The sequence below is a fragment of the Cupressus sempervirens genome, chromosome 10, assembly GCF_028749045.1.
Source record: "Cupressus sempervirens isolate cs-2001-9-10 chromosome 10, ASM2874904v1, whole genome shotgun sequence".
In the NCBI taxonomy this organism is placed as follows: Eukaryota; Viridiplantae; Streptophyta; class Pinopsida; order Cupressales; family Cupressaceae; genus Cupressus; species Cupressus sempervirens.
In genome coordinates this window covers 9,688,682-9,760,770 of record NC_143127.1, presented here as the reverse complement: position 1 = coordinate 9,760,770, position 72,089 = coordinate 9,688,682, and the positions used below count along the sequence as shown (strand labels likewise).

General features: G+C 36.8%; 1 protein-coding gene across 1 annotated transcript; it reads right to left on the bottom strand.

Moving 5' to 3' along the window:
- Nucleotides 1-63,635: 63,635 nt before the first annotated feature.
- PRK (phosphoribulokinase) lies at nt 63,636-66,517 on the bottom strand. The gene is made up of 4 exons (XM_089805359.1): nt 65,788-66,517; nt 65,071-65,155; nt 64,736-64,980; nt 63,636-64,041 (listed from the first exon to the last, which is right to left on the bottom strand). Exons 1-4 carry the CDS (start codon nt 66,394-66,396, stop codon nt 63,793-63,795), a joined length of 1,188 nt encoding a protein of 395 aa, XP_089661485.1. The 5' UTR covers nt 66,397-66,517; the 3' UTR covers nt 63,636-63,792.
- Nucleotides 66,518-72,089: the final 5,572 nt, after the last annotated feature.

Sequence of the window (72,089 nt, the reverse complement as noted above, 5' to 3'; positions counted from 1 at the left end):
CAAATTAAAAATAAATTATATGGTTAGATAGCGAATACAAAGACCTATAATGCTATGTAACCTGATCTTATTGATACCCAACCACGAGAAATCTTGAAGGGGAGCACAAAAGAAAAAAAAATCATTTTTTGTATGTTTGCTAGAAAACACGTCTCAGGCCTGTTCATCAAATCCAAACCTTTGGGTTGGATCTCCAAGGCAAAACCAAGCCTTAGGCTTGGGTTTGATTAAGGTTTAAATAGCACGTGTGCCCTATAGCGCGCATGCACTCTAGCGTGCACGCGCTATTTAAACCTCAGTTCTAAATAGCAAGTGCGCGCTATAGGGCGCAAGCACTATAGTGCACACGCACTATTAAGATGTAAGTTGCAAAAGAGAACTAGGTGGGGGGGGGGGATAGGGGAATGGCTATGTGTGTGCATGAAAGAGATAGAGAGAAAGTAGGGGATAGGAGAGGGGAGAGAGTACAAGATGGGAGAGAGAAAGTGAGAAAGAGTAGGGGTGGCAAAGAGAGTATAGGATGAGAGAGAGAGAGAGTAGGGGTGGGAAAGAGAGGAAGTGTGTGAGAGAGTACGGGTGGAAAAGAGAGAGTGCGGGATGGGGGAAAGAGATTTAAAGTAGGGGATGGGAGAGAGAGGAAGTGTGAGAGAGTACAGGTTGGGAGAGAGAGATTAAGAGTAGGGGATGGAGGAGAGAGAGTAGGTGATGGGAGACAGAGTGGGAGAGGAAGAACTTGAGAGAGAGGAGGATGGGAGTGCATGTGTGTGAAAGAGAGAGAGTATGGAATGGGAGAGGGGGAAGACAAAGTAGCTCAAGAGAGAGTAGGGGATGGAAGAGAGAGTAGGTGATGGGAGAGGGAGTGGGAGAGGGGGAGACAGGGGGGAATAGAAATGTGTGTGTGTGTGTGTGTGTGTGTGAGAGAGAGAGAGAGAGAGAGAGAGAGAGAGAGAGAGAGAGAGAGTAGGGGATAGGCGAGAGTGTGAAAATTTAAGAGAGACTAGAGGGTAGCAAAGAGAGAGAGTGGAGAGGGAGAGAGTAAGAGTGAGAGTGAGAGAGAGAGTAGGCAGTGGGAGAGGGAGAGCAAGTGAGAGAAAAAGTAGGGGATGGAAGAGGAGAGAGGGGGGATGGGTGTGTGTGTGTCAAAGAGAGAGAGTCAAGAATGAGAGAGGGGAGAGAGAGATAGAGAGAGTAGGCAATGGTAGAGGGATGGGAGAGAGAGGGAGAGAGTGAGAGAGAGAGAGAGATAGTAGGCGGTGGGAGAGGTAGTGGGAGGGAGAGAGAGGTGGAATGGAAGTATTTAAGAGAGATAGAGTAGGGGATGGGAGAGAGTAGGCAGTGGGACAAGGACTGCGAGAGAGAGAGAGAGAGGGGGGGGGGAATGAGAATGTGTATTTATTTATAAGAGAGATAGAGTAAAGGATGGGAGAGAGTGTGAGAGTTTGAGAGGAAGTAGTAGGGGATGGGAGAGAGATTGAGAGTAAGGGATGGGAGGGAGAGAGAGAGAGAGAGAGAGAGAGAGAGAGAGAGAGAGAGAGAGAGAGAGAGAGAGAGAGAGAGAGAGAGAGAGAGAGAGAACTTGAGAGAGATAGACAGTAGGCAACAGGAGAGGGAGTGGGAGAGGGAGAGGGAGAGGAGGAGAAATAGGGGGGATGGGAGTGTGTGTGACCGATGTAGAGAGTAGGGGATGGGAAAGAAGAAGAAGAGTGGGGGGATAAGAGTGTGTGTATCTATGAAAGTGAGAGAGTAGGGGATGGGAGAGAGTGTGAAAGTGTGAAAGTAGGGGGTGGCAGAGAGAGAGTACGGCGATGGGGGAGAGAAAGTAGGCGATGGGAGAGGAAAAGAGAGAGGGGGGATGGGAGTGTGTGTGTGTAAAAGAGATAGAGCAGGGGATGGGAGAGAGTGTGAGAGTGTGAGAGTAGGGGGTGGATGGGAGAGAAAGTAGGCGGTGGGAGAGGGAAAGAGAGAGGGGGGATGGGGGTGTATGTGTAAGAGAGATAGAGTAGGGGATGGGAGAGAGTGAGAGTGTGAGAGAGTAGGGGATGGGAGAGGAGAGAGAGAGTAGGGGATGGGAGATGAGAGAGACAACAAGGGATGGGGGAGAGAAAGAAGGCGTTGGGAGAGAGAGTGGGAGAGGCAGAGAGAGCTTGTACAAGATGGGAGAGAGAGAGAGAGTAGAGAGGGAGAGAGAGAACTTGAGAGAGAGATAGTAGGTAGTAGTAGTGTGAGTGTGAGAGAGAGTAGGGGGTGGTAGAGAGAGTACGACGATGGGGGAGAGAAAGTAGGCAGTGGGAGAGGGAGAGAGAGGGGAATGGGAATGTGTGTAAGAGTGAAAAATTAGGGGATGGAAGAGAAGAGAGAGAGTAGGGGATGGGGGAGAGAAATTAGGTGGTAGGAGAGGGGAGAGATAGGGGTGATAAGAGTGTGTGTGAGAGATCTAAAGAGCCGGGGATGGGAGATGAGAGGGGGTGAAAGAGGTAGAGAGAGTAGGTGGTGGGAGAGGGAGAGTGAGGGAGAGTAAAGGATGGGAGAGAGTAGGAAGAGAGAGAGGGAGGGGATGGGAGAGAGAGTAGGGAGGATAGAGAGTAGGGAGGATGGGGAGTGATGTGTTTTGAGAAAGTAGGGGGTGGCAGAGAGAGTACGATGATAGGGGAGAGAAAGTAGGCAGTGGGAGAGGAAAAGAGAGAGGGGGGATGGGAGTGTGTGTGTAAGAGAGACAGAGCAGGGGATGGGACAGAGTGTGAGAGTGTGAGAGTAGGGGGTGGCAGAGAGAGAGTACGACGATGGGGGAGAGAAAGTAGGCTGTGGGAGAGGGAAAGAGAGAGGGGGGATGGGGGTGTATGTGTAAGAGATATAGAATAGGGGATGGGGGAGAGTGAGAGTGTGAGAGAGTAGGGGATGGGAGAGAAGAGAGAGAGTAGGGGATGGGGGAGAGTGTGAGAGTGTGAGAGAGTAGGGGATGGGAGACGAGAGAGAGAGAGCAGGGGATGGGGGAGAGAAAGTAGGCAATGGGAGAGAGAGTGGGAGAGGCAGAGAGAGCTTGTACAAGATGGGGGAGAGAGAGTAGAGAGGGAGAGAGGGAACTTGAGAGAGAGAGATAGTAGGTAGTAGTAGTGTGAGGGTGAGAGAGAGTAGGGGGTGGTAGAGAGAGTATGACGATGGAGGAGAGAAAGTAGGCGGCAGGAGAGGGAGAGAGAGGGGGAATGGGAATGTGTGTAAGAGAGACAAAGTAGGGGATGGGAGAGAAGAGAGAGAGTAGGGGATGGGGGAGAGAAATTAGGTGGTAGGAGAGGGAGAGGGAGAGAGATAGGGGGGATAAGAGTGTGTGTGAGAGATCTAAAGAGTCAGGGATGGGAGAGGAGAGGGGGTGAGAGAGGTAGAGAGAGTAGGTGGTGGGAGAGGGAGGGTGAGAGAGAGTAAAGGATGGGAGAGAGTAGGAAGAGAGAGAGGGAGGGGATGGGAGAGAGAGTAGGGAGGATGGGGAGTGATGTGTTTTGAGATAGTGCGTACGCACTATCTCAAATCACCAAAAAATGGTCAAAAACCAACCTTGGGGCCCATTTCATCCATTTTTAACTTTTGGTCTGTTATGCTCTCTGTTATTCCGACAGAAAACACGGGTTTCAACATCTAGAAAACACTATTTCAACACTTTTGGAAGCTAGCAAACACCAAATTCAATCATTGGATACGTGATTTGAAGAATTTTTGAATATTCTTTTAATAGAAAAGGTTAGTGCAATCCATTTTAAATATTGTTTGTCGATATATAGATACAAATTTGATTATAATTTGATATGTTATGTAATATATAGTGAATTCATTATAAATTGTATGTTTGAATGAAGTGTTATTTCGAAATGGTTAGAAATTTGACAAGTCTTTTGATATATATTGTGTATTCATTCAAATAATTATAATTTTTATATGTAATTGAATAATTTTTAATTTACACATTTTAAGTAATTTGAATGTTTGAATAATTTGACATGTAGAAATCATCATCATGCCAAAGAAGAAACCAAAGATTCAAACAAATGCAGATAGGGAGAGAGATTTGACAATTAAAAGAGATAAAATGAAATTACTATGTGAACAAATAAAATTGCAAAGCAATGATGAAGAATTAACTTTCGAAGAGGATCAAGAACCACCAGTACAAAGAAACAAGGAGGAAGAATTAGAAAGACAAGGAGAACGAATGAGATTGTTACGCTCAATAAGACAATTGAATTGTGAAGCTACACCATCCTCCAATGTTGGAGTCATATCGTCTGCTACACCATCTTCAAATGTTGGATTCATATCATCCACTACACCATCTTCCAATGTTGAAGTCATATCATCCTCTCATGTTGAAGAGACACTGATTTATAGATTCGACGATATACACACTCCATCATGTCATGTTGAAAGCACAACATCAACACATCAAGTAGGTGATATTCCATCTTTTACATCTTATTACCAAGGCACATCATCTTCAGTTCAAGGTATGCAATACAGTCAACCTTATATCGATGTTCAAAATGTTGAGAGAATTGAAGAGATTAGAACACCTTCTACAATTCGTTTTAGAAAACCAAAATATTTGATTGATATTGATACTAACATTTTGAAATCAATGCCTGACAAGATTAGCAAGTGTACTTGTCAAAGAAAAGTTAATCATATGTGGAGATTATTTTTTGAAGAATTAAATATTACAGGTCAATGCAAATTATTTGTTGAAATGATGAAGAATTTGAAATTAAGGCCTATCATGAAGATTCTTGGGCTAAGAACGATGGATGATTCAAATGAAAGAAATATTGTAAAGAATCTAATGAGTGCTTATGACAAAGTGGGTTCTAAATCACACACCAAAGATAGTAATATCACAAGATGAGTACTCACATCGACAATAGTAAGTAGCCAAATGAAGAAAGCTCGACTCATGAGAAAGACAAGCAAAACATTAAAAATTGGTAGAGGTACCTTAAGGAGAGCCATGCTAAGGCGTGAGAGATTAGAAGATCCAACAAAAAATGAGTTACGAACATTTAGCGGTAGACTACCACGAAAGGATAAAGAAATTAGTGAAGCCTTGAAATCATTGATTGAAGATTTTTGGAAAAATAACACACATGTTTCTCCTAATCAAAGAGATGTTGTAAGAAGGAGGATTGGTAGCCGAAATCGCGAGCCACATGCGAAACATTTTTTGGACTCAACTCAGACACAATTTTTTGCAAAATTTATTGGTATGTATCCTCAAATTCGAATAAGTCAAATATTTTTTGAGATGGGTAAACCTTTTTATGCGAAAATAAATCACACACGCACAACTTGTTGTTGTAGGATACATATTGAATTTTCTAACCATTTTGATGTTTTTAGGCACATATGCGTAGTTTTGCATTCTCAGTTTGTTTTGCAGGATTGTGACATAAAAGAGCCACCAAGATCTTCAAGGGAATTCATATCCAACATTTTATGTGAAATAGGGGATGGCCAACAATTTTACAAGACATCATGCTTGGATGGTACGTGCTTATTTTGTGGTTCTTTGCAACTTTTATCAACTTGTCAACATATGGATAGTACACATGCAATTGGAAATGAAATAGTAGATTACGGAAAATTCAAGACAGTGACATATGCTCTAAAAGATGGGAAACATGGTAAAAGATGTGATCTAGTTATTGAAAAGATTTTAGTGTATGAGTTCATGAAGATTTTTCGTGAAAAGATTATGTACGAGTATGCAAGGCATACCCATAGAGCTCGATGGTTGGATTTGCAATTCAAGTTGTGCAAGGATACATTTCCATTGGATAACATTGTTTCGGTTGTAGATTTTGCAGAGAACTACACACTACAACCACAAAATGAGGTGCAAGCAAAGTATTATACATCTCAATAGGTTTCTATATTTGTTCACATAACATTCATGCATTCATCTACAAGTACAAAGGATGACAGGAAGATTTTGAGGGAGTACCATTTTTACATCAGCGATGATCGATCACATTCTACGGAGTTTGTACATGGTTATTTTCAACTATTTTATGGAGATTTGGCTAACAGGGGCATATCATATCGTCAACACATTATTTGGTTAGACAATTGTGCATCTCAATTCAAGAATGTAAGGATGTTCTATTGGTTGAGCAGGATGCACAGGTTGTGTAGAATTCAATATATGTGGAATTTCACAGAGGTTAGTCATGGTAAGGGAGAGCACGATGGTGTAGGCGCATGCATTAAAAGAGCCTTGGCTCGTGAAGAACTAAATAACAAAGATGGAGCAATATTGATAGATGCAAAATCCATCGTCCAATGGTGTAACGCTACAATGGGTCCAGGTAAGGAAGGCGAGTCTACAATTCGAAGATTTTTTTGGTTGATAGATAATACGAACATTGCACCATATCAAGATTGTTGCACACTAACAGGATCTAGTGAGTTACACTCTTTTAGAAGCTCTGATGCAGGTTCATGGAGTATCCACACACGAAAAATGGCATGATCTTGTCCATCATGTGCAGAGGAAAATTGGGATGACTATGATTCAACTGAATGGGTGGACGAATGGGATATATGGGTTTTGGACCCAATTGACACCTATCGTCCCCCACAAGCACTGGAAATGGTAGAGATGGATTCATCTATTGACTTTGACCGCTTGTCAGATTTAGTGCAACCTGGTAATATATATATATATATATATATATATATATATATATATATATATATATATATATATATATATATATCTATATATATATATATATATATATATATATATATATATATATATATATCTATATATATATATCTTTGTAATTTCAATATGTAACTTTATAAGTTTTACCCAAGTATTTTTTGAATTAATGATCGCATTTTGTACATTTGTCACTGCAGGCCATGTTTTTGCTGTTATTGCACTTGAAGACAATGAAGAAGGGACAGATTATTATTTGTGTCATTTTGTTGAAGCCAAACAAAAATTGGATCACTCGGTTATAGATGGTGAAGGTTTAGATTACCATGTTGGCACAGTGGTTGTAACAGGCACATGGCTTAGACGATATCCTATGAAAAATCCTAACTTGTGGTTATTTGAGGATTGGCAAACAGAGAGGAAGATTCTTCATTATTCAAACCTTGTTGTCGCATCAAATGTCCACTTGATAAAATATGGTGGAAAACCACATAATAAGATTCTTTGGAAAGTTCGCAAGTCAGACCATGAGGCAATACTTGAGACATTAAAATGTTGAGCAGATCTAGTTGGCTCATTAGATTGAATTGGGAGAGAGAGAAAAAGTGATCAATTGGATCCAAATACAATGTTACAACCTCTTCCCCAAGACTATCACATGACTAAGGTGGACCGTATTGTTATGATGTGTAAGTGATGAGATTTAGTTTTGATTTGTTTAGAATATAGATACATTATTTGAATTTATATTAGATTCTTTAATAGGACCCATTTTTTTAATCTTATCTTAGATTTGTTACTGTGCTAATTCTTCATTTGTAGGTCACCAAAGAAGAGGGCTAATAAAGTTGACGCACAAGTGATAAAGGGTGAGATGTCAAAATCATCTGCAAAATGGTATTATCAATTCACATCCTAAATATTTATTAGTATTCTTTGTTCAAGTACCATTGTATGCTAATCATCTTATGCCTGGAATTGCAAAGGTTAAATGATGTCAATACTAAGGTTTTTAGCATCAATTGGTCACGCTAAGTATAGTAGTTGTATCATGAATCCTTCTGAACCAATATGACTAACATTCTCAGAAGAAGACTAAACCATATCATCTGTCTACTCTTTATATAAGAGTTTGTCAAACAATGAGAATGAAACATTGATTATTACTCCCCCCTCAATGTAAAATTCTCATTGATTGCATTTTGTAAAGTTTTAAGTCACTATCAACCTGATGGGGACACAACCCAAGAACAGAATGGACACAACAGAAAAGGGAAATTGTATTAACTGAAAAATAAGCTAGTACATTCAGTACAGAGAAAATAAACTTCAAAACATGCCCTAAGGGCTTACACTAGCATAAATCTGGAGATAATTTCTCCTTTCAGTACCTCCTCTCAAACTCCACTTCGAATTGCCTTTTACAATGCCAAAAATCTCCTTAAATAGACCCCAAAGGGTTAAGGACTAGGAGTACATTCTAGAAAGTGCTAGTAGGAATCCACCGACCAAATAGAAGGTTCCAGAAGCTGCGTTAGAAGTTGGCGCAAATCTAGAAGAATCCAAAAATGGTAATCGAACTTCCAAGAGGCATAACTTTTGAACCGTAGCTTCGATTGACGAACCGTTTACATTTTCGGAAAGCTCTTGAAGCGTTCTATAGCCCTATGGACAAGCTTTGCTTGTCCCCCATTTTTTGGCCCTTTTCAAGGTCATTTAATGCCCCTAACCTGACTTTGAAGCATTCTTAGGAGGGCTCCACAACTCAAAAAATTGTAATAACTTTCAAACCATGGGGCCTTTTGACTTGATTCTTTTTTTGGAATGCTCTAAATTACAATTACATTCATCTAGCCAATTCACATCTTCTAGTTTACCAAAATGATGGCCCAATTACATGCTCCTATTTTTTCGATATTTTCTAGCTCACTGATAGTGGAACTGTGAGAGTTGGAACCTTTATTTGACCCAAATGGGTGTCCAAAAATGCAAACACATGAAACAGAAACTAAGTCTAAGTACATTTTTTTGGGTGAGACAGGATTGCCCTTATACCTTTGGATGCTCTTGCATCAGACACCCAGGGTAGATTGAAAAGTGACCCTGTCACTTTATGAATGGTAGAGGAAATCCCAAATGGGAAACCTCAGCTGCTGAAATCCAAGTTGAGTCCTAGATCAGTCGTCCTTTCCATTTGACCAAATACTCTTCATATTGCTCTTTTCTGGTACTCCTACCCACACAATGATCTAGAATGTCTTCTATCTCCTCCCTCTTAGAAGCAGGAATTGGACATGGCTCTAACACCAACTCCTCATCTGCACCATCATCATGATACTCTGTTAAATCTGCAATGTTGAAAATGGGAGAAATGTGAATACCATCTGGCAGCTCCACCTCATATGCATTTCCTAAGTCATGTTTCTTCAAAATTTTGCAGGGGCCAAATTTCTTCATTTTCAGCTTGTTGTAAGTATCGGCTGGAAATCTTTCTTTTCATAAGTGCACTATGACTAGATCCCCTACTTGGAATTCCTTATGTCTTCTCCTTTGATCAGCCCTAGCTTTATACTCTTGATTCATCTTGGTAATGTGTGCCTGAACCTCCTCATGTAGATGCTTGATATGTTTAGCAAATTCTTTCACTTCAGCACTTGTCCTCTCCCCTTGCTCTATCTTCCTCAATTCTGGTGTAGTCCTTGGGCTATTCCCATATACAATTTGGAATGGTGATTTTCCAGTACTCCTATTTATAGAGTTATTGTAAGAAAACTCTGCCTGTGGTAGAATCAAATCCCATCCCTTGGGCTTATCCCCAACTAAACATCTCAGCAAATTGCCCAGACTTCTGTTTACCACTTCTGTTTGGCCATCAGTTTGTGGGTGATGCGTGGAACTGAATTTCAAGTCGGTTCTTAACTTTTTCCACAATATCCTCTAGAAATACCCCACAAATTTAGTATCTCTGTCAGAAACTATGCTCCTTGGAAGACCATGTAGTCTTACCATCTCTTTGAAAAACAAGTCTGCAATATGGATAGAATCATGAGTTTTGTGGCATGGAATGAAATGTGCCATTTTGGAGAACCTATCAACCACCACAAATACTGAGTCATTACCCCTTTGTGTCCTTGGCAATCCAAGAACAAAATCCATACTTATGTCCTCCCATGGCCTTGATGGAACAAGCAATGGCTGATATAGGCCAGTATTGTGACTAAACCCCTTGGCAACTTGACAAACCTACCAACTCTATACAAACTTCTTCACATCCTATGAAATTTGAGGCCAAAAATAATGTTCTCTAAGAATGGCAATGGTCTTATCTCGACTAAAATGTCCTGCCATCCCTCCACTGTGTTTCTCCTCAATCAGATTTTCTCTCATGGAACTCCTTGGAATGCACAATTGACTACCCTTGAACAACATGCCATCCTGAATCAAATAGTCTAACCACTTGGTTCTATCTACAACAATAGGCTCTTTACAAGCTTTCCATGCTTCAGCAAAATCAAGATCCTCGGGGTACAAATTCTTGAGTTCATCAAACCCAACTACTTCAACCTGCATTACTGTAAGCAACAACTGCCTCCTACTTAGTGCATCTGCAACCCTATTAGATTTGCCACTTCTATGCTTCAACACAAATGTATAACTCTGCAAGAACTCTACCCACTTCATATGCCTCTGATTCAATTTACCTTGGCTATTTAGGTACTGTAATGCCTGATGATCAGTATACAAAACAAATTCCTTTGGCAATAAATAATGCCTCCATTTCTTTAAGGCTTGAACTATTGCATAGAACTCTTGATCATAAACAAAATACTTCTTCTTTGCATCATTCAATTTTTCACTAAAATATGCAATAGGCTTACCTTCTTGGCTTAATATAGCCCCAATAGCGCTACCACTAGCATCACAATCCACCTGGAAAACCTTTCTAAAATCTGGAAGTGCCAACAAAGGTTGTTCTGTTACCTTCTTCTTCAACAATTCAAAACTTCTCGCAGCTGCTGCAATCCATTTGAACTCTTTTCTATCCCCTCTTATTGTATCAGTTAGGGGTGCACATATGCCACTGAAATTCTTAATAAACTTCCTATAAAAACTAACCAGACCATGAAATGATCTTACCTCAGTAGCAGACCTTGGAGTAGGCCATTCCAAGATGGCTTTTACTTTCTTTAGATCCATTTTGAGACCTTCAGCTGATTTAACAAACCCCAAATAGACTAAATCCCTTTTTGCAAAGATACAATTCTTCAGATTAATTAACAGTTTCTCTTCCCTTAGCCTTTCAAGGACACTACGGATATGCAATAAATGTTCTTCCAAAGTCTTGCTGAAAATTAAAATATCATCCAAATAAACAATAACAAATTTTTCCAAGAACTTCTTAAGTACCTCATTCATGAGCCGCAGGAAGGTGCTTGGGGCGTTCATCAATCCAAAGGGCATGACTAACCACTCATAAAGACCCTCCTTGGTCTTGAAGGCTGTTTTCCACTCATCTCCTTCTCGAATCCGTATCTGATGATAGCCACTCTTGAGATCTATCTTTGTGAAGTACTGAGCTCCACTCAAGCAGTCCATAAGATCATCCATCCTTGGAAAAGGAAATCGGTACTTGATGGTTATCCTATTTATAGCTCGTGAATCTGTACACATCCTCCACTCTCCATCCTTCTTTGGTGCGAGTACTGTAGGTAATGCACATGGACTTAGGCTCTCTCGAATCAAGCCCTTCCTCAACAGCTCCTGAACCTATCTATTTAGCTCCTCTGTTTCAGTAGGAGTCATCCTGTGAGCAGCCTTGTTAGGCAAACTAGCTCCTGGAATCAGATCTATCTGATGACTAATTTGCCTTACTGGCGGCAATCCATCTAGAACATTATCAAAGATAATATCTCCAAACTCCTCTAGTAAATCTAAAACTTCAAGTGGTATTTCACTACTACCTTCTTTATCTTTCTTAGGAATCAAAGCATGACACATATGCTGATGTTTCATGCCATCTAAAAACTTCCTTTCATCAACAAGAAAAATCCTAGCACTGATACATATCTTTTCACCTTCCTTTTTCATGGGCTTCAATTTGTGGCGAACTCCATCCTTTGTCAGAGAGTATGTGTTTGCATGTCCATCATTTACTGCATGTCTATCAAACTGCCATGGTCTACCCAACAATAGATGGAAAACATCCATCGAAATAACATCACAGAGAACTTCATCATGGTAACTCCCAATTTTAAATTTCACTAAACATTGTTCACTTACTAGGACCTTATGATCATCTTTTACCCAAGCAATTCGATAGGGTTGGGGATGTTTCTCCCTCTTGAGCTTCAACTTAGAGACCATCTCTTTTGATACCAAGTTATCAGTGCTACCACCATCAATGATCACGTCACAAAATTTATCCTCACACTTGCATTTGGTACGGAACAAACTCCTTCGTTGTCCTAGTTCAATCTCACCACTTAGTAGGACTCTTTCATTTACCAAGGTCTCTCCTCTTTCTGCATCCTCTGAATGTGATGATTGTGCATCCTCATCCACATGAGCAACCCTAGCTTGGCCCTCAGCTCTCCTATCTGTCCTTCCTTGTCGTTGAGGACATTCAAAGGCATGATGACCTTCTTCATTGCAATGGAAAAAGGTACCAAAGAAGCCTCCTCTTCCTTTTCCACATCCTCTACCTCTTCCTCTCTAATTTCCAAAGTCTTGATCATGGGAGCGGTTGAAACCCTCATTCCTCTGGTTCCTGCTAGTACCCACATCTTCATTTTTCTTTTGGGTTTCATTGCGACCTCCAGATGATCTATCGCTTCTCCTTCCTCCTTGACCGTGCCCTCTTTTTCTTCCTTCAAACCTTTTATTCATCTTCTCTTCAACTCATAGGGAAAACTAGTATGCCTCTTCAACGCTGGTCATTCTTACCAGACTTAATTCCTCCTGGATGCTAGGTCGCAACCCATTGATATAACGAGAAACCTTCTCCTTATTTTCTTCTGCATGCCCTGCTCTAATCAAGAGTCGGTAAAACTCCTCTATATATTCTTGGACTGATCTTCCTACTTGCTTTAACCCATGCATCTTCTTAAACAAATCAAGCTCATAGTCCATAAGATTGAACTGCTTCTTCAATTTGTCCACCATGCGATCCCACCTTGTGATCTTCTCCTTTCCTCTTCTGTTTCTTTCCAATTGGACCTCTTGCCACCAGATTTTGGCATGGCCTTTCATTTTGGCCTTTGCAAACTTAACCCTATCTAGGTTCCTAATATCCTCATACTCAAAGTATTCTTCCAGTTCATTGATCCAATTGATCAACTCATTTGGTTTCAGATTTCCTGAAAATACACCCACTTCAATTGTAGGTCTTTTCCCAAACTTAGTAATGGCCCTAAAAAGCCTTTCCTCTGCATGATTTAGAACTTCCTTGTCAAATTCCCCTTTTGGTCCAATTTCGTCTTCTTCATTGTCATCTTCACTTTCATCACCTGCGGCCACAATTGTTCCTCTACTAAGCTCCTCCTACAATGCTTGTAGCTGCCTTTGGAGGGCTCTAACCTCCTCAGGATTAATAGCTCTGGCCCTTCCACCATGCTCTCTTCGTGGAGGCATCTTCTTAACTCAAACCCACAACCACACAGTCCTGGTGCAAACTGCCTCACAGTCGGCACTCTGTCTACACACTCAGGAAAACCATCTCTGATACCACTTGATGGGGACACAACCCAAGAACATAATGGACACAACAAAAAAGGGAAATTGTATTAACTAAAAAATAAGCTAGTACATTCAGTACAGAGAAAATAAACTTCAAAACATGCCCTAAGGGCTTACAATAACATAAATCTGGAGATAATTTCTCCTTTCAGTACCTCCTCTCAAACTCCACTTCGAACTGCCTTTTACAATGCCAGCAATATCCTTAAATAGACCCCAGAGGGTTAAGGACTAGGAGTACATTCTAGAAAGTGCTAGTAGGCATCCACCGACCAAATAGAAGGTTCCAGAAGCTGCGTTAGAAGTTGGCACAAATCTAGATTTACATACATGTGTAATAAATAATAAGTGTTGTAGCTTTGGGATCAACACTATAAAATGAAGGATGTAATACTACATTCACAGAGGTACCAAAATATTTTATTTGATATGGAGACAAAAGAAAATGTGTATTCTTCATAACTGCATTTGAGTCTCATGTATTATCATTTTCAGCTATTGACATCAGAGATACCTTTACATCTTCATCATTGTATTGATCAACGAGTCCTTATTGCAATCACTAGTTCTAAGCCAATGACTAAGGTATGAAAGAGTTTACATTAAAATTTCATTAGTACTAAAATTCAATATAAAATTCATAGGCACAATCGAGTGGTAACTTTGATGGTTTTTGTAGGGTCTTATTATTCCTGACCATCAGTGTATCCCTGAGGTGTATATACAGAGGAATTATCAGCTAGTTGTAAGAAAATATTAAGCTTTATGTGTAAATATATTTTATTTTTTTATATAAAATAGTTATTTATTCATATATAATTTTGATTGTAACATGTCGAGTTACAAAAGATTCTAGACTAATGGACTAATGAGCATGTTAGGAAGACCTCGTTATATACACTGGTCATCTCCCACTTGTTGGCAATTAAAGACAATTAGGGATTTATTTTGTTCCCCTAGTTGGAAAGAGTATATATCTAATGATGTACATTTTACACCTATATGGCATTATTGGGCATATGTTTAGTATAATTTTTTCTATGTATGCCATTTTTTACATATATTTCATGTATGACATTATTAGACATATGCTTATGATGTTTCAAATTATTGATAAATGAATTATATGATATTGTTAGACCTTATGGAATCAACTTTGATTTTTTGTTATCACATTGGTTTGATGCTTGTATTCAATCAATCAACATATTTTTCTTTTAATTCTTCCACATTTGGCATATCCATCTAACAATGAACTTATGATACTACCATCAAGAAGTGCATGATTGCATGGTTTTATGGTGGATGTCCCTCTCTTTTTTAAATTCCAATTTTATTCATCTACATGAGTAAGGGAGATCAATTCCATTTCTTTCAATTGTATTTAAAGGTCATTAAAGTTTTTTCAAACAATGTGATTAAATAAATATTATCCAGCATTTACCTCTATCATCAAGGTTGATTCATTCCTCCTCTTATTTTACCAAATAATTTGGATGAATCACCCATGGCTCCTTACATTTCTTGAAGAAAATTTTCAAAGACTTTGCAAAATTTCTTCTCTTCTTCCATATAGTTCATGTTCATTGAAGACATTTGGTCAAACAATATATATGCTTTGTATATTCTCACAACACCAATAGTCATGGTATAATGCTTACAAGATCCATAGTTGAAGAGAAGCTATGTGAAGCTTCTAGAACCATGGACCTATAATTAATTTAGTATTATTGCATCCATGTTACTTATGAAAGTGGAACTTTCACATAGATAAGTAGGGAAACCAAAATTGAAATCCAAACTTAACATAGAAAAGTAAAGCAAGCCTCAACTATATTATCATTAAACACTGTGAATTCAAATATCTTTGACGGGGCATATCTCGGAGCTCGTGCAAGATATGGATGAGGTTCTAGTTCCTATAGGACCGTGTTGCAGAGACCTACAATAACCTCTCTCACTTTTTGGAGATCGCATTCCATTTTCATTCTACAATGCCATCTTGGGTGATGTTGAAACTTGCAGTGTTGGCCAGTACAAAGTTGCCAACTGCCAAATCTCTCTCATCTTTTGTCGTGGGATCAAACTGTCTGCTTCATTAGCTCCAGGTGGCCGAGTAAACACTATCCCCAACCTCGTCTTGTCCCCTTCAGTGCTTGAACGTTCTTAGGCACGCTGAACTGGATGTCCCTAAGGGTCACTAAATGCCACAGGGCTGCAATCTTTGACAGGGCATATCTCAGAGCTCGTGTGAGATATGGATGAGATTCCAGTTCCTACAATAACCTCTCTCACTCTTTGGAGATCACATTCCATTTTCATTCTACAACGCTATCTTGGGTGATGCTGAAACTTGCAGTGTTGGCCAGTACAAAGTTGCCAACTACCAAATCTCTCTCATCTTTCGTCGTGGGATCAAATTGTCTGCTCAAATTGTTGGAAAGCATATCTAGCATGTCATTTTTGGAAAGACAAATCATGGAACTTGGTAAATGTTTCATAAGTTAATGAAATGTGTTACTACCGGATTATGTAAACTTAGGATTATATGATCTCCAAGAGTTTGGTTATGTTCTTTAGCGCACCTTGGACGTAAGGTAGTGTGTAGCTTCTACTCCCTCTTTGTGAGTAATGTTAGTCACTTTGTATATGTAAATTGGTTTTCAATTGGGTATGTTATTTTCAACCTTAATGGTGATGAAGGATTAGCTTGAATCAGCTTGTAACTATCTAGCCACCAGATTTTCTGTGATTCCATCAAATGTGGGTTTTGTTCCTATTTATTTTAAAAAATTTTTTTGTTGTTCTCTTGACCTTTGAGGCTTTGAATTTAAACTTGTGCACTTTGGTTTTTGAAATTTTATGTTCTTGAGGTGGGTAGGAGGTATGTTCTATGTTGCTAGTTATGTGTTGTGATGTTCTCTATCAGGTTCAATGAGAAACATTGATAGAATGTATAAGGGAGTACATTGCGAAGACCATACCATTCTCCTTTTTGTAATACACTATTTATTATGTTTTAATTAAACTCACTTCTAAATCCTATCTTCCACTTGGACCCATTCCCCTTTTGGCAATCCCTGAGATTGCCAATTCTTATTAATTCGAGTAGAGACAAGATGAACCAGATTAATACAGTGACCTATAGATCGAAGGAGGATGGTTAAGAAATGGTCTACCAAAGATCAGCCAAGGATAAGGATAGCATAGTAAGAAAATGATTATTTATCTGGTGGATATAAGTATTTTATATAACAAACCATTTATATGCATAGTAAAAGAACTGAATATAGATTTGAGACATATTGATCACCTGCAGTCTGATCATCTTCACAAGTATGCAACTTTTTTTTCACTATTTCATGCGAGTTTATTGAACTTTCTTTATGAGGTCATTTATAGATGGGATGTTCAAAGGTTGAGTTCCTATGGGCTGTCAATACTTTGACTATACTTTAAGTCAATGATTATCAATATGGGAAAAAATGGAACTCGTTGTATTTTGAAGTACTGAGAAGATGGCCTTGCCCTTCCCCAGGAGTTTCAAAAATGGGAGACATTAGGTAAGAGAGTGAAAATGTTACTATCGCTTCAACGCACATGACACAATTGCAAATGCAAATTTTGATGGTAATCATTTTGTGATAAGGGAGAGACTAGGGATGATCATTGTTACTATCTCTTTAGTAGTGGATTTTTGTTTTCTCTTGAATTTGGTGGTGGGGGATCAGTGGTAATTCTCCTTGGATATTCCTTCTTATGATGTTAGTGACAAGTGTTTCTCTTTGAAAACACTTGTACAATCTTTTTAAATTATTAGATAAAAACAAAGAATTGTAAGTATTAAACATGATTAGCCTTTAGTTCCTAGAAGATCTTTATTTCCCCATCAATGCATTTAGAAAGTTAAGTTTTAAGAAGATCATAAATAGAAAAAATTAGAGAAATGATTTAAACATTTATATTGATTGGAAACATGTGAGTCTTGAGTTTCCTCTGCCTTTTAAAGAACATTCCTTAGCTAGCATACCTAATTCCACATTCCATAAGAGTGTCATTGTGCTAAAGATTTAGGAAACCAGCTGCTCTAAGATAAAGCTTCCTGGTCAATAATAATCTAGCCTATTGAGGTACATAATACTTCTCAATTAAACTTGTGTTAATTCAGTATTAATTTTGTAATTAACTACAATTTCAGTATCTGTGTACAGGGGGTGACTGAGAAAACTATTTGAGGTCCAATTTGAAAATATATTTGTAAGGATCTCGACCAAGGTTCACAACTTCGATGATTAATACATTCATTCAGGCTAGAACCTCACTACAAAAAAATAATATATAAAAAAGGTAGTGAATAATGTCATGTCTAGACCCAAATCAACCAATGAAAGTCAAATCAGCATAATGTGGAACAACAATATATGCATTGAGTGGGTTGTCATAGAAAAGCTTCAGAATAAAATTCATGTCTAGAATTAAAAGACTTTAAAGAAAATTTATGCTTGTAACACAAATGGCCATTCAAAATTGAATATGATTACAATATGTGAAATAGCATTACGAGAACTTGTAATTCTCTTGTGAACATCGTGTTAATTCTTGTAAGAATCCCTAAGATGCTTGTTATACTAAAAATTTTGTTGAAATTGAATTAATTTTTATCCTATCGGTTAATTGGCTTAGGGTGATATATGCTTCTTGGATGGAATAATGAGTTCGTGATTAACTCTGTATTAAGATTCATAGCATCTTCTAGTTATTTGCAAATGAAATTTATAAATTAAGCTAATGTCATATGGCTTGCTTGAGAAAGATGTCCGTGTTCTTATTGATGGGTACTCATGACTGTCCACATTTAGTTCTTCAATATCCTATTTCAAAAGCTTTCCATATAAATTTCTTTGCCATACTAAGTATTTTTGAAAACATATTTGAGTAGAAGCACTATAGTAGATACTACATGATGTTTTAACAAATAAAGTAATGGGTTAAAGACTATTATTTCCAAGGTATTATGTCATAGTATTTTAATTGTAATGATCTTAGACTAATGATATTCTTGAAGGTAACTTTGACATGCAACAAGAAAGACAACCTACATCCAAGGCTATATTATGCCTACAACCAAAGCCATAAACGCTCACAGCCAAAGCCACTAGTGCACATAGCCAAAGCCATGGATGCTTATAGCCAAATTTACGAGTGTTCGCAACCAAAGCCATGAGTACATGAAGTCGATGATCACAATTGTTTACAACAATTCACCAGAAACAACTTCTTTGCAGTTTTTGAGAAATACTAATAAAGCAAAAAATAACATGTACTAGTTGGTAGACATAATGACAACTCTCTAGAAATTGAATTTAATTTCATACATGCACATATCTAATTTAATGTCATACACGAACATATCTAATTTAACGTCATACATGAACAAACATATAATATTAAATGATAACCAGTAATGTCATATACATTAACAAACACATAATATATTATGATAACCAATAATATCGTATATGAACAAACATATCATATATTAACCAATAATGTCATACATCAAATATATAATGTCATATGTACATCAAATGTATGTCGAACATGTCTCTCTGATGCCTATATATATACATGGGGAAGGAAACAAGTCTCTATATATATATGTATCGAATATCTCAACTACATCTTTTCCTTCCCACGAGGGGAAGGAAACAAGTCTCTCGATGTCCTCTGTCGTCGTGTGGAGGGAGACCGTGGAGATGACGGGACCCTCCTAACACACTCACTTGACCTCTTGTTGAGGCTCTTCTCTAGGTCCAACTGATACAAAGAAAGTAGATATGAATCAATATTTATTATACGTTGAAATCAAATATATGTACACACAAAATTAATTATTTTCTTACCACCAAAAAATAGTCACTCTGTAAGTCCACCTCAAATGGTCGTGGACGATCAGGCATGACAAGACCCTACAACAATTCAATAAATATAATCACTTATAAATAACATTATAAATTTTGAGATTAACTATTATAAACAACAACTAAAATGAAGAAAATTCTTTCATACCTCCGTCAGTGGCTGTGAGCTAGCCACAGCTGCGGCCACTCCACTATCAACAGACTGTCATAGATGAGGAGGTGTGTCTGACATCATGAGCTGCATGTCATACAATACATGTTATATCTAGCATGAAACATGGAATAAATATAATCAAATGAATTAAATTAACATGAAACAACTATACCTGTGGGAAGCTCGTATGATGTCTCTGCTCTGTGTCTGTGGTAAAGGTTGAGGGTCCTGTGGAGAACTGATGCACATGCATAATTTTTTTTGTCAATCCTTAATATGATTACGTAATAAATATATGTATTAATTAAAATGATTAAATTGATACATACCTCATGACTCGTCAAAGGGACAAAAAATGGGCCTAGAGGATCGCTCCTAGGCCCAACAACACTTTGACCCTAAATTTTGAACAATGTCAATAAATGCTAATTAATTAATCATTCACTGTACATATGAAATGTGATCAAATTAGTAATTTACCTGTGTGTCAATGCCAAATGTCTCGTTCAGGAACTCATCAGTGACAAGCCCATCATCCGCACCATCTCCGACATGAGTGCCAAATGTGCATAGGGATCCGCATGAAGTGCACATGTGACCACGGTGCATAGAAGGCTCCCCCTCAACTAATGGGCTTGTGGAATGGATGAGGGTCTGCATCAAACATTAATGGTCCCTAGAGTGCTGGCCTCTACATGTTCCTTCACAACTGAAGGAATAATCACATGCTCGTGCTGTGGATGGACCATAGGTGCCCTAACTACATTAGGGTCACGACGTGCTCCTGGCCTCTCAAATGATGACCCCCCACCTCTACCCTGGGAGTCTAACATATCAAAATAATTGGGGATCTCCCCAAGGAAAAAATCACAATATAATTTCTTCAAAAAATACATGGGGACCTCGTGATTGTTGCAAGGAGGGGCATCAAAAACCATCCACCATCTATCCCAAAAATTATTTCTAATAGCATCGTGTATGAACCAATGGATGGAGAATCGTTTAGTACCCTCTCTAACAGTATTTGGCTCACCGAGTTTTCTAAATAATGCACATATACTACCTTTTGATATTTCTTTTTTTTTAACATCTTCATATGACAATTTATTTGCATAAAATCTTTTTTGTTCATCCCTCTTAGCCCGCCAAATATCTAACTGACCACTAACTGAGGCTATCTGAGTGTTAATGGATTTGAGGGATGATGCCAATTGAGCCCTCATTGGATTGGTTTGTCTGAATTCTTTCAACCGAGCAATGAGTCTTTCTAATTCAGTTTTGCCTCTCTGTATTTCATTTCTTATATTTTCTTGTGTGCTTGGCGGAGGTCTTGCAATTGGTTCGGGTTGTGGAATTTGTTGTTCTTCTTGAGGAGGGTTTTGATTTTGAGGTTCTTGATGGTTTTGTGGATTTTTCGGTTGATTATGGACATTTCCTGATAAAAAATCAATTGAAATCCAACTAAATAAACAAATCTAAATGAAATTTGTAAAAACTCTACAAAAGAATATCAAAAACCAATAAAACAATATGGAAAACATATTAAACAATGCAAAGTTAAGTTTATATCACTTACCTCGTCGTCGTGGGTGTGCTCGTTGTCTTGGATTTCATCGATGAGGAGGCATTTTAGCAAATGGTGGTGAATTTTTGCTGTCAAACCCGTGTATGCACTGTTCGAGAGCCAAAAAATAAAATGAAAATGATGGGCCGTGGGTCTACAGCGCATCATATAAATTTTTGGACATCAGTATAGCGCGTACGCGCTATAGTGCGTACGCACTATTAAAAATTAGAAAAAAAAAAAAAACTTGTCATCTTTTTGGCACCACAACTCGATGCATATGCCCAAGTCTTTCTTGGATGTAACTACTAGTCCCTAGGAAATCAAATCAAATTTATCTAGTGATAAGCATTCAACTTCAATAGATAACAGATAAATTGTTTTATTTTTTCTCAAAATTTTTCCCTTTCACTAATTCTTATCTTGTTTTCTACTACCTACCAAAATTAAATATTTGATGTTTGACATTAACTCTTAACTACTTTTTTATTTTTTTAAAAATAGAGTGCCTTTAAATTTAAAGATGCGTGGTATTTAAAATGTTATATCATAAATTTAATTTAATTTAATTGTTCCATTTTTGTAATCTATTCAAAATCTATCCCTTTTTAATCATATTATCTCTAGTTTAAAAATTATTTTATAACAAAACCTTCTAAAGACAACCGTCAAATTAGGAATTTGAATGAAATTTCTTTCCTTATAAACCAATATACCTTTTTATGGTGTATCAAATCTCCTAGCGCCCCCCACCCCCCCCTTGCAAAAAAAAAAATTCACTTACCTTAATTCTAATTATATTTTAGAATATAGAATATTTTTGAAAAAAAGAAGGAAGAAGAGGGTGGTGACCCGTGATACAAAGCACATACAAATACAAGGCCGAAAATACAATCATCTAATTATTAATTTTCCACATAGTATCTAATTTTTTTTCCCATTCTCCCCCCCGACTATCTACACTTGATTCTCTATTTGAAAAACACCCAATTTCAATAATAAATGAGAAAATCCATCCAACTGAAAGTACAAGACAAATACCAAGGAAAATTTTCCTAAAAAATTAATTTAGAAATTCTAATACATCAAAATTCTTCCAATTGCCTTCGTTATAGTTGTCAAGAGATGGAGTGGTGATGTTGCAAGCTCCAGAAAGCCTTAAAGCCTTGGTCATATTGATCAGAAAACAATTATTCCCAGTTAGAACTAGACATAGACAAGTGGTATTGGTGCTCACAACCTTGCCATAAAAAAGCAAGGGAAAGGAAAATATAGAAAAAATAAAAGGGAATGGAAAGTTCTGGAGAGAATGGAAGTAGAATGTTTGAGAGATTTAAATTTTGTTACTTTTTAAACTTAGAAAACAATTAAATCTCTTGGAAAATTAGTTTTAACCAATAAGAAAAGAGTAATTAATACATAGAAATAATTTTTAAAAATGGCCCATTCATGGGCTTCTAAGAGTTGATTCTTTTCCCCCTACCCTTGTAATATGGGTCCTCCTAACCCTAGATGGACCAAAATCAATTTCGATGGGGCATCCAAAGGTAATTAAGGGTAGTTGAGGGTGGACATAGTATAAAGATATGAAGATGGTAGTATCTTGGCTCTCTATGCAAGAAAGGTAATTGAACAAAACCAATAACCAACTAGAATACCTCGCCACAATTAATGCAGTCATTTTAGGAATCAAGCTTGACATCAAAAGAATCCATTTGGAGGGAGACTATTAGAATAAATTAAATAGAAAAATTAAGCTTGAATGCCTAGTACCTTGATAAGTATATCAGGAAAATCAGAGACTTACTAAATGAGATTTATGAAGTTAAGCTATCACATGTGCCTAGGAAAGCAAATGACTTAGCTGAAAAGATTTCAATTATTGGAGTGAAATGTCAAGCGAATGATAATTTGGTGATCATTGAGTTTTTTAACGACATCCTAATAGATACTCTCCAAGGTGTGATTGCACAATTGCTAACTAGGCTATTCTAGACCTAGTCCCCTCTAGACCCTAAGCTCACTTCTAGTGCCTCACAAGTCTTGAAAAACTTGTCCTAAGACTTCCCTAACTCAACTCTATGAGTGAGTTCCTTTGTGCTTCACCTTGAGGGATAACTATCAATAGGATGTTTCAAGTCTTCACTCTTCTTTGGTTGATTCCAAAGTCAATTTGATTAAATGAGCTTCACTAGTGTTGTAGGGGGTGTATCCATCATTAACCCACTTTCATGACTCCCAAAAAACTCCATTTGAACATGGCATCTAGGTTTTTCCTATCAAGTTTAGGATTTCCCTTGGTTTTGGCCTATTAGGCCTAATTGGTCCATTAGCCCTAGTTAGTGGGTTTTTTCCCAATTCTTTCTCAAAACCTCAAAATTACCCTAGAAAAAAACTAGATATTTGGATACCCTTTTTAGAGACCTTAAGGATTTTGGTGGTCTTAAGTCCCTAAGTCATCCGTATAGTGGGTTCCTAAAATATAGGGCTAATAGGGCTAACATTGTGTTGATTTTTGATTTCTACTTAGAAATCAAACTAAGTGGATTGGACAAGTCCCAATCTCACTCCTAGGTCTTATTAGGACCTATAGGCTTCCAAAACCACACTTGGTTCAATGCCCTCACTCCTTCCCCTGCACAAACACTCTAATTTTTCATTGTCATGCACCTAGCGGGGCTTACTGATCTCGCTTAGGGCATGAGGTTAAAAATAGCTAAACTTTGTTTGAGAGCTCCTCCTTTCACACACATAACCTCTAATGGCTTCTATAATATATCCCTCTGATCCGTAATGATTTGTATTATAGAGAACTATGAGGGAGCCATAAAACTAAAAACTGCCAACCATTGCCCCAACAAACTGTCTATTTACAAATCAATTTCTAAACCTACTCTAATGAACTCAAATCAACTTGACTATTGAAAAAAAAATGCTTGAATCTACCCAATCTATACAAATCCAACACTAACTCAGATAAAACAATCCATAAGAACACTTTTTCTCTCAATGCAAGAAGTCTGTCACACCAAAAATTGAGTTTTTTAGTTCTATTCACAACACAACTTCCACTACTCCACACTCTACCTTAGGAAATGGGATCCTAGAATATTAAATATTCCCTATCCTTCATTTTATTCCATTATGGAAACTACCCATAATGATGCCTCGAAGAGAATCCAATCTTGTTGTTTGTTGTCTTGCAATTTTCAAAAATTGCAAAATGTTGTCAATCAACATTGGGACAACTTTTACATCTTTTTGCTATAATCATTCTAAGGATTTGAAATTAACCTAGAATAATGTAAAAAAATCATAGGACCTATTTTAGGCATATTTCTACCCTTTCCCAAGCCTCAAAAGCTTTTAGACCTTCATTTCCCAATTTAGGCCTAATCTAATATTAACAACATTTAAAACAACAATCGACTAGGTTAGATTGATTCTAGTCTAATCCACCTAAGAACATATGAACAAGACCTTCTTGGATCAAAACAACACCACTGACTTGGCTAAGGTCAGTACAAGCCAAAATTTGAACACATTTAAGGAAGAAGCCTAGGTACTCCTGCACCATCCTCCCCAAATGACAAATTTTTAGTCCATCCTTGGATTGAGTAAGTTGGCATCTACTCTCAACTTCTTGAATTCAGTCTCCTGATCTAAGTGGCCTCTGTGTCTTCCTATCCATGCCATTTTACTAGATGCTCATAGTAAGTTCTTTTCCAAGTCTTCTTATAGGCCCTGGAGACAAATACATTTTTTGCCTTGCTAGGTGGTGTAGGGTTCAGATTTAGGTCTACCACCTCCTTTCTGACTTCTATAAGACTTTGATCTAGATCTGGCGTTGGACCTTTATAAAGGATCATATCTGCAACATTGAAGATTGGAAACTAACCCATATCTTTAGGGAGCTCAACCTTATATGCATTGTTACCATATTTGGCCAGAATAATACATGGCCCTAATCTTCTCATCTGCAACTTGTGTGGCACTCCTTTCTGTAGCCTAGCCTTGTTCAAATGAACCATTACCAAATCTCTTACTTGGAACTATACATCTTTCTTTCTTTCATCCACCTCTTGTTTGATCTTTGTTGTATTGTCTTGTAGAGTTCTTCTCATTGTTTCATGCACTTATTTCATGGAATGTGCAAAATCCTCAACACAAAACTACCCTTAGCTCCATCCTTTAGTTCTCTGAGCTCAAATATGCCTCTAGGGTGTAGATCACAAACTATTTCAAAGGGACTCTTGCAAGGAGTCTTGTTCATAGTATCATTGTAGGTATATTCTGTCTGTCCTAGGAGTTGGTCCCAGGTTTGTCCATACTCCTTTGTTAGACATCTCAACAAGTTTCCAAGGCTTCTATTGACCATCTTTGTTTGGCAACCTGTCTGTGGGTGATATGCATACCAAAAAGATAGATTAGTTCCTAACTTGTGCCATAATGTCTTCCAAAAATGACTTATGAATTTAGTGTCTCTATCTGAGACTATACTGAAGGGTAGCCTATGTATCCTCACCACTTCCTTGAAGAATAAATGTGCTATATGGAAAGCATCATGAATTGTCTTGTAAGGAAAAAAGTGGGCCATTTTGCTAAATCTATCCACTATGACACATATATTTTCAAACCCTTGCTTTTTCTTTGGAAAACCTACAACAAATTCCATGCTCAAAAATTCCCAAGGTCTACTTGGAATGGGAAGAGGTTGGTAAAGGCATGCATTGGAAGATGTACCTATTTCCTTTTGGCACACTACACAACTCTCCACATACTTCCTAATGTCCAAATTCATTTTAGGCCAAAAGTAAAATATCTGCACTAACTCTTGGGTCTTATTGACTCCAAAATACCCACTAAGTGCACCATTGTGCTTCTCTTGAATCAAATTTTTCCTAATTGACCCTCTAGGGACACATAACTGTCTTCCTTTAAACAATAGATCACTTTGTAAAGTATAGTCAAAAAAATCACCATGAAATGATTCTTGTATTCCTTATATACCTTGTATATCTTTGCAAAGTCTTCATCCTCTGCATATAGGTCTTTAAATTTTTCAATACCCATGCTCTGTAGGTGTATCTCTTGTATAGTTAGGGCTTTTCTACTTAAGGCATCTGCTACTTTGTTCTACAACCCCTTCTTGTGTTTGATGTTGAAAGTGTATGCCTGCAGATACTCCACCCATTTCATATGTTTATGATTGAGCTTGTCTTGTAAGTTTAAGAAACACAATGCCTGATTGTGTGAAAATACCACAAACTCCTTTGGAAGCAATTAGTGCCTCCATTTCCTTAATGCTTGGAGTAGAGCATACATCTCTAGGTCATAAGAAGAGTACTTCTTCTTAGCATTACTTAACTTTTCACTATGAAAAGCCACTAGTATTCCCTCTTGGCTTAAAACATCACCAATAGCCACATTGCTAGCATCACACTCAACTATAAACAAGTTCTCAAAGCTTGGTAAAACCAAGATTAGTTGAGTGGCAATCTTCCTTTTCAACAACTCAATCCCATGGTCAGCTTGCTCATTCCAAACAAATTTAGTTTTCATCCTTCCTTTTATAGTATCAAGCATAGGAGCACAAATAGCACTGAACTGCTTAATGAACTTTCTATAATATTGAGCTAAACCATGAAAACTTCTTAACTCTGTCACAATCCTTGGGGTAGGCCAGTTGAGAATGGCTTCTACTCTGCTTGGATCCATCTTTAGATTACCTTGGGATAACACAAACCCAAGGTACACCAATTTTGTCTTCATGAACTCACATTTATCCAAATTTATCATTAGTTTCTCATCATGTAGTTTTTTGAAAATAGTCTGCAAATAACTGAGATCTTCCTCTTTAGCCTTGTTAAAAATAATTATATCATATAGATATACTACCACAAATTTTCCAACATAGTCCTTTAGGACTTCATTCATAAGTCTTATGAATGTAGATGGGGCATTGGATAATCTAGATGGTATTACAAGTCACTCATACAGACCTTCTGTAGTTTTGAAGGCTGTCTTCCATTCATCTCCCTCATTGATCTTAATTTGGTGGTATTCACTCTTTAGGTCAATCTTAGTAAAGTATTTGGCTTCTCCTAGGTAGTCCATTAGGTCTTCTATCCTAGGAATAGGGAACCTATACCTAATGATTATCCTATTTATAGTTCTTGAGTCAGTACATAGCCTCCAAGTTCCTCCCTTTTTGGGTGATAAAACAATGGGAACATCACAAGGGCTAATGCTTTTCCTAACGAGTCCTTGGCTTAGGAGTTCTTGTATTTGTTTGGAAATTTCCTCATTTTGTTGAGGGGTCATCTTATGGGCTTCCTTGTTTGTAAGGTTAGCTCCTAGGATAAAATCAATATGATGACTAAAAACTCCCCTAGGGGGTAGGGTTGAAGGTTTCCATCACTTACTATACCTTCATACCTCTGCAACAATTCTTGTACTTCCTTTGGAAACTCTACCTTCTTTTTTGCCTTGTTTGCAATTTCTTCTTTTGGCTTCAACACAAGTGCAAAGCCTACTCCCTCACCTTCCTCCAAGGTTTCCATAAACTCTTTTTCACTAACCATCAAAACATTAGGACTTGATGACTTCATCTCTCCATCCTCTAACAATGATCGTATCTTGAAAGTTACATTGTCCTTCTTGAAAGAATAAGAATTCTTTACTCCATCATGCATGACCTTTTTGTCAAATTTCCATGGTCTACCCAGTATTAGGTGACGTGCATCCATAGGTAGGATGTCACACAATACTTTGTATTTTTACTTCCCAATAGAAAACTCTATCCATGCTTGTTCATTCACTAAGACATGTTGTCCTTTGTTTAACCAAGTGACCTTGTATGGGTTGCTATAGGGTATTCTTGTCAATTTCAACTTGTTGATTATCTCCTTTGACACTATATTGTTAGTGGACCTTGAGTCTCTGATGACTCTACAAACTCTACCCTTCATTTTTCATTTCACTCTAAATAATGACTTTCTTTGACTAGGTTCCTCTTTTACTAGCTCCTTGATTAATGTCCTCCTCCTCATCACGTTCTCTCCTTCTTCAGACACTAAGGGTACCTCAGGGTGTTTACCTCCACCACTAGCCTCTTCTTTGATGTAGTTTACCCTCTTATCACCTCCATGAGAAGTAGAGCTTTTCTCTAAACATCTGTATGCAAGGTGTCCCATTTGATTACAGTGATAACACTTCATAGTTGCAAAGTAAGACCCTCTGCCTTAACTAGTGTTTCTACCTCTCCAACTGCTATTAGATTTCCTTCCTCTATTAGGATAGCCTCTATTTGAACTTCCTTCTTGCTTCTCAGTAAGTTTGGTTTCTCCTTGAGCCTTGGTCTTAGAACTTCTACCACCATAACCACCTCTCTATCATCTATTGTCTCTTCCCTTGCCTCTACCTCTAGTAGTGCTTGAATATTTGTTTTTCCTTAACTTTTCTTCAACCTTTACTGCTATTTGGTGGCATTTTTGAACTATGTTAGGAGTCAAAAGACTCATCTCATCTTGTATAGTCCACTTGAGACCATTAAGATACCTTGCTATTTTCACTTTCTTATCTTCTGCAACTCTTGACCTCATACACAATCTTTGAAACTCCTTAGTATGAGTTCACATCCAAGTCTTTTTATCTAAGACTTTGTCTCCTTCATAAATCCTTAGGCACATAAGAATCTCTAATTTTTGCAACCATAGCCTTCCATGTGGCAATGGGCTTCTTTCCTTCCTTCTCTCTCTAATCTTGGATAGATTTCCACCAAGTGAGTGCAGACCCTCTTAATCTAGCCTTTGAAAATTTAACCTTTTGAGCTTTAGTTATGCAATCAAAATCAAAGTGATTTTTCCTCCTTCTATCCAATCTAGGACTTCCTCAGGTTCAATCTTACCACTAAAGATTGGAATGCCTTCTAGAGCCTTATCACTTAAGGCTCTCAATTCTTTAAGGAATAAATCTTCTATGAGTATAGGCTCTGGTTCAAGGACCTCATCCTCAATTGCAACCTCCTTACCTTTTTATTCTTTATATTGTTCCTCAATCTTATCCTTGACTTCTTTAGCCTTCTCATCCACTTCATCCACTTTTTGTTCCAATTGAGCTAGCCTAGCTTTGAACAACCTATTCTCTTCTTCTTGCTCTTCTACCTTCCTAGAAAGTTCTGCATTGGTAACCATTGTGGACTCACCAACTAATTCTTCTCCTCTTGAAAATATTCACCACAAGCCTAATCTTAACCAAGATTTGATACCAATCTGATAGATACTCTCCAAGGCGTGCTTACACAATTGCTGACTAGGCTACTCTAGATCTAGTCTCCTCTAGACCCTAAGCTCACTTCTAGGGCCTCACAAGTCTTGAAAAATTTGTCCTAAGACTTCCCTAATTCAACTCTATGAGTGAGTTCCCTTGTGCTTCACCTTGAGGGATAACTATCAATAGGGCATTTCAAGTCTCCACTCTTCCTTAGTGTATTCCAAAGGCAATTTCATTAAATGACCTTCACCAGTGCTGTAGGGGGTGTATCCATTATTAAAATGCTTACATGAATCCTAAAAAAATCCATTTGAATAGGCAATCTAGGGTTTTCCTATCGAGTTTAGGATTTGCTTTGGTTTTGGCCTATTAGGCTTAATTGGTCCACTAGCCCTAGTTAGTGGGTTTTTCCCAATTCTTTCGCAAAACCTCCAAATGACCCAAGAAACAAAGTAGATATTTGGATACCCATTTCAAAGATATTAAGGATTTTGGTGGTCTTAAGTCCCTAATTCATTCATACAATGGATTCCTAAAAAATAGGGCTAACAAGGCTAAAATTGTGCTGATTTCTGATTTCTACTTAGGAAATCTAACATAATGGATTAGAAAAGTCCCAATATCACTCCTAGGTGTTAGTAGGACCTCTAGGCTTCCAAAGGCACACTTGGTTCAATTCCCTCACTCCTTCCCCTACACAAACACATTAATTTTCCATTGTCTTGCATCTAGCTAGGCTTGTTGATCTCACCTAGGGCATGAGGTTAAAAATAGCTAAACTTTGTTTCAGAGCTCCTCCTTTTAGACACATAACCTCCAATGGCTTCCCTAACATATCTCTCTAAGCTATAATGATTTTTGTGGTAGAGATCTATGAGGGAGCCATAAAGCTAAAAACTACCAACTACTACCCCAACAAACTATCTATTTACAAATCAATTTTTAAAACTACTTTAATGAACTCAAATAAACTTGACTATTGAACAAAAAAATATTGAATCTACCTACTCTAAAAAAATCCAACACTAACTCAGATAAGCCAATCCATAAGAACACTTTTTCTCTCAATGCAAGAAGTATGTCACGCCAAAATAGAGTTTTTCAGTTGTATTCACAACAAAACTTCCACTACTCCAAACTCTACCTTAAGAAACGGGATCCTAGAAGATTAAATATTCCCTACCCTTGATTTTAGGCCATTATGGAAACTATCCATAATGATGCCTCAATGAGAATCCAATCTTGTTGTTTGTTGTCATGCAATTTTCAAAAATTGGAAAATGTTCTCAAACATTGTGACAACTTTTACATCTTTTTGCTAGAATCATGCTAAGGGTCTCAAATCGACCTAGAATAATGTAAAAAAATCCTAAGACCTATGTTAGGAATATTTCTACCCTTTTCCAAGCCTCAAAATCTTTTTGAATATTCATCTCCCAATTTAGGCCTAATCTAGGATTAACAACATTTAAAGCAACCATCAACTAGGTTGGATTGATCCTAGTCTAATCCACCTAAAAACATACAAAGAAGACATTCTAAGGTAAAAAAAAATCACTAACTTGGCTAAGGTCTTTACAAGCCAAAATTTGAACAAATTTAAGGAAGAAGCCTAGGTGCTCCTGCACCACATCCTTTCCAATGAGTTGGCCATGTGATCCGTCCACACCTAGATATTCATTCCAACTTTGGTGGCAAAAGTTTTGTACCACAAGCAATTATTTCTTAGTGATGCCAAATCATGCTTGGCATCCTTTCTAGTCCTTGCAAACCTACTCTTATGGGACGAGGTGTCTAGTGGGTTTCTTGTGGGAGACTATGGTGTGGAGGTAGTGACGATTGCTTCTGGGTTTCTTAATGCAGGTGACGAGGTGGCTAGTTCATCCTCATGGTTTGTTCAATTCCCTCTAATGTGGTGGACGTATCCTGATTCCATAGTGCACTTCTGCTCATAATGGGAGGAATGCTTATGGTCTCGTTATTTCTATGCCAGATCATGGAATCCCTAACTTCTCAAGGAAAAAACTACAATTTGGTTCAAGTGAGTCTATTTTAGTTTCTTGGGCTTAGATGTTATGTTTCAGGTAGATTTTTGGGGCCTACAATTTTGCCATGGTGTGGGCATTTTGGATATTGTTATCTTAATTGTAATCCAATGTATGGGGATTTGGTTGTTGTTGTATAGGTTGGTTTTTTTGGCTTGGGAATCTTTTGTGGATAGTATGACATTGCCATGGTGCATCCTTGATACTACTCGATGTAGCTTTTTTCAAATATTAATACAATTTTCTATTATCGATAGAAAAATAAATTAAAATAAAGTTCTTTAAACTTTCCAATCTTAGATTATTTTTATTTTATAAATTAATAAACATATGCACATGAAAACATGTGTTCCCTGCAAGGACTAACAAATATTTCCAATTAAACCATGTCATATAGATCTACTTTTTCTCCATAAATTCTCATGATTATCATTTTGATTCTAGAAATTTAAGACAAAAAAATATGTAAATGAATTACAACTATTATTTTTTCATTGTTAGGTTTTGGATTATGGGTAGTAAATTTGAGATTTATTTTTGAATATATATACAGGTTTATGAATCATAGACGTAGGTTAAATGCATTGATACTTGAGCATATCTTAAAATATCATGTGAATGTAAGTACTATAGTAATATCATATCCTTCATTTTTATAGAAGACATCTTGTACATCATTTTTTAGGTCTTTATTTTGTTGAAATATTTTAATGGACTAGACTACAACTTTTTCAAAATAATAAATATTTATAGTATTTTGCAATTAAAAGTTGTTTTTATTTAAGTTTTATAATTCTATCATAAATCAAATTGTTTATTGCACTTAATGAAGGTTTAGTTCATTTGATGAGTAATAAATTGAAATGTTCATACGAATCACATATACTAGACTATTTTAATGTTTATTAAATAAATTGTATATACGAATGCTTATATAAAGTGAAAGAATTAAATATTTGTGTTTTCTATTGCTACGATTCTTGTTGGTGTAATCGCAAATTACACCTTAGCTTACTTAGGATAATACGTTGCATAGTAGTTTGCATATGAGGCACGTAGAAGTTTGTATCTATATTAGCATAAGCTGTAGGATAATTCTATTTTAGGTGGTGATAGTTTTTATCACATTTTACTTTGTGTGAGATCCACCTTTAGTACACATATCACATTACCATCTTCATCAAATAGAAGATACTTCATTGCATAATGAAGGATGATCCACCTTTAATGGACATGTGATTTCACCTTGTATGAGTGGTAATTTATCCATTCTTTATTATTGTCTCTTATTGCCTTGCTTATATAAGAAAACCTATTAATTACATTATGATTATGTCCACTATCAATAATATCATTCTTTCATCTTAATGCAATTGTCTTGCCACACTTGTGGAAGTTATCTTGATCTTTCATTTTATCCTAGAAGTATTGTAGAGTCACCTAAAATTTTAACAATTCTCAAACCTAATAAAGAACTTAAATGATTACAAGTTGGAAAAAATGAAAAGATAAAATAATTAAATGAAAAAGAGTACTAAGAATCTTGATAAATTCAATATTTGAAGAAGACTCATATAACTCTATCAAGGCTATGAATGCCTTAATAGAAATGAAAATATATTTGAGAGAATCACATAGATAAACTTATCTTGTTGAAAATATAGAAATTTGGCTAAGAGAAAAACTCTATCAAGAGAGGCTTAATAGACTAAACTATCCCATATAACTTAATATAAGAATTTATGCCATTTTCTAATTTTCCAAGAAAAAGATTGAATAATTTGCGAAGAGACTTTTAAGTAAATGAAAGCAAGGTATCCCATGACATGGGAATGAGGCATGGTTTCAAAATGGAAAAAGGAATCGATGTCTTTTATTGGATGAAGTAAAGAGCATCGAATTACAGGAAACTCTTTTGTAAAATTAGTTTTCTTGAATAAAACTATATCCACCCTCTTTTAAAAGACAATATGAATGTTTTAATATTAAAACATTTTTTTATACCTAAATGTAGTTTTGTAAAGCAAATACATTGGTATACTAAAGAAGATAAGTTTTTTGATTTAGTTTTTATTATTATTTACTCCCTTTTCTATTGTATAATATTTAATTTGAGACTTTTTTATAAGAAATCTTGGAAGTAGTATTACTTGGAAAGTTAAAATTAATGTTAAAAGATAGTGCACGAGTTTTTTTTTCTTTTGTAATGTCATTTTAATTGATTGTCTAAAGTTAATTTTGTAATGGTAAAAGAAATGATACTCAATGAATTGTATTATTAGACTTTAGACATCCTAAAATTGTAATTATTTATGATTTCTAATTATCACTTTATTAGCCAATAGGCTTTCCTTGTGAGATTACTTGTAATCGGAAGTTGTCTCACACTGTAGAATAATTGCTAGTAAATAGTTTCATGATGATGGTTTTTGATCAATTTTTTTTGGTCGCTTAGGTGGCTTTCACTACTGCTGGTAAATGTTATTGCATTCAATTATATCAACATTAATGTTATCACATTGGGTCTGTTGGACAAATGATTTGAAAAAGATTTTGTTTTTAGCTCAATCTATCATCATTAATGTTAAAAATTGAATTTGGATCCCCTCTTAGATTTCATTGAATCAATTTTTATTAATGTTAAAAGTTGATCTCCTCTAAGATATCACCTTACAGATTCTCATTAATGTTTCTGCCTGTACGACAAGGTTAAATGCATTCATTTTGAACAAGTTGTAACAACAATATCCACAATCAATGCAGAAATCTTTCAACTGTGTCTTGATGGCCTCAAATTCAAAGCATCTAGGGTTTTTTGTAACTAACTGAGCTATTTCCTTTTTATTCCCACTCTCCCCAACTCTCCTCCTTTCAATATGCTTTAAATAGGCTTATGTTAATAGAGATCTGTCAAGGGAAATCAACATTCTTGCACTAGCCCATTAGTTTGGGGGGTCTCTCTCCTATAAATGAATGATTTCCTTTCTAGCTATTAGATATATTGTATGTTTCAAATTTAGTTGCTAGATCAGAGAGAGCTCAAAAGGATAGGATAGAGTCTAGACTCTCCCCTTGATCTGATGGACGGATCTAGACTAATTGCAGTATTGAATGCTTAAATAAAATCAAATTAGCGGAAGTCTTAATACATTTAACATAAATGAAATTAAGCATCACAAACTCAAAAGCTTGAGGTGAAATAAACAGAATTGAGAGAGAGAAGAAGATAGAAAGTGCAAACAAAGTTTGATTTCAGAGTTCACCACAAACGTGACTATGTCTCTAGGTCGGCTCCAATAGAGTACGACCAATCCGATTAATCTCCAAAAATCAATTACAAATATGCACCAAAGAAGACCATTTCTTCGAGCACTTCGATAGCATAATAATACTCTGAAGTACGAAAATGGTTCCAAAAAATCTCCCTATTCCTTTAAAAAAAACTTCACCAAGAGCAATTTCTCTCAAGTCTCCCTTAATTTCTGTTGCCTCCAAATGACATCCTACCCCCCTTTTTATACAAAATAATTTACTTAAATTGGCTCAAAACCAATTAATTTAATAATAGGGAATAAAACAAAACACCCCCCCTCGAAAATCTCCTTTGCCATTTTTACATTTTGGCATTTATACAATTTTGGTGGTTAAATAATTAACCAAAAAGGCTATTTTAAGGTGGGTACATCATTTGGTTATAGCTTAAATAAAACATTTGCTATCAATATCTTAAATTGCATAAGTGGTGTGTCGGCAAATGCTTATTTTAGAATCCACGGGATCAGGGTTTCAAACCCCATGGGCGGCCATTTAAAAAGTCTTTGGCGGCATACATGGTTGAAACAGAAAGTTTGACAAATGTATTTTGAATACTTCGCGTCGCCTAATGGAAAAGTCTTATTTTGGTAGAAGGGTGGTTGGGAGTTTGACCAAATGCCACCATAACATCATGATGACATCATTAGAATTCAAAATGATGTTTTTTACCTCCAAAATTCAAATTGCCATAACTTTTCGATATGAAGTCCGTTTTTGACGAAATGAATGCCGTCGAAAATCTTGTGATGAGATCTTTAATTTGAAACCCATTGTTGACCACTTTTGAGGTGGTTTGATTTCACCCCTTATCTAGCCCTCTAGTCTGCCTGTTGACCAAAACTTTGACCGAGTGTAACTTGCACAAACAGACTCCTTTTTGCTCCGTTCAAGTTGCGTTGGAATCAAGATGCTGAGATCTTTTTGATGGTGCAAAAATTTGCAAATTTGAAGACACTTCAATTTTCATTGAAATTATCCATTGGATTAGGCCTCCCCACTGAATACCTTTTGGACCTCCAAAAGTGACATTTACTCTGACATTAAGTGAGGACTTGGCCTCCCCACTTGTTTTATATCATATGTACATCTGAATACTTGGCTCACAAGCACAATGGAGACTGCAACAAAATTGTTGATCATAAACATTATTGTATCACTTCCATAAGCTTTTGCATCAACTGTTGTAACCACTAACCAACAAACATTGACTAGCATCAAGCTGAACAATAATGTAGAAATGAAAGAGAATAAATCAACAACATATTGATCCTTCATAACAGGAACATTTTTACCCAAGGAACCATCCATGCTTTCAATCATCATTCCCTCATGATGTACTGCAAGTGCATCCTGCAACATCTAACCCTGGTTAGCTACACCAAGTTCAAGTGTAGAACCACTTGTACTGACAGACATAAGAGTTAACTCTTTACTTGCATTAATTACCCTCTTTAACTACCCTGTGTTTGCAAAAGAACAATCAGTCTTAATCCTGTGAGAATGTACAACATACTGAATGCCATCTTTAAACAAGTGATAATGATTCTTCTCCCTATAGAAAATTACTTTTCTATCATAAAGATAAGGGCTACCAAGCACTATCCCACAAATATCCAGTGGAACCACATCAAACTATACCTTATACACAAACTTACTAGTGATTGCGAATCTTAAGGTACATTGTCTTGTTACTTGCAACTTATCATTTTCACAAATCCAGCCTAGTGGATAAGGTTTCTTATGCAATGTAGTTTTCAATCCCAAGTTTCACACAATACTCTTAGAAATCATGTTCACTTGAGAACCACTATCTATGAGTGCATCAATTTTAGTGTTCTTAGCAACAACCCTTAAATGAAACAACTCATTCCTTTTCTTATCTTCAAAGAAATCATTAACTATAGATGAAGAAGCACAAATATGAACAGAAACACTAGAAATGGGAGCTTTACCTTTTACACCCATAGCTATTATCTTGGTCTCGTCATTTGAATCTAAACCAAGATCCATAACAACATTTGTGGCTTTCTCCTTACCTTTCTGTTTCGGATCAAATTTCTGAGCCCACTTAGGCTTCAATTCGAGATACAACTTCCAACAATGTTCTTCATCATGACCCTTCCTGTCACAATGAGTGTAAGAAAGTTTCTCATCCTTCTTAACTGTAGCTGCCTTCTTTCCTTTCTCTGTCTCTGCATTTTTAGAATATTTCTTTACATCATTATCAAACTTATCAATAAATGATCCTTTACCCCTTGACTCTAAGTGTATAGCTTGAACAGACACTTCATCCAAATCACAAGGGTTCAATACCAAAATAGAATGTCTAAGGTAGGAATGAAGACCTCCTATGTACTTCAACAAAGTATCTTGAGTGTACAAAGGAACATTCAAAGCAATAGCCCTTTTCTTGAATTCATGGGTGTATTCTTGGACAGTTTGATCTTTCCCTTGCCTAAACATTTGCCAGTCCATCATTAACTGTTGCATATGTCCTAGGGGATAAAACTGCTTCTTAAGAGCATTCACAAACTCTTCCCAAGTTAAACTGACTCTACCATGTTGTGAAACTTCTGCCTTAGTCTTACTCTCCCACCAGTTTAAAGCTATACCTCCTAACTGAAGAGTAGCTAATTGAATCCTATCAACATCATCTAATAGGTTCTGGACTCTACAATAGACTTCTACTTGCTGAATCCAATCATCCAATTTTTCAGCATTAAGTTCACCACAATACTTAGGCAAGTCAAATTTTACATCTAGTTTGATCTTAGGCTTATACCCACTCTTGAAAGGATTAAAAGAAGTAGAATGAGGAGAAGATGGAGAAGAAGGAGAAGATGGAGAAGAAGGAGAAGAGGGAGGAGAAGAAGAAGAGGATGGATCTTGTTGCTTATCACCATCTCCATGATGTTTCCCTATCTTGTCTTCACGATCTCCTTGCTTCAACGAACCTCCTTCATGTTCCTTCCATTCTTGTCTCTCTTGAAAAAGAATGTCCACCTTAGCCTTCATCTCAAGGAATGCTCTTCGAAATTCTTGCTCGCTAATCTCATCAAGAACCTCCATTCCATAAATAGACATCTTTGGAAATGTCCTACGCTTCCCGATCTCAAGATTAAATTCTTCAAGCTTGCCTTTGCCCTTTTGAATCCTGGATCTTGTTAGCATTCAAGAAAACAACTACAATAATAGTCAACTGGGCTCTGATACCACTTGATTTGATGGACGGATCTAGACTAATTGCAGTATTGAATGCTTAAATAACATCAAATTAGCGAAAGTCTTAATACATTTAACATAAATGAAATTAAGCATCACAAACTCAAAAGCTTGAGGTGAAATAAACAGAATTGAGAGAGAGAGAAGAAGATAGAAAGTGCAAACAAAGTTTGATTTCAAAGTTCGCCACAAACGTGACTACGTCTCCAGGTCGGCTCCAATAGAGTACGACCAATCCGATTAATCTCTAGAAATCAATTACAAATATGCACCAAAGAAGACCATTTCTTTGAGCACTTCGATAGCATAACAATACTCTGAAGTACGAAAATGGCTCCAAAAAATCTCCCTATTCCTTTAAAAAAAACTTCACCAAGAGAAATTTCTCTCAAGTCTCCCTTAATTTGTGTTGCCTCCAAATGACATCCTACCAATCCTACCCCCCTTTTTATACAAAATAATTTACTTAAATTGACTCAAAACCAATTAATTTAATAATAGGGAATAAAACAAAACAACCCCCCTCGAAAATCTCCTTTGCCATTTTTACATTTTGGCATTTATACAATTTTGGTGGTTAAATAATTAACCAAAAAGGCTATTTTAAGGTGGGTACGACATTTGGTTGTAGTTTAAATAAAACATTTGCTATCAATATCTTAACTTGCATAAGTGGCATGTCGACACATGCTTATTTTAGAATCCATGGGGTCGGGGTTTCAAACCCCATGGGCAGCCATTTAAAAAGTCTTAACTTTGCACACCCACGACAACAAGGTAAGTGATATAAACTTAACTTTGCATTGTTTAATATGTTTTCCATATTGTTTTATTGGTTTTTGATATGCATGGTTGAAATAGAAAGTTTGACAAACATATTTTAAATACTTCACATGGCCTAATGGCAAAGTCTCATTTTGGTAGAAGGGTGGTTGGGAGTTCGACCCCCACCGACCCAAGTCCTCCATCCACTTTCCAATGATGTGTAAATGCCACCATGATATCATGATGATGTCATTAGAATTCAAAATGATGTTTTTTACCTCCAAAATTCAAATTGCTATAACTTTTACATATGAAGTCCATTTTTGACGAAATGAACGCCATTGAAAAACTTGTGATGAGATCTTTAATTTGAAACCCATTGTTGACCACTTCTAAGGTAGTTTGATTTTGCCCCTTATCTAGCCCTCTAGTATACCTGTTGACCAAAACTTTGACCGAGCGTAACTTGCACAAACAGATTCCTTTTTGCTCCATTCAAGTTGGGTTGGAATCAAGATGCTGAGATCTTTTGGACGGTGTAAAAATTTGGAGATTTGAAGACACTTCAATTTTCACTAAAATTATCCACCGGATTACCCCTCCATGCCTTCGCTTCTGCCATGAAATTGAAATCTATTTCCAGTGTCATCTTGTACCCTTCAAAGGTCCACCTTATCCACCACCACCAGCTAAGTTGTTGGCCCTCTCTTGGCCCAGCTACTCAAGAATTACCCAAATAGTTGCCATAGTTCATGTGCCTCTGATCTGCACATACTCGATGAGCCTTAGATCTGTTATGCCCAATTTCTCTATAGTCCTTGATTTTACTGCATAACCCTCTGAAAGCACCTATAACATTTGGATATGGGGTCCACTCAGACCCCCAGTCCTCCAACAACTGTAGAGCATGCAAGGTGATATTGTATTAAATAAACATTTCAAAACAGAGACCACATTACATAATAATAATATGGGATTGATCTATTGTGGCTATATTATAACGCGAAATTTCATTTATTAGTGGCAGTTAAAGTTGATATCATCATTATTGGCCATCAACTTTGTTTTGTAATTTGTTCTTACACCATATCATTTATATTCAAAAAGTCCTAGTCCCCATTTTTGTAATTAAGGATTTGAAAGATCTTAAAATCAAAAGAATTTACCCTGGATAAACTATGATCATTTTATCTTTTATTTAGAGTGTTCCAAAGTGTATCTAGCGGAGTCATATTTAACGTTGCATCTATTCTTTTATTGACGTCCACATAGTGATTGATATGCATTGTGGTTGTGATCGATAGGGCTACTTTGGTAGAGAATAAAAATTTTGATATAGATTTTGCCAACTATAACTATGATTTTTATAAAATGGATAAAGGAGTATCCATAGTTGCCTATGAATGTGTATATAAGCCAAAAAAAATTTAGAGTGCTCCATCTGGATAAGAATTTACATTTATTTTTTATTTGTTCTGTGTATGTGTATATGTAACACAATATTCATTATATGGTATGGTTGATCACCGATGATGGAGGAGGAGAGGGTCGCTATGATTGTTATAAAATTTAATTCTTCTACATCTAGATTAATTCACTTTTGGGAAAGCATCATATAATCAATTTTTTATTTGCTAAGATGTGAATAGCATATTACACATCATGTGAATCCAGCACATAAAAAATAGCCTACTAAACGAAATTTAGATAATTTAATATAATGTTTTTATTATTCCAATGCTTTCTGAGACTACGTTTGAGAATGTAAGTTATCTTAAGTTATCTTAAGTTATTAATTTTGTTTACTAATAATTTTTTATATTGGATTCTTTCTATAAGATAAACATATTTATTTAAAATAGAAAAAATTACACTTTTTAAAGCTATAGATGAGGTGAGTAAATTAAATTCTCTAGTCATGTGATTATATGTAACAACAATAACCACAATCAATGCAGAAATCTTTCCATTGTGTCTTGGTGGCCTCAAATTTAAAGCATCTAGGGTTTGTTGTGACCGACTGAGCTATTTCCCTTTTATTCCCACTCTCCCCAACTCTCCTCCTTTCAATCTGCTTTAAATAGGCTTAAGCTGATAAAGATCTATCAAGGGAAATCAATGTTCTCGCACCAACCTATTAGTTAGGGGGGTCTCTCTCCTCTAAATGAATGATTTCCTTTCCAACTATTAGATATATTGTATGTTTCAAATTCAGTTGCTGGATTAGAGAGAGCTCAAAAGGATAGGAGGGCATATGCATCGAGTTGTAGTGCCAAAAAGATGACAAGTTTTTTTTTTTTTTTTTTTTCTAATTTTCAATAGCACATACGCGCTATAGCGCGTACACGCTATTCTGATGTCCAAAAAGTTATATGATGTGCTGCAGACCCGCGACTCATCATTTTCATTTTGTTTTTTGGCTCTCCAACACCGCGTACACGGGTTTGACAACAAAAATTCACCACCATTTGCCAAAATGCCTCCTCACCGATGAAATCCAAGACAACGAGCACACCCACGACAACGAGCTAAGTGATATAAACTTAATTTTGCATTGTTTAATATGTTTTCCATATTGTTTTATTGGTTTTTGATATTCTTTTGTAGGGTTTTTACAAATTTCATTTAGATTTGTTTATTTAGTTGGATTTCAATTGATTTTTTATTAGTAAATGTCCATAATCAACCGGAAAATCCACAAAACCCTCAAGAACCTCAAAATCAAAACCCTCCTCAAGAAGAACAACAAATTCCACAACCCGAACCAATTGCAAGACCTCTGCCAGGCACACAAGAAAATATAAGAAATGAAATACAGAGAGGCAAAACTGAATTAGAAAGACTCATTGCTCGGTTGAAAGAATTCGGACAAACCAATCCAATGAGGGCTCAATTGGCATCATCCCTCGAATCCATTAACACTCAGATAGCCTCAATTAGTGGTCAGTTAGATATTTGGCGGGCTAAGAGGGATGAACAAAAAAGATTTTATGCAAATAAATTGTCATATGAAGATGTTAAAAAAAAAGAAATATCAAAAGGTAGTATATGTGCATTATTTAGAAAACCTGGTGAACCAAATACTGTTAGAGAGGGTACTAAAAAATTCCCCATCCATTGGTGCATACACGATGCTATTAGAAATAATTTTTGGGATAGATGGTGGATGGTTTTTGATGCCCCTCCTTGCAACAATCACGAGGTCCCCATGTATTTTTTGAAGAAATTATATTGTGAGTTTGTCCTTGGGGAGATCCCTAATTATTTTGATATGTTAGACTCCCAGGGTAGAGGTGGGGGGTCATCATTTGAGAGACCAGCAGCACATCATGACCCTAATGTAGTTAGGGCACCTGTGGTCCATCCACAACACGAACATGTGATTATTCCTTCAGTTGTGAAGGAACATGTAGAGGCCAGCACTCTAGGGACCATTAATGCTTTGATGCAGACCCTCATCCATTCCACAAGCCCATTAGTTGAGGGGGAGCCTTCTATGCGTCGTGGTCACATGTACACTTCATGTGGATCCCTATGCACATTTGGCAGTCATGCCAAAGATGGTGCGGATGATGGGCTTGTCATCGATGAGTTCTTGAACGAGACATTTGGCATTGACAAACAGGTAAATTACTAATTTGATCACATTTCATATGTATAGTGAATGATTAATTTATTAGCATTTATTGACATTGTTCAAAATTTAGGGTCAAAGTGTTGCTGGGCTTAGCAGCGATCCTCCAGGCCCATTTTTTGTCCCTTTGACGAGTCCTGAGGTATGTATCAATTTAATCATTTTAATTAATACATATATTTATTACGTAATCATATTAAGGATTGACAAAAAAAATTATGCATGTGCATCAGTTCTCCACAGGACCCTCAACCTTTACCACAGACACAGAGCAGAGACATCATATGAGCTTCACACAGGTACAATTGTTTCATGTTAATTTAATTCATTTGATTATATTTATTCCATGTTTCATGTTAGATATAGTGTGTATTGTATGACATGCAGCTCATGATGTCAGACACACCTCCTCATCTGCGATAGTTTGTTGATAGTGGAGTGGCCGCAGCTGTGGCTAGCTCACAGCCACTGACGGAGGTATGAAAGAATTTTATTCATTTTAGTTGTTGTTTATAATAGTTAATCTCAAAATTTCTAATGTCATTTATAAGTGATTATATTTATTGAATTGTTGTAGGGTCTTGTCACTCCTAATCATCCACGAGCATTTGAGGTGGACTTACAGAGTGACTATTTGTTGGCAGTAAGAAAATAATTGATTTTGTGTGTACATATATTTGATTTCAATGTATAATAAATATTGATTCATATCTACTTTCTTTGTATCAGTTGGACCAGGAGAAGAGCCTCAACAAGAGGTCAAGTGAGTGTGTCAGGAGGGCCCCATCATCTCCCCTATCTCCCTCCACACGATGACATAGGACATCGAGAGACTTGTTTCCTTCCCCTCATGGGAAGGAAAAGATGTAGTTGAGATATTCAATACATATATATATATATATATATATATATATATATATAGAGAGAGAGAGAGAGAGAGAGAGAGAGAGAGAGAGAGAGAGAGAGACTTGTTTCCTTCCCCATGTATATATATAGGCATCAGAGAGACATATTCGACATACATTTTTTGTACATATGACATTCTATATTTGATGTATGACATTATTGGTTAATATATGATATGTTTGTTCATATATGACATTATTGGTTATCATTTTATATTATATGTTTGTTCATGTATGATGTTAAAATATATATGTTTGTGTATGACATTAAATTAGATATGTGCATGTATGAAATTAAATTCAATTGCTAGAGAGTTGCCATTATGTCTACCAACTAGTAGACGTTATTTTTTGCTTTATTAGTATTTCTCAAAAACTACAAAGAAGCTGTTTCTGGTGAATAGTTGTAAACAATTGTGATCATCGACTTCATGTACTCATGGCTTTGGCTACAGACACTCATAAATTTGGCTATAAGCATCCATGGCTTTGGCTATGTGCACTAGTGGCTTTGGCTGTGAGCATTTATGGCTTTGGTTATAGGCACAATATAGCCTTGGCTGTAGGTTGTCTTTCTTGCTGCATGTCAAAGTTACCTTCAAGAATATCATTAGTCTAAGATCATTACAATTAAAATACTATGACATAATACCTTGGAAATAATAGTCTTTAACCCATTACTTTATTTATTAAAACATCATGTAGTATCTACTATAGTGCTTCTACTCAAATATGTTTTCAAAAATACTTAGTATGGCAAAGAAATGTCTATGGAAAGCTTGTCAAATAGGATATTGAAGAACTAAATGTGGACAGTCATTAGTACCCATCAATAAGAACACAGAAATCTTTCTCAAGCAAGCCATATGACATTAGCTTAATTTATAAATTTCCTTTGCAAATAACTAGAAGATGCTATGAATCTTAATACAAAGTTAACACGAACTCATTATTCCATCCAAGAAGCATATATCACCCTAAGCCAATTAACCGACAGGATAAAAATTAATTCAATTTCAACAAAATTTTGAGTATAACAAGCATCTTAGGGATTCTTACAAGAATTAACACGATGTTCACAAGAGCATTACAAGTTCTTGTAATGCTATTTCAAATATTGTAATCATATTCAATTTTGAATGGCCATTTTTGTTACAAGCATAAATTTTCTTTAAGGTCTTTTAATTCTAGATATGAATTTTATTCTGAAGCTTTTCTATGACAACCCACTCAATGCATATATTGTTGTTCCACATTATGCTGATTTGACTTTCATTGGTTGATTTGGGTCTAGACATGACATTATTCACTACCTTTTTTCTATATTATTTTTTTGTAGTGAGGTTCTAGTCTGAATGAATGTATTAATCATCGAAGTTGTGAACCTTGGTCGAGATCCTTACAAATATATTTTCAAATTGGACCTCAAATAGTTTTCTCAGTCACCCCTAGTACATAGATACTGAATTTGTAGTTAATTACAAAATTAATACTGAATTAACACAAGTTTAATTGAGAAATATTATGTACCTCAATAGGCTAGATTATTATTGACCGGGAAGCTTTATCTTAGAGTAGCTGGTTTCCTAAATCTTTAGTGCAATGACACTTTATGGAATGTGGAATTAGGTATGCTAGCTAAGGAACATTCTTTAAAAGGCAGAGGAAACTCAAGACTCACATGTTTCCAATCAATATAAATGTTTAAATCGCTTCTCTAATTTTTTCTATTTATGATCTTCTTAAAACTTAACTTTCTAAATGCATTGATGGGGAAATAAAGATCTTCTAGGAACTAAAGGCTAATCATGTTTAATACTTACAATTCTTTGTTTTTATCTAATAATTTAAAAAAGATTGTACAAGTGTTTTCAAAGAGCAACACTTGTCACTAACATCATAAGAAGGAATATCCAAGGAGAATTACCACTGATCCCCCACCACCAAATTCAAGAGAAAACAAAAATCCACTACTAAAGAGATAGTAACAATGATCATCCCTAGTCTCTCCCTTATCAAAAAATCATTACCATCAAAATGTTTCCAATTGTGTCATGTGCATTGAAGCGATAGTAACATTTTCACTCTCTTACCTAATGTCTCCCATTTCTGAAACTCCTGGGGAAGGGCAAGGCCATCTTCTCAGTACTTCAAAATACAACGAGTTCCACTTTTTCCTATATTGATAATCGTTGACTTAAAGTATAGTGAAAGTATTGACAGCCCATAGGAACTCAACCTTTGAACATCCCATCTGTAAATGACCTCATAAAGAAAGTTCAATAAACCCACATGAAATAGTGAAACAAAACTTGCATACTTGTGAAGATGATCAGACTGCAGGTGATCAATATGTCTCAAATCTATATTCAGTTCTTTTACTATGCATATAAATGGTTTGTTATATAAAAGACTTATATCCACCAAATAAATAATCATTTTCTTACTATGCTATCCTTATCCTTGGCTGATCTCTGGTAGACCATTTCTTAACCATCCTCCTTCGATCTATAGGTCACTGTATTAATTTGGTTCATCTTTTCTCTACTCGAATTAATAAGAATTGGCAATCTTAGGGATTGCCAAAAGAGGAATGGGTCCAAGTTGAAGATAGGATTTAGAAGTGAGTTTAATTAAAACATAATAAATAGTGTATTACAAAATGGAGAATGGTATGTTCTTCGCAATCTACTCCCTTATACATTCTATCAATGTTTCACATTGAACCTGATAGAGAACATCACAACACATAACTAGCAACATAGAACATACCTCCTAGCCACCTCAAGAACATAGAATTTCAAAAACCAAAGTCCACAAGTTTAAATTCAAAGCCTCAAAGGTCAAGAGCACAACAAAAAAAATAAAATAAATAAATACGAACAAAACCCACATTTGATGGAATCACAAAAAATCTGGTGGCTAGATAGTTACAAGCTGATTCAAGCTAATCCTTCATCACCATTAAGGTTGAAAATAATGTACCCAATTGAAAACCAATTTACATATACAAAGTGACTAACATTACTCACAAAGAGGGAGTAGAAGCTACACACTACCTTGCGTCCAAGGTGCGCTAAAGAACATAACCAAACTCTTGGAGATCATATAATCCTAAGTTTACATAATCTGGTAGTAACACATTTAATTAACTTATGAAACATTTACCAATTTCTATGATTTTTCTTTCCAAAATGACATGCGAGATACGCTTTCCAGCAATATAATTAAGATACGCATCACCCGAGATGGCAAATTAGAATGAAAACGGAATGGGATCTCCAAAAAGTGAGAGAGTTTATTGTAGGTCTCTACAACACAGTCCTGTAGGAACTGGAATCTCATCCATATCTCGCATGAGCTCCGAGTTATGCCCCATCAAAGATTGCAGCCCTGTGGCATTTAGTGACCCTTAGGGACATTCCGGTTGAGCGTGCCTGAGAACGTTCGAGCACTGAAGGGGACAAGATAAGGTTGGGGATAGGGTTTACCTGGCCACCTGGAGCTAATGGAGCAGGCAGTTTGATCCCACGACGAAAGATGAGAGAGATTTGGCAGTTGGCAACTTTGTACTAGCCAACACTGCAAGTTTCAGCATCACCCGAGATGGCGTTGTAGAATGAAAAGAAAATGTGATCTCCAAAAAGTGAGAGAGGTTATTGTAGGTCTCTACAACACGGTCTTGTAGGAACTAGAATCTCATCCATATCTTGCACGAGCTCCAAGATATGTCCCATCAAAGATTGCAACGTTGTGGCATTTAGTGACCCTTATGGACATTCCGGTTGAGTGTGCCTGAGAACGTTCGATCACTAAAGGGGACAAGACGAGGTGGGGGATAGGGTTTAATCGGCCAACCAGAGCTAATGGAGCAGATAGTTTGATCCCACGACGAAAGATGAGAGAGATTTGGCAGTTGGCAACTTTGTACTGGCCAACACTACAAGTTTTAGCATCACCCGAGATGGCATTGTAGAACAAAAACGGAATGTGATCTCCAAAAAGAAAGAGAGGTTATTCTAGGTCTCTACAACACGGTCTTATAAGAACTAGAATCTCATCCATATCTTGCACGAGCTCTGAGATATGTCGTGTCAAAGATTGCAACCCTGTGGCATTTAGTGACCCTTAGGGACATTCCGGTTCAGCGTTCCTGAGAACGTTTGAGCACTAAAAGAGACAAGAAAAGGTTGGGGATAGGGTTTACCCGGCCACCCAGAGCTAATGGAGCAGACATTTTGATCCCACGATGAAAGATGAGAGAGATTTGGCAGTTGGCAACTTTGTACTGGCCAACACTGCAAGTTTCAACATCACCCGAGATGGCATTGTAGAATTAAAATGGAATGCGATCTCTAAAAAGTGAGAGAGGTTATTGTAGGTCTCTGCAACATGGTCTTGTAGGAGTTGGAATCTCATCCATATCTCACACGAGCTCCGAGATATGCCTCGTCAAAGATTGCAGCCCTGTGGGATTTAGTGACCCTTAGGGACATTCCAGTTCAGCGTGCCTGAGAATGTTTGAGCACTGAAGGGGACCAGATGAGGTCGGGGATAGGGTTTACGCAGTCACCCGAAGCTAATGGAGTAGACAGTTTGATCCCACGATGAAAGATGAGAGAGATTTGGCAGTTGGCAACTTTGTACTGGCCAACACTATAAGTTTCAACATCACCCGAGATGGCGTTGTAGAATGAAAATGGAATGCGATCTCCAAAAAGCGAGAGATGTTATTGTAGATCTCTGCAACACGGTCCTGTAGGAACTAGAATCTCATCCATATCTCACACGAGCTCTAAGGTATGCCCCGTCAAAGATTGCGGCCATGTGGGATTTAGTGACCCTTAGGGACATTCCAGTCCAGCGTGCCTGAGAACGTTCAAGCACTGAAGGTGACAAGATGAGGTTGGGGATAGGGTTTACCCGACCACCGAAGCTAATGGAGCAGACAGTTTGATCCCACGACGAAAGATGAGAGAGATTTGGCAGTTGGCAACTTTGTACTGGCCAACACTGCAAGTTTCAACATCACCCGAGATGGCGTTGTAGAATGAAAATGAAATGCGATCTTCAAAAAGTGAGAGAGGTTATTGTAAGTCTCTACAAAATAGTCTTGTTAGAATTGGAATTTCATCCATATCTCACACGAGCTCCAAGATATGCCCCGTCAAAGATTGCAGCCCTGTGGCATTTAGTGACCCTTAGGGACATTCCGGTTCAGTGTGCCTCAGAACGTTCGAGCACTGAAGGGGACAAGATGAGGTTGGGGATAGGGTTTAACCGACAACCTGGAGCTAATGGAGTAGACAGTTTGATCCCACAACGAAAGATGAGAGAGATTTGGCAGTTGGCAACTTTGTACTGGCCAACACTGCAAGTTTCAGCATCACCTGAGATGGCATTGTAGAATGAAAAAAAATGCGATCTCCAAAAAGTGAGAGAGGTTATTGTAGGTCTCTGTAACATGATCATGTAGGAACTATAATCTCATCCATATCTCGCACGAGCTCCGAGATATGCTCTGTCAAAAATTGCAGCCCTGTGGTATTTAGTGACCCTTAGGGACATTCCGGTTCAGCGTGCCTGAGAATGTTCGAGCACTAAAGGGGACAAGATGAGGTTGTGGATAGGGTTTACCTGGCCACCTGGAGCTAATGGAGTAGACAGTTTGATCCCACGATGAAAGATGAGAGAGATTTGGCAGTTGGCAACTTTGTACTGGCCAACACTGCAAGTTTCAACATCACCCGAGATGGCGTTGTAGAATGAAAATGGAATGCGATCTCCAAAAAGTGAGAGAGGTTATTGTAGGTCTCTGTAACATGGTCCTATAGGAACTAGAATATCATCCACATCTTGCACGAGCTCCGAGATATGCCCCATCAAAGATTGCAGCCCTGTGGCATTTAGTGACCCTTAGGGACATTCTGATTCAGCGTGCCTAAGAATGTTCGAGCACTGAAGGGGACAAGAAAATGTTTGGGATAGGGTTTACCCAACCACTTGGAGCTAATGGAGTAGACAGTTTGATCCCACGACGAAAGATGAGAGAGATTTGGCAGTTGGCAACTTTGTACTGGCCAACACTGCAAGTTTCAACATCACCCGAGATGGCGTTGTAGAATGAAAACGGAATGTGATCTCCAAAAAGTGAGAGAGGTTATTGTAGGTCTCTCCAACACAGTCCTGTAGGAACTAGAACCTCATCCATATCTTGCACGAGCTTTGAGATATGCCCCGTCAAAGATATTTGAATTCATAGTGTTTAATGAGAATATAGTTGAGGCTTGCTTTACTTTTCTATGTTAAGTTTGGCTTTCAATTTTGGTTTCCCTACTTATCTATGTGAAAGTTCCACTTTCATAAGTAACATGGATGCAATAATACTAAATTAAGTATAGGTCCATGGTTCTAGAAGCTTTACATAGCTTCTCTTCAACTATGGATCTTGTAAGCATTGTACCATGACTATTGGTGTTGTGAGAATATACAAAGCATATATATTGTTTGACCAAATGTCTTCAATGAACATGAACTATATGGAAGAAGAGAAGACATGTTGCAAAGTCTTTGAAAATTTTCTCCAAGAAATGTAAGGAGCCATGGGTGATTCATCCAAATTATTTGGTAAAATAAGAGGAGGAATGAATCAACCTTGATGATAGAGGTAAATGCTGAATAATATTTATTTAATCACATTGTTTGAAAAAAATTTAATGACCTTTAAATACAATTGAAAGAAATGGAATTGATCTCCCTTACTCATGTAGATGAATAAAATTGGAATTTAAAAAAGAGAGGGACATCCACCATTAAACCATGCAATCATGCACTTCTTGATGGGAGTATCATAAGTTCATTGTTAGATGGATATGCCAAATGTGGAAGAATTAAAGGAAAAATATGTTGATTGATTGAATTCAAGCATCAAACCAATGTGATAACAAAAAATCAAAGTTGATTCCATAAGGTCTAACAATATCATATAATTCATTTATCAATAATTTGAAACATCATAAGCATATATCTAATAATGTCATACATGAAATATATGTAAAAAATGACATACATAGAAAAAATTATACAAAACATATGCCCAATAATGTCGTATAGGTGTAAAATGTACATCATTAGATATATACTCTTTCCAACTAGGGGAACAAAATAAATCCCTAATTGTCTTTAATTGCCAACAAGTGGGAGATGACCAGTGTATATAACGAGGTCTTCCTAACATGCTCACTAGTCCATTATTCTAGAATCTTCTGTAACTCGACATGTTACAATCAAAATTATATATGAATAAATAACTATTTTATATAAAAATATATATATATATTTACACATAAAACTTAATATTTTCTCACAGCTAGCTGATAATTCCTCTGTATATACACCTCAGGGATACACTAATGGTCAGGAATAATAAGACCCTACAAAAACCATCAAAGTTACCACTTGATTGTGCCTATGAATTTTATATTGAGTTTTAGTACTAATGAAATTTTAATGTAAACTCTTTCATACCTTAGTCATTGGCTTAGAACTAGTGAGTGCAATAAGGACTCGCTAATCAATACAATGATGAAGATGTAAAGGTATCTCTGATGTCAATAGCTGAAAATGATATTACATGAGACTCAAATGCAGTTATGAAGAATACACATTTTCTTTTGTCTCCATATCAAATAAAATATTTTGGTACCTCTGTGAATGTAGTATGACATCCTTCATTTTATAGTGTTGATCCCAAAGCTACAACACTTATTATTTATTACACATGTATGTAAATCTATTAAGCATCAAATTCAACACCTTTGTCTGCAAAGTAATGTACTATATGTTAGAGTAATAAATTTATTTCCTTAGTAATTAAATTATATTGATATAATTACTAAGTTACTTATTATATTGATATAGTTTACTTATAAATCCTTTCGATTTACAACTAATTGAAATGATTTCCCCAATTTTCCATCTAGTCACTAGAAAATTGGATTTGTTGTCTCTTTCTCTTAAAGAACCGGATCTACTAGTTCCTTTCGTCTAGAAGCCTTTCATTGAGATTGGGGTTTTGAAAGGTTCAAGGGTTGAGGAACTTTTTATAGAATATCTTCAAGAAGGAGAGGTCATGTATAATGGTTTTGAGGAAGGCTAGAGTTCCATCTAGATGGTGTTGCAAAATGGCCAAGCAGAGGAGGTAGAAGAATAAATAGAATAAATGCATGAGAAGGAGGGTCATGGGGGCCATGGATTCAAACCCACAACCAAGCTTTTATACCATTATACAAATTAAAAATTATAAGACTATGCCTTTCATGATAGTCACATTTTCATATTGGCAAATGAAGAATGACTTTTGGAACAAACATAATAAATACTTCCAAATACAAATGAAGCCAATGTATTGTATTATAAGCTCGAATGGTAAAGACCAAGCCCAAACATTTATTAAGATGTAGCATTTATAATTGTCAGGTTCATGTGAAGAATTCATCATTCATATTCGCATTGTTGTGTAATTTGATGATAAGAAGAATACAATGATATAGAGGTTGATAGTGAGTTAAAACTTTACAAAATGTAATCAATGAGAATTTTACATTGAGGGGGGAGTAATAATCAATGTTTCATTCTCATTGTTTGACAAACTCTTATATAAAGAGGGAGTAGACAGATGATATGGTTTAGTCTTCTTTCGAGAATCTTAGTCATATTGGTTCAGAAGGATTCATGATACAACTACTATACTTAGCGTGACCAATTGATGCTAAAAACCTTAGTATTCATGCTACAAACCTTAGTATTGACATCATTTAACCTCTGCAATTCCAAGCATAAGATGATTAGCATACAATGGTACTTGAACAAAGAACACTAATAAATATTGAGGATGTCAATTGATAATACCATTTCGCAGATGATTTTGGCATCTCACCCTTTATCACTTGTGCGTCAACTTTATTAGCCCTCTTATTTGGTGACCTACAAATGAAGAATTAGCACAGTAAAAAATCTAAGATAAGATTTAAAAAATGGGTCCTATTAAAGAATCTAATATAAATTCAAATAATGTATCTATATTCTAAACAAATCAAAACTAAATCTCATCACTTACACATCATAACAATACGGTCCACCTTAGTCATGTGATAGTCTTGAGGAAGAGGTTGTAACATTGTATTTGGATCCAATTGATCACTTTTTATCTCTCTCCCAATTCAATCTAATGAGCCAATTGGATCTGCTCGACATTTTAATGTCTCAAGTATTGCCTCATGGTCTGACTCGCGAAATTTCCAAAGAATCTTATTATGTGGTTTTCCACCATATTTTATCAAGTGGACATTTGATGCGACGACAAGGTTTGAATAATGAAGAATCTTCCTCTCTGTTTGCCAATCCTCGAATAACCACAAGTTAGGATTCTTCATAGGATATCGTCTAAGCCATGTGCCTGTTACAACCAGTGCACCGACATGGTACTCTAAACCTTCACCATCTATAACCAAGTGATCCAATTTTTGTTTGGCTTCAACACAACGACACAAATAATAATCTATCCCTTCTTCATTGTCTTCAAGTGCAATAACAACAAAAACATGGCCTACAGTGACAAATGTACAAAATGCGGTCATTAATTTAGAAAATACTTGGGTAAAAGTTATAAAGTTACATATTGAAATTACAAAGATATATAAATATATATATTACCAGGTTGCACTAAATCTGACAAGCGGTCAAAGTCAATAGATGAATCCATCTCTACCATTTCAAGTGCTTGTGGGGGACGATAGGTGTCAATTGGGTCCAAAACTCGTATATCCCATTTGTCCACCCATTCAGTTGACTCATAGTCATCCCAATTTTCCTCTGCACATGATGGACAATAGCATGCCATTTTTCATGTGTGGATACTCCACGAACCTGCATCAGAGCTTCTAAAAGAGTGTAACTCACTAGATCCTGTTAGTGTGCAACAATCTTGATGTGGTGCAATGTTAGTATTATCTATCAACCAAAAAAATCTATGAACTATAGACTCACCTTCCTTACCTGGACCCATTGTAGCGCTACGCTATTGGACGATGGATTTTGCATCTATCAATATTGCTCCATCTTTGTACTTTAGTTCTTCATGAGCCAAGGCTCTTTTAATGCATGCGCCTGCAGCATCGTGCTCTCCCTTACCATGACCAACCTCTGTGAAATTCCACATATATTGAATTCTACACAACCTGTGCATCCTGCTCAACCAATAGAACATCCGTGCATTCTTGAATTGAGATGCACAATTGTCTGACCAAATAATGTGTTGATGATATGATATGCCCCTGTTAGCAAAATCTCCATAAAATAGTTGAAAACAACCATGTACAAACTCCGTAGAATGTGATCGATCATCGCTAATGTAAAAATGGTACTCCCTCAAAATCTTCCTTTGATGCTCTGTACTTGTAGGTGAATGCATGAATGTTATGTGAACAAATATAGAAACCTGTTGAGATGTATAATACTTTGCTTGCACCTCATTTTGTGGTTGTAGTGTGTAGTTCTCTGCAAAATCTACAACCGAAATAATGTTATCCAATGGAAACCTATCCTTGCACAACTTGAATTGCAAATCCAACCATCGAGCTCTATGGGTATGCCTTGCATACTCGTACATAATCTTTTCACAAAAAAACTTCATGAACTCATACACTGGAATCTTTTCAATAACTAGATCACATCTTTTACCATGTTTCCCATCTTTTAGAGCATATTTCATTGTCTTGAATTTTTCGTAATCTACTATTTCATTTCCAATTGCATGTGTACTATCCATATGTTGACAAGTTGATAAAAGTTGCAAAGAACCACAAAATAAGCACGTACCATCCAAGCATGATGTCTTGTAAAATTGTTGGCCGTCCCCTATTTCACATAAAATGTTGGATATGAATTCCCTTGAAGATCTTGGTGGCTCTTTTATGTCACAATCCTGCAAAACAAACTGAGAATGCAAAACTACGCATATGTGCCTAAAAACATCAAAATGGTTAGAAAATTCAATATGTATCCTACAACAACAAGTTGTGTGTGTGTGATTTATTTTCGCATAAAAAGGTTTACCCATCTCAAAAAATCTTTGACTTATTCGAATTTGAGGATACATACCAATAAATTTTGCAAAAAATTGTGTCTGAGTTGAGTCCAAAAAATGTTTCGAATGTGGCTCGCGATTTTGACTACCAATCCTCCTTCTTACAACATCTCTTTGATTAGGAGAAACACGTGTGTTATTTTTCCAAAAATCTTCGATCAATGATTTCAAGGCTTCAGTAATTTCTTTATCCTTTTGCAGTAGTCTACCGCTAAATGTCCATAACTCATTTTTTGTTGGATCTTCTAATCTCTCACGCGTTAGCATGGCTCTCCTTAAGGTACCTCTACCAATTTTTAATGTTTTGCTTGTCTTTCTCATGAGTTGAGCTTTCTTCATTTGGCTACTTACTATTGTCGATTTGAGTACTCATCTTGTGATATTACTATCTTTGGTGCGTGATTTAGAACCCACTTTGTCATAAGCACTCATTAGATTCTTTACAATATTTCTTTCATTTGAATCATCCATCGTTCTTAGCCCAAGAATCTTCATGATAGGCCTAAATTTCAAATTCCTCATCATTTCAACAAATAATTGGCATTGACCTGTAATATTTAATTCTTCAAAAAATAATCTCCACATATGATTAACTTTTCTTTGACAAGTACACTTGCTAATCTTGTCAAGCATTGATTTCAAAATGTTAGTATCAATATCAATCAAATATTTTGGTTTTCTAAAACGAATTCTAGAAGGTGTTCTAATCTCTTCAATTCTCTCAACATTTTGAACATCAATATAAGGTTGAGTGTATTGCGTACCTTGAACTGAAGATGATGTACCTTGGAAATAAGATGTAAAAGATGGAATATCACCTACTTGATGTGTTGATGTTGCGCTTTCAAGATGACATGATGGAGTGTGTATATCATCGGATCTATAAATCAGTGTCTCTTCAACATGAGAGGATGATATGACTTCAACATTGGAACATGGTGTAGTGGATGATATGACTCCAACATTCGAAGATGGTGTAGCGAACGATATGACTCCAACATTGGAGGATGGTGTAGCTTCACAATTCAATTGTCTTCTTGAGTGTAACAATCTCATTCGTTCTCTTTGTCTTTCTAATTCTTCCTCCTTGTTTCTTTGTACTGGTGGTTCTTGATCCTCTTCGAAAGTTAATTCTTCATCATTTCTTTGCAATTTTCTTTGTTCATGTAGTAATTTCATTTTATGTCTTTTAATTGTCAAATCTCTCTCCCTATCTACATTTGTTTGAATATTTGGTTTCTTCCTTGGCATGATGATGATTTCTACATGTCAAATTATTCAAACATCCGAATTACTTAAAATGTGTAAATTACAAATTATTCAATTACATATAAAAATTATAATTATTTGAATGAATACACAATATATATCAAACGACTTGTCAAATTTCTAACCATTTCGAAATAACATTTCATTCAAACATACAATTTTTAATGAATTCACTATATATTACATAACATATCAAATTATAATCAAATTTGTATCTATATATTGAAAAATAATATTTAAAATGGATTGCACTAACCTTTTCTATTAAAAGAATATTCAAAAATTCTTCAAATCACGTATCCAATGATTGAATTTGGTGTTTGCTAGCTTCCAAAAGTGTTGAAATAGTGTTTGCTAGATGTTGAAACCTGTGTTTTTTGTCAGAATAAGAGAGAGCATAACAGACCAAAAGTTAAAAATGGATGAAATGGGCCCCAAGGTTGGTTTTTGACCATTTTTTGGTGATTTGAGATAGTGTGTACGCACTATAAAGTGTGTACTCACTATAGTGCATACGCACTATCTCAAAACACATCACTCCCCATCCTCCCTACTCTCTATCCTCCCTACTCTCTCTCCCATCCCCTCCCTCTCTCTCTTCCTACTCTCTTCCATCCTTTAATCTCTCTCACCCTCCCTCTCCCACCACCTACTCTCTCTACCTCTCTCACCCCCTCTCCTCTCCCATCCCCGACTCTTTAGATCTCTCACACACACTCTTATCCCCCCTATCTCTCTCCCTCTCCCTCTCCTACCACCTAATTTCTCTCCCCCATCCCCTACTCTCTCTCTTCTCTCCCATCCCCTACTTTGTCTCTCTTACACACATTCCCATTCCCCCTCTCTCTCCCTCTCTCGCTACCTACTTTCTCTCCCCCATTGTCGTACTCTCTCTACCACCCCCTACTCTCTCACCCTCACACTACTACTACCTACTATCTCTTTCTCTCAAGTTCTCTCTTTCCCTATCTACTCTCTCTCCCCCATCTTGTACAAGCTCTCTCTGCCTCTCCCACTCTCTCTCCCATCACCTACTTTCTCTCCCCCATCCCCTGCTCTCTCTCTCTCTCTCATCTCCTATCCTCTACTCTCTCACACTCTCACACTCTCCCCCATCCCCTACTCTCTCTCTTCTCTCCCATCCCCTACTCTCTCACACTCTCACTCTCTCCCATCCCCTACTCTATCTCTCTTACACATACACCCCCATCCCCCCCTCTCTCTTTCCCTCTCCCACTACCTACTTTCTCTCCCCCATCGTCATACTCTCTCTCTCTGCCATCCCCTACTCTCACACTCTCACACTCTATCCCATCCCCTGCTCTGTCTCTTACACACACACACTCCCATCCCCCCTCTCTCTTTTCCTCTCCCACTGCCTACTTTCTCTCCCCTGTCATCGTACTCTCTCTCTCTGCCACCCCCTATTTTCTCAAAACACATCACTCCCCATCCTCCCTACTGTCTATCCTCCCTACTCTCTCTCCCATCCCTTCCCTCTCTCTCTTCCTACTCTCTCCCATCCTTTACTCTCTCTCATTCTCCCTCTCCCACCACCTACTCTCTCTACCTATCTCACCCCCTCTCCTCTCCCATCCTCGGCTCTTTAGATCTCTCACACACACTCTTATCCCCCCTTTCTCTCTCCCTCTCCTACCACCTAATTTCTCTCCCCCATCCCCTACTCTCTCTCTTCTCTTCCATCCCTTAATTTGTCACTCTTACACACATTCCCATTCCCCCTCTCTCTCCTTCTTCCACTGCCTACTTTCTCTCCCCCATCGTCGTATCCTCTCTACCACCCCCTACTCTCTCTCACACTCACACTACTACTACCTACTAGCTCTCTCTCTCCCTCTCTACTCTCTCTCTCTCTCCGATCTTGTACAAGCTCTCTCTGCCTCTCCCACTCTCTCTCCCACCGCCTACTTTATCTCCCCCTTCCCTTGCTCTCTCTCTCGTCTCCCATACCCTACTCTCTCACACTCTCACACTCTCCCCCATCCCCTACTCTCTCTCCTCTCCCATCCCCTACTCTCTCACACTCTCACTCTCTCCCATCCCCTACTCTATCTCTCTTACACATACACCCCCATCCCCCCTCTCTCTTTCCCTCTCCCACCACCTACTTTCTCTCCCCCATCGTCATACTTTCTCTCTCATCCACCGCCTACTTTCACACTCTCACACTCTCTCCCATCCCCTGCTTTATCTCTCTTACACACACACACTCCCATCCCCCCTCTCTCTTTTCCTCTCCCATCGCCTACTTTCTCTCCCCCATCGTCGTACTCTCTCTTTGCCACCCCCTACTTTCACACTCTCTTCCATCCCCTACTCTCTCACTTTCATAGATACACACACTCTTATCCCCCCACTCTTCTTCTTCTCTCCCATCCCCTACTCTCTACATCTGTCACACACACTCCCATCCCCCCTATTTCTCTCCCTCTCCCTCTCCCTCTCCCACTCCCTATCCTACTGCTTACTGTCTATCTCTCTCAAGTTCTCTTTCTTCCTCTCTACTCTCTCTCTCTCTCTCTCTCTCCCATCCCTTACTCTCACTCTCTCTCCCATCCCCTACTACTTTCTCTCAAACTCTCACACTCTCTCCCATCCTTTACTCTATCTCTCTTATAAATAAATACACATTCCCATTCCCCCCCCCCTCTCTCTCTCTCGCAGTCCTTGTCCCACTGCCTACTCTCTCCCATCCCCTACTCTATCTCTCTTAAATGCTTCCATTCCACCTCTCTCTCCCTCCCACTCCCTCTCGCACCGCCTACTATCTCTCTCTCTCTCTCTCTCCCATCCCTCTTCCATTGCCTACTCTCTCTCTATCTCTCTCCCCTCTCTCATTCTTGACTCTCTCTCTGACACACACACACCCATCCCCCCTCTCTCCTCTTCCATCCCCTACTTTTTCTCTCACTTGCTATCCCTCTCCCACTCCCTCTCCCACTGCCTACTTTCTCTCTCACTCTCACTCTTACTCTCTCCCTCTCCACTCTCTCTCTCTACTACCCTCTAGTCTCTCTTAAATTTTCACACTCTCTCCTATCCCCTACTCTCTCTCTCTCTCTCTCTCTCTCTCTCTCTCTCTCTCTCTCTCTCTCTCTCTCTCATACACATTTCTATTCCCCCCTGTCTCCCCCTCTCCCACTCCCTCTCGCATCGCCTACTCTCTCTTCCATCCCCTACTCTCTCTTGAGTTGCTTTGTCTTCCCCCTCTCCTATTCCATACTCTCTCTCTTTCACACACATGCACTCCCATCCTCCTCTCTCTCAATTTCTTCCTCTCCCACTCTATCTCCCATCACCTACTCTCTCTCTCCTCCATCCCCTACTCTGAATCTCTCTCTCCCAACCTGTACTCTCTCACACACTTCCTCTCTTTCCCATCCCCTACTTTAAATCTCTTCCCCCATCCCACACTCTCTTTTTTCCACCCATACTCTCTCTCACACTTCCTCTCTTTGCCACCCCTACTCTCTCTCTCTCTCTCATCCTATACTCTCTTTGCCACCCCTACTCTTTCTCACTTTCTCTCTCCCATCCTGTACTCTCTCCCCTCTCCTATCCCCTACTTTCTCTCTATCTCTTTCATGCACACACATAGCCATTCCCCTATCCCCCCCCCCCCCCACCTAGTTCTCTTTTGCAACTTACATCTTAATAGTGCGTGTGCACTATAGTGCTTGCGCCCTATAGCGCGCACTTGCTATTTAGAATTGAGGTTTAAATAGCGCGTGCACGCTAGAGCGCATGCACGCTATAGGGCACACATGCTATTTAAACCTTGATCAAACCCAAGCCTAAGGCTTGGTTTTGCCTTGGAGATCCAACCCAAAGGTTTGGATTTGATGAACAGGCCTGAGACGTGTTTTCTAGCAAACATACAAAAAATGATTGTTTTTTCTTCTGTGCTCCCCTTCAAGATTTCTCGTGGTTGGGTATCAATAAGATCAAGTTACATAGCATTATAGGTCTTTGTATTCGCTATCTAACCATATAATTTATTTTTAATTTGAACAATTTCAAGCCTTTCATCTATAATTTATTTTGAATGTATGTTCATTTTTTGTCAAAAACCACCACGTACTAATTGGGCTATAGATTTTAGCTCGTTCATTGAATTTTGTAACAACTTAGTTTTTTAGAAACTAGACTCCATTCTACACACTTTGAAAAAAAAAAAGTTTTGATTTTAGATTAGTTTTCAATTATTTCTAGGGGGAGCACACAGATATTTCACGTTTTTGGGATGTGTCTAGTTAAAAAATTTGTTAAGAAAAAAATAGACATTATAAAATTACTTGAAAAATCTGGGATAAACTACATGGTGTTAAGTAACTTTTGACCATAGCGATTAAAAAATTTCAAAAAAAAAGTTAAAATTTTAGGGGGGCCACACTTTGTACTGTGCTATTTTTTTTTGGAATAAACAGTACCACTTTTTGTGGCCCCCTTTTTTGAGGACCTAAAACTAAACCATTTTGAAAAAAAATTAGTAGTTTAGAAACTAGATTCAAAGGACTACGAATTTTTTTTTTTTGTCATATCTGAAAATTTTGAGCGTAACTATCTTCAAATTCTTGTTGAAGTTCAAAATTTGCAGATTTCAGGAAAAAGGTGTCCACTTATACCCCCCTTTTGGCACCACAACTTTGTGCACTTACCCAGGATAGAGTCCAAACTCTCCCCTCCATGCCTCCGCTTCTGCTATGAAATTGAACTCCATTTCTAGCGTCTTCTTGAACCCTTCAAAGGTTCCACCTTATCCACCACCAACAACTAAGTTGTCGACTAGCCCTCTCTTGGCCTAGCTACTCAAGGATTACCCAAATAGTTGCCATAGTTCATTTGCCTCTGATTTGCACATACTCAATAGGCCTTGGATCTTTTATGCCTGGTTTCTCTATAGTCCTCGATTTTATTGCATAACCCTCTGAAAGTGCCTATGACATTTGGATATGGGCTCCACTTAGACCCCCAATCCTCCAACAACTGTAGAGCATGCAAGGTGACATTGTATTAAATAAACATTTCAAAATAAAGATCACATTACATAATAATAATATGGGACTAATCTATTGCGGCTATACTATAACACAAAATTTCATTTATCAGTGGCAGTTAAAGCTGATATCATCATTATTGGCCATCAACTTTGTTTTGTAATTTGTTTTGTTATTTGTTCTTACACCATATCATTTATATTCAAAAAGTCCTAGTCCCCATTTTCGTAATTAAGGATTTGAAAGATCTTAAGATCAAAAGAATTTACCCTGGATAAACTATGATAATTTTATCTTTTATTTAGAGTGTTCCAAAGTGTATCTAGCAGAGTCACCTTTAACGTTGCATCTATTCTTTTATTGACGTCCACATAGTGATTGAAATGCATTATGGTTGTGATCGATAGGGCTACTTTGGTAGAGAATAAAAAATTTGATATAGATTTTGCCAACTATAACTATGAATTTTATAAGATGGATAAAGGAGTATCCATAGTTGCCTATGTATGTGTATATAAGCCAAAAAAAACTTAGAGTGCTCCATCTGGATAAGAATTTACATTTTTATTAAAAAAAAAAATTTTGTGTATGTGTATATGCAACACAATATTTGTTATATGGTATGGTTGATCACCGATGATGGAGGAGGAGAGAGCCGCTATGATTGTTATAAAATTTAATTCTTCTGCATCTAGATCAATTCACTTTTCGGAAAGCATCATATAATCAATTTTTCATTTGCCAAGATATGAATAGCTTATTACACATCATGTGAATTCATTACATTAAAAAAATAGCCTACTAAACGAAATTTAGATAATTTAATATAATGTTTTTATTATTCCAACGCTCTATGAGACTACGTTTGAGAATTTAAGTTATCTTAAGGTATCTTAAGTTATTAATTTTTTTTACTAATAATTTTTTATATTGGATTCTTTCTATAAGATAAACATATTTATTTAAAATAGAAAAAAATAAACTTTTTTTTAGCTATAGATGAGGTGAGTAAATTAAATTCTCTAGTCATGTGATGATACAACAATTAGTTTTTTTTAGGACATGCTTATTAGATATTGGCTTACATAAAGTTGTCAGTTACAAAGTCAAATAATATCTCATACTACATGTAGATTTTTTAACATTATTATATTTTTATTATATAGTTTACTCAATAGTATATAGTTATTATTTGTACCTTCAAAAATTTTGTTAAAATTGTTATATTTTGTTTATTTTATTGTTGTGTACATTTTATCAAAAATTTGCAAAGTGAGACATCCTTAATTTTGAAGATTAGAAAGTTTTTGTATTGTATACTTTTCTTTTTGAATTCAATTATTCCTTTACCTTGAATAGTTTTTCAAGTTACATGTGTTCATGTTGTCAAGTTTTAATTTCCCCCCTTAAAAGCTTGAAGTCATTGGTAGAGGTGAGAGTGTTTCAAAGAGAGATGTGTCTAAGTATGTTTTAGGTCACTTACTTTTCATCTTTCCGGAGTGCTCTACTTTCTTTGTCTATCGATTTTCTGTTGTATTACCCATACCAATCACCTAAGAGAGTTTCCTATTTTTCTAATGCACGTGGGGTTTAGGTGATCTTGGCATGGCCGGGTTATGTTCTGGCATCTTCCTGATGAGAAGTAAGTACCTATTCTCAGTATGAGCATTTTCCATATACTTGATCTCTGTCATTTGTAGCTTCAAGTTCTCAATTTCTTCTTTTTCTTTCTTTGTTTTTTTCATTATTTTTCATTTTTCACTAGAAGCATTTTCCATATGCTTCATCTCTGTAAGTAATATATGAATTGTTGAAGCATTTCCTTCATCCATACAAAATGATTTGAAAATTAAAACCAACAAAAATGTTTCAAAGAATTTACAATTCAAATTAACTCTTGAATTGAGATGTTGTACATTAAATATATTATTAAAGTTGTACAATGTCCCAACTTTTGAATAGTTTAGTCATGGGTATATGTCTCTATTGTATATACAAAATAATTCTATCGTAATTGGAAATCTTTCTTTTAATTTTTTCTTTTCTAATAAAACCTATCGGCATACCCCTTGCACCTCTTTTTGGTGCAAGTGCTAGTTTTAAGAATATTTTGATTTCTTTTTGTCAAGATGTTGATGTTACTTATGTGTCACTTTGAATTGCCACCTTTGATTGATTTTGAGGAGATCTAAAGCAATGATTCATTGATTAGTAGGAGATATTTTAAATAAGTCAAATTATGATACTGTTATCAGGATTTATTGTATAGTTTTTGAGTCAGACTTATTGAACTGTGTTTCATGAATATTAATTCACACAAATCCATCTCTCGTGAGAATAAATGGAATGCTTAGCACTCATTGAATCTATGTAATGCTCACAGAGGTGAAGTACTAAGAATTTCTTCAACAAATTCTTTCGTAATATCAAATAAGATCCATGCTAGAAATCCTCATTGATCTAAATAGTATAAATAGTCATAGTTGTCAAAATATTCTTGATCTTAGTGAAGTTAAATGATTTTCTATGAGTTCATCAAGAATTGAATCTTTTTTTATGTAAGGACTGAACACTAAAAAATAAATAAGATTAAATTATATCTTAAACAACTTCAACAAAATGAATATCTCAATCTTTAAATACAAAGCGAAGAGATATTCAGTACCAACAAGTTGTAAAAAATCAATCTAAATATTATTAAAACCTTGAAAAATAATAATAAACTGACCTAAAACAAGCTTTAAGTAGAAAGTTATTAAAAAAAAAAAAAAAAAAAAACAAATGATCTAAGCTTCTTTTTTTTGGGAAAGAGACTTCTTCAAGTTGCTTACGTAATGAATTATTAAAGCAATCGGAGAGTATCGACCCAAACTATGGATGCCATCGAAATGATGTTTGTTTGTTACAAGCTTTGCTATATTAAGACAACATATTATGTCATCAAAAGAGAGTTGTCATGAAACGATTACAGAAAGAAACTTCGATAGTATTTTGATTTTAAATTGTTTTTTATATTACATCCGAGGATTCCAAGATCACCTGCAAAAGATTCAACATGATTTTATATTCTAACAAGAACAACATAATGTCGTCAAATTTTATTGTACATTGAAAATTTTATTCTAGACTCTGGCTGCTTCCAAAGAAGCTCTTCTCTCTGAAGTGATCTGTTCAAACAGGTCTCGGATCTTCAGTCCTACTATGGTTTGGAACAGTCCCGTACCATTGTTGCTTCCTGGGAAATCAGAATGTTTCAACATCTGCTGAGTTATTTCTCCATAGAATTTTGTAGATATGTTGCTCAAGTGACTCTCCACGTATATTAATTCATCTAATCTGTCAAACTGCCCATCCATCTCCAAGACAGACACCTGATTTAAAAAACAAAGGGTCAAAATCTTGATAAAAATATGATAGTATTAGAAATATCATAATTTGACATGTTGGACAAAATATCTTCTACTTATAAAGGAAATCCTAGATTTGCACTTTTGAAAATGAGTCTTTAATGCAATTAGAATAAGCTGAAACAACATATCCACTTTCATTGCTGTTCATGTTCTAAATTCTCTATGGAACCCACTGCCCATATTTCTGGGTATCCATGCTCGCCAACATACACACTCCCCTTGTTTTCTATTTTCCTAGTAATTAATCTCAATTCTCCACCCAATTTCCTTATTCTCCTTGCTTATCAGAGATAATGAACTAGATAGTAAAAGCCTAACTTCTCTTATATCAAGAATAAACAAACAAGCCATATAAGATAGTCCTTTCTATAACCGTTCTAAACATAAGAACACGAACATTTCCATAATTCATATGAAATTATCAATATTATGCTTATGTTTATAGTTGATTGCGTGATTATTTTTTATCATCAGAATAAGGATAAGAGAAATAGAACATCAGCAAAATGTGACCCAAAGCCTTATGTAAAAATAAAAATAATCACACAACGAATCCAAAAGCACAAAACTTTGACCATTCTAAACATTTCTTCAATCAATGATTGAATGCATGCTAGTAAAAATGAATTGTGTTGCAGGAGGAGGAGATAAGTACCTCATTGTCATAGTAAACGTCGGGGCCATAGAAGAACTTGATGCCTGGATATGAACATGTCAACTTCCTACCACAGGGAATCCATGAGATTGTGGAGCCCTCGTCAAAGAGATAGACAGGATTGAAGTACTTCACCCCTTCTTTCATCACCATCCTCACCCTCAACACCTTCCCCTCATTGTCATCAGGAATTAGCTGCGTAGGCAACACCTGAATCACGACATCCGCATATTGCTTCTGTGGATCTGCAATGTTATTCATAGCATCAGTATAATTATTTAAAAAACCCACAATTTCAGTTGCATGTACTTAAATCAGATAGACATAGTACATACCAATGTAAGCATCAAAATCTGGCTTCCGGGCTTCAATGCTGGCTTTTATGCTTTCTAGGCTGTGACCACGCTCCGCCATGTCACGCTGCACTAATGCTCAACAGTGTTAGCTCAATGGCCACAACATTCCTACTCCCTCTCAATTACCCAACAATTATCCCTAAACATCCCCGAGTTATGATCGTTAGAAAGAAAATCAAAGTGCAAAGGCAAACAAAGAAATTTGCTATGCCAGATGAAAGTGGTACCAAAAAGCAGAGGCAAAGAAATGATATGGCAGATGAAAGTGGTCTCAGAGCAGAGACAAGGAAATGCAATGGCAGATGAAAGTGGTTGTTAGAGTGGGGTTGCTGTTGCATCAATAGATCAAAGGAGAGCCTTGAACATTTTATAATAATATCTCCTTGAGCATTATTAAGGATCTGAGGATTCAAACTTATGGTCAAGCTTCAAAGACCAATCTGTTAGTGTCCGATACAACCACTCAACTTATTATAGATCATTAAGCCCTTGTGATGAATCTCAAAAGAAGCGTTGAACATTTTGCCAATAGCGGATTCAAAGCAGAGGCAAGGAAATGTGATGGCAAATGAAAATGAGATGCTACGTTAGATGAAAGTGGTAGCAGGAGCAGGGGCAAAGAAATTTGCTATGGCTTGCTATGGCAGATGAAAGTTTTGCACCAGACATGAAATTGGGGATGACATTAAAACTAACCTGAATTTTCCAAGCGAACTTAACCTCATTGCTGATGTCCAAATATATACTGAAGTCCAGCAAGTCTCTGACTCTGGAGTCGAACATGGGATGGAGGCCTTCGATGACGAGGACCTTGGGAGGAACAATCTCCTCGGGAGGATCAAGAAGACCAGTGACATGATTATAGATGGGCTTCATAACAGGGGTGCCCTCCTTGATGGCCTTGACCTGCTCATACATGAGATCAAAGTCATTGGCCCTAGGGTCCAGAGCCGTGACAGCCTTCTCTTTTCGCCCAAATCTGTCAAGGGAGTGGTAATCGTCGAGGCATATGACCGTGGTGGTGTCGCTGATGAGGGTGTTTGAGTCAGGGTTCCCGCCCTTGGGGGGCTCCGCAGCGCCCCCAAAGACGCTCGTTAGGCGCCTCATGAAGGTGCTCTTGCCGCATCCTGAATCAGCAGCAAGGCCTATCACCACGGTCTTATCAGCTGAGACCGAGCATATGACCACGGGCCCTCTTCTGGCTCTTCTTGAAATGAAGCTGGAAGGGGGCTTCGAGCAGAATTGGGATGCCAATGACAGAGATGATGATCTGTGAATGCCTGTTGTGGGGGCTGGGCAGGCCATCTTTTTTTTATTATCTCCCCCCTCTTTCTCTCTCTCTCTCTTTTGTGTTTACAACGCAAGAGAGGAGTTGCAATGGAGGAATTGGACCTGCAACGAATGGGTTTTTCTCTCAGTGGGAGATAACGAGGGGTCTCTGTTGGGTTTTGCTCATGAAACATCGCCCATACGTTCCACTTTTGTCCCAAGAGATAACAGGACACGTGTCGTCGGGAAAATCGCAGAATGAAGATGAGGAGAGGGATTTTTGTGTGTGGCCACGGGACATGAGAAATAATGTATCCTTATCGTATATTCTCCTTCTCTTGTGGACCCCGTTTCTGTTTGTAGTTTGTTCCATGCTTCGCTTAGCAATAAACTAGGAGCAGCCCCCAAGGAAACTAACTCTTTTTTCACTATATACATAACCAACTCATTCTTGGATATCACATTTCAATGGAGATTTTCACTATATACAAAACTAGCCAACTTTTGGATATCACATTTCAATGCAGATTTTCACTATATACAAAACTTACTCACTCTTGGAGATCACATTTCAATGGAGATTTTCACTATATACAAAACGAATCAACTCTTGGAGATCACATTTCAATGGAGATTTTTACTATATACAAAATTAACTCACTCACTCTTGGAGATCACATTTCAATGGAGATTTTCACTATATACAAAACGAATCAACTCTTGGAGATCACATTTCAATGGAGATTTTTACTATATACAAAATTAACTAACTCGTGGAGAGCACATTTCAATGGAGATTTTTTCTATATTTCCTAGACTGTGTCAATGAAATATAATCATTTCATTGTCTATATAAACAAAATATGCAAGGGATGATTTGTGTGGGTACATACTTTCAAGAGAAAAGTATTCATTTTTCATTTAAAATTATGAAAATTAGATGTATGCAACTTTCTAACTTTTTTCTTTTTTTCTTTTGATGGATCATGAAGTGTGATCTGAAAAGTAGATGGGAAAGAGTGTTACATAGTCAAAATGCAAAGCCACATCCTTAATATAAAAATTGATTACAATAAGTAGACAATCAATGATTCTAAACAGAACTTAGGAAAAACAACTAACTTACAAACATAATTATGTTGACTATAAACATTATATGAGATTACAAAAGATATGACAATCTATTTTCTTGAACGCAATCTCAAGAAAATAGTACAGCTTGAGTTGGCCTAGTGGTGGAGAACTTGTACTCTTGAAAGAGAGGTCACAAGTTCAAATCCCACTGGGGGGTAGGGTATGTACGCCTCGTTTGTAGCGCCAAGCGCCTCTCGAAGAAGAGTACGAGGTAGTCCCATATCACTGTCACCATATGTAAACCCAAAAACTATGGCATAGTGTCGTGGACTATAAAACCACCTTTCCTTTCCTTTCCTTTCTCAAGATAAGAAAGATACCAATATTCTTCCAAGCACTCCCAAGATCACATAGATATTAGTTATAACTAAATGTTGAAACTCACAACACAAACAATAGAAAATCAGTTACCCAACAATTAACAAACCAACTGGACAAAAGGACGAAAGAGCAACATTTTTTTTTGCAAGAGGCCCTAGTTCTTGAGCAATGCAAACAATCTTATTTTTGAATAGTTGATCCACTTGCAATTTGGTATGCTATCAAGTTACACTTATATTGTAATTTCTTCTCTTGTAAGAGTTAAATAACATAATATTCCCTAAAATCAATTACACAACCTATACTTTGCTCCAATCTATACATCCAACATAGAGAAGATATAATGCATGGAATCATAAACAATAAACTAAACGAGCCAATACCATGGCCTACATATGATGTCTAAATCTAAGGCCCAAATTATCATGCCTCCTACCATGATAAGTCAACATGTTAGCTATTTAGGGGGGAAATGAAACAATCAATTTGTTAATGTAAATTAGATGAGACGACTTCATTAGTTAAACATCTTCTCTGGAAGCCATTAAATACAAGAGAAAGAGGGGTTTTTAAACACTACTCTCAGTAGAACCTAAGTTAAATCAAATTAAATCAAGAGAGGTGAGGGAATGCCAATACTAAACCCAAATTACATCAAGGAAGTACACAAGCAAGCCACCTTTAATGCAATGTTCATTAACCTTAATGTGATTAGATTAAATTGATTAACCTACCTAGGTTAATTGATTTAAATGCAAGAGACACATGTACAAACCTATCAAAGAAATAAATTAAATCTAAGATATGAGGGGAAGAGAGAGAAAGTGATCAACCTCAATTGTGTGTAGCGGAAGACACCTTTTAGCTCAAAAAATAACAAATTGTAGGGCAAAAATTGAAACTAGATCTAGACTCAGAACAAAAAACCTAGAAATTTTAGAGAAGTGTAGATCTCCAAGTACAAGTCAACCTGGTTAACCTATATTGACATATGTTCTACCAAGTTGTCTTGTTCACGAAAGGCATAAATCTAGCTGACCCCAGATCTTATAAAAGCTTCCAATAGTAGGTTTTTGATTCTTAATTTATAATTTTGATAACTTTTTCTTGCACACAAGAAAAATATAATTTCCATTGGGGAGAAGGGTTTGCCTTGGTCAAGCCCCCATTTAGGAATTAACCTTGAAAGAGACAAACAAGTAAAATCATGTAAATAAGTAAGACAAATGCAATAATTCACACAATGCTAGATGTTGTTGATGTTGAATATTTAATGAGAGATGTAGAAAAACTCCACATGCAATGGATTTAACCAATACCAAATCATGGATCCATAGATGTAGATGTGCACAAAGGAAGAAGAAGAAGAATGCCAAGATGTAGATCTCCTCCCTTGATGGCCAACAAAATGTTAGATCTTGAAGAGGAAATGTTCACAATGGATCCTTGAATCTTGAGAAATTCTTGAGAACTTGATATATGCCTTGAGTATGCTTTCTTGATGTCTCTCATGTGTCTGCGGTGGTGTATCAAGCTCCCTTATATACTAGTTTTCGGGATTGAAATCAAAGCGGGGCAACTGAAATACCAAATAAAAAAATTTAAACACCTTAGGAAATCCCAATCCTGAGACCAAAAATAGCCTAGGTATGACCTATATTGGTATAGGTTGAACTATACCACAGTTGTCTCAAGGAGAGATAATCCTGAGGTCTTAGGTATGGTGCAAAAAGAATAAAAAAGAAAGATATAAGAGAGAGAGAGAGAGAGAGAGAGAGAGAGAGAGAGAGAGAGAATAAATTGTTTGAGTGCAAATACATCCATGGACTATAAAATTACTAAAGGGAGGGAGCTAAAAGATCTTAAATGATTGGTGATTCCATTTTAAGATGGTACATTTATCCCCCACTTTACCAAGAGTATGAGCCTCCCTCATACTCATAGTAAAGTAGATCAAAACTAAGAGCTAATCTTATAACATGACTAAGGAGACAAAGAAATTACCAAGCTCCCAACAGCCTTCAGTTTTCGCCATATCCAAAATCATAACCAAAGAGATGTCCTTGAAAAGAGCAAGAGAAAGAGAGAGAAAGAGAAAGTGTGGTCAACTCACCCAATATGGTTTGTATTCCTTAGTGTGAACCATACCAACAAGGTGTGTTGTAAAACAAGAAGGTGTAGAATGGTCTAGCAAGTGTCTGTGGCATGTTGTTCAACCCATCACAAATGAATTGGATGGTCTAGAACATGTGCATAACATATTAGTTAGTCCTTCATATTTCTTTAGTTTGAAGGATTCCATTGATCTTCCCTTAAGTTGTTAAGCTCCTTTTTTTAGGACCTGAGTTGTGATACCAATTAGTATCCCAAACCGATACTTGAGATGCTTTAATAAATACTCTAACTACCAGTCCTTTAACTAGTAAGATGATGATAAAAGCAACATAGTAAAACAATATAAGATCACATAAGAGAGCATACATCAGTGACACAAGAGTTTTGTAGGTGGAAACTCTCGATGAGAGGAAGAAAATAGTGGTAGGAGTAATACATCATCTAGCCTTTCCTTGCAAGTAAAAGGGTGCCATATTAAAGGCTATAATTGTTCTTTTTGAGAACACATCCTATTAAGAATGTATATAATTTCTTAGGATTACAAAACCTACTAAGGATACTTTCTTAGAGGATTTAAGATCACATTTTGAGAGATACCTCGCTAAAGGATTTACAAAGACTTAAATTCAATTATGCTTGTTAAAGGCTTAAAACATTAATGATAACAAAGAGAAATAAAGTTTAGATATAAAGTGTGGCACACCTTTCCTTGTAGATCTTTTACAAATAACTCAAATATTTCTTGATCTTCTTTATCTATTATGGCTTGCCCCTGTGAACTGATCTTGTTCACTTCTTCCCTATTGTGCTTAAACATCGGTCTTTTGTTTGACTCTCTAGCCTATCTCCATGATCTTCTCTTATTTTTCAGTAGCTACACTTTTCAATAATAATAAATAACAACAAAAAATAATGGAATGTACAAAAGTATTTTGTAAACCACAAACTTAGGGTGTCATGTCCTACTTCAAGCTCCCACTCAAATTATTAATTCAAATTTAAATCTTCTAAGCGAGCATGTCACGTAATACCTATGAAACCTATACATAGGAACCTATCCTTATAGGCTTGCCTATCCACAAGTCATTCTATGACTAGCCTTTTTCCTATTATCCTACAACCATTTTTAATGGAAAATATCAAGCTATCACATTATATCCTTAGACTGTCCTTTTTTCTGTCACATTACTAATGATCCTCAATGCCTAATCCTCAACTCACTTTACACTTTACGTTTCTATCATGGCTTGACCAAGTCACCTTTGCACATGTTTATGTTATAAACAATAGTCCACCAAGTTAACTGAGAGGTGGGGGGGGGGGGGGGGTGAATCAATTATCCAACAATTAAAACAATTATCTTCTTTAAAAAAACTTAACCATTCAACCAAATTAAACAACAACCATAATAAAATGCTCATAGACAAATACACTAGATATGTTGACTAGGGAAACCCTTGATCAGAGGGAAAACCTTGGTGGGAGTGATACCCACAAGATGATGGACTAATATAAATATTCATTGTTAAAGGATGAACCTTTTTAGGAGTCCAATACAACAATTAGTACATAGAGTCCCTATTAAGAGACTTTGAATCCCTGTTAGGAGTTTTGCCAACCCTATTAGGAGTTGTAGTACAATGTATGCAAGAAGAGCCCACTACCCAAACATGCAATTTCAACTACAAGAAGAGCTCATTGCTCAAACAAGTAATTTACTATTATCTCCTCCTTTCCTTTGTTCTATCAACCAAACCAATCACTATTAGACCTTGTAGGCTAGGTCACAAACCTTGGATCCAAATACCAAACCTTGGATCACTCAGCAAAACCTTGGTAATGAAGTTTCCTTCACTTCTGCACTGCTCTGCTTAACTTCGCATTTCGCACTCTCTGTTGCTTATCATAAATCATCATAAGCATATCATTCCATACCATGATAAAGGAAAATGTCCTTCCTTTATACCAAGTCCTCAAAATAATTCCCTGAGTTGGCTATTAGTCCTTCTTAATTAATTATTATAGGAAAACATTAAGAACACATTACACTTAACAATAACATTAATCTTCCACCTTGCAACTTGAATAAATTTTTGTAAAAACAATATTATGATGAGCAAGCTTAGCCATGTCATCATCACCATGTCTTCTTCATGTCC

Excerpts from the sequence above, each read along its gene's own strand:
- PRK (XM_089805359.1), bottom strand. The coding sequence starts at position 66,396 with ATGGCCTGCCCAGCCCCCACAACAGGCATTCACAGATCATCATCTCTG. Across the intron at positions 65,156-65,787 it reads AGTTCGCTTGGAAAATTCAG|CGTGACATGGCGGAGCGTGG; the intron begins GTTAGTTTTAAT and ends GCATTAGTGCAG. Across the intron at positions 64,042-64,735 it reads ACGTTTACTATGACAATGAG|GTGTCTGTCTTGGAGATGGA; the intron begins GTACTTATCTCC and ends TTTTTAAATCAG.